This window comes from Mesoplodon mirus, assembly GCF_964341445.2.
Source record: "Mesoplodon mirus genome assembly, chromosome: 19".
Lineage (NCBI taxonomy): Eukaryota > Metazoa > Chordata > Mammalia > Artiodactyla > Ziphiidae > Mesoplodon > Mesoplodon mirus.
This window is the reverse complement of record NC_138995.1, coordinates 64,666,590-64,738,464: the sequence shown is the minus strand read 5'-3', so window position 1 is coordinate 64,738,464 and position 71,875 is coordinate 64,666,590. Positions and strand designations below refer to the sequence as shown.

Sequence of the window (71,875 nt, the reverse complement as noted above, 5' to 3'; positions counted from 1 at the left end):
CAGAACATTCTATGACATAAATCATAGCAAGATCCTTTTTGACCCACCTCCTAGAGAAATGGAAATAAAAACAAAATAAACAAATGGGACCTAATGAAACTTAAAAGCTTTTGCACAGCAAAGGAAAACATAAACAAGACAAAAAGACAACCCTCAGAATGGGAGAAAATATTTGTAAACGAAGCAACTGACAAAGGATTAATCTCCAAAATTGACAAGCAGCTCATGCAGCTCAATATCAAAAAACAAACAACCCAATCCAAAAATGGGCAGAAGATCTAAACAGACATTTCTCCAAAGACGATATACAGACTGCCAACAAACACAAGAAAGGATGCTCAACATCACTAATCATTAGAGAAATGCAAATCAAAACTGCAATGAGAAGTCTTCCCTGGTGGCGCAGTGGTTAAGAATCCGCCTGCCAATGCAGGGGATGTGGGTTCGACCCCTGGTCTGGGAAGATCCCACATGCTGCTGAGCAACTAAGCCTGTGTGCCACAACTATTGAAGCCCGCGCACCTAGAGACCATGCTCCACAACAAGAGAAGCCACTGCAATGAGAAGCCCGCGCACCACAACGAAGAGTAGCCCCTGCTTGCCGCAACTAGAGAAAGCCCGCATGCAGCAACAAAGACCCAATGGAGCCATAAATAAACAAACAAACAAACAAACAACTACGATGAGGTATCACCTCACACCAGTCAGAATGGCCATCATCAAAACATCTACAAACAATAAATGCTGGAGAGGGTGTGGAGAAAAGGGAAACCTTTTGCACTGTTGGTGGGAAAGTAAATTGATACAGCCATTATGGAGAACAGTATGGAGCCTCCTTAAAATACTAAAAATAGAGCTACCATACGACCCAGCAATCCCACTATTGGGCATATACCTTGAGAAAACCATAATTCAAAAAGGGTCATGTATCACAATGTTCACTGCAGCTCTATTTACAATAGCCAGGACATGGAAGCAACCTCAGTATCCATCGACAGATGAATGGATAAAGAAGATGTGGCACATATATACAATGGAATATTACTCAGCCATAAAAAGAAACGAAATTGAGTTATTTGTAGTGAGGTGGATGCACCTAGAGTCTCTCATAGAGAGTAAAGTAAGTCAGAAAGAGAAAAACAAATACCGTATGCTAACACATATATATGGAATAAAAAAAAAAAGATTCTGAAGAACCCAGGGGCAGGACAGGAATAAAGACACAGATGTAGAGAATGGACTTGAGGACACAGGGAGTGGGAAGGGGTAAGCTGGGACGAAGTGAGAGAATGGCACGGACATATATACACTACTAAATGTAAAATAGATAGCTAGTGGGAAGCAGCCACATAGCACAGGGAGATCAGCTCAGTACTTTGTGACCAGCTAGAGGGGTGGGATAGGGATGGTGGGAGGGAGATGAATGAGGGAGTAGATATGGGGATATATGTATTTGTATAGCTGACTCACTTTGTTATAAAGCAGAAACACACCATTGTAAAGCAATTATACTCCAATAAAGATGAAAAAAATAATAAAATTAATTTTGCAAAAAAAATCAGAAATTAAAAACACATTACAACTGATAACACAGAAATGCAAACGATCATTAGAGACTACTATGATGAGTTAAATGCCAACAAACTGCATAACCTAGAAGAAATGAATACAGTCCTATGAACAAACAACTAAGACTGAATCATGAGGGAATTCCCTGTTGGTCCAGTGATGGTATGAAAAAAAAAAAAAAAAGAAATGAATGGGATGAAAATCCCAGGACTAGATACATTCACTGGGGAATTCTAGAAAACATTTAAAAAGAACTAGCATCAATCCTCCACAAACTTCCAAAATTGAATAGGATCAACAACTTCTGAACTCATTTTATGAAGCCAGCATTACTCTGCTACCCAAGGACACTACATGAAAAATGCAGACCAATATTCATGATGAGCACATAAGCAGAAATCCTCAATAAAATACTACCAAACCAAATTCAACAGCACAAGAAAAAGATAATATACCCTGATTAAGTCTGATTTACCCTTGGGATGCAAGGATGTCTCAAGGTACACAAATCAACGTATGCAATACCCCACCACCCTAGCAAGTGGAGTATAAAAATCATATGATCTTTTCATGATATAAACTCTCAACAAATTCGGTACAGAAGGAACGGACTTCACCATGATATACTCCATATAATATGACAACTCACAGCCTACTTCATATTCATGGTAGAAGCTAGAAGCTTGTTCTCTGTAATCAGGAACAAGACAAAGACGGTCACTTTCTCATCACTTTTATTCCACAGGGTACTAAAGTCTACACAGAATTAGGCAACGAAAAGAAATAACAGACATTTAAATCTGAAAAGCAAAGTCTTCTCTGCAGATGACATGACCGTATGTATAGAAGACCTTAAAGAGTCTCCCACCAAACTGTTAGAATGAATAAGCAAAATCAGAAGGCTGCAGGATACAAAATCAACATACAAAAATCACTCGCATTTCAGCACGATAACAACGGACTATCTCGAATCGCATTTCAGCACGATAACAATGGACTGTCTCGAAAGAAACGAAGAAAGCAATCACAGTAATAGCATAAAGACCAATAAATACTTCGGAAGAACATTAACCTAGGAGCAGAAAAATGTGTACAATGAAAATTATAAGACACCAATAAAGGAAATTAGAGATGGCAACAAATGAAAATACATCCAACATTCATGGATTGGAGGAATTAGCATTGTTAAAATGGCCATGAGGGAACTCCCTGGCAGTCCAGCGTTTAGGCCTCCGTGCACTCACTCACTTCCGAGGGCCCAGGTTCAATCCCAGGTCAGGGAACTAAGATCCCAAAAGCCTGACTACCCTGGTGGTGCAGTGGTTAAGAATCCGCCTGCCAATGCAGGGGACACGGGTTCGAGCCCTGGTCCGGGAAGATCCCACATCCCGTGGAGCAACTAAGCCCGTGTGCCACAGCTACTGGAGCCCACGTGCCTAGATCTAGCCCATGCTCCGCAAGAAGAGAAGCCACCACAATGAGAAACCTGAGCACCACAACAAAGAGTACCCCCGCTCGCCGCAACTAGAGAAAGCCCACATGAAGCAACGAAGACCCAACGCAGCCAAAAATGAATAAATCAGTCAATAAATTTACAGAATAGCAAGGACTGGGGCTGCAGGAGAGAAGATGACAGTGCAAATACCCCAGCCTTCTACCTACCACAACAACTACACAGAATACCGCGGAAGCAAGCTGTCCCTACACCACATGGGTGGACAGAACACGTCCTTCCGAAAGGGGGCGTGAGGGTGAGGCAGGATACAGAGCCTAGCCCAGATCACTGGGGAGGGGGAGCATCTTACCCAGCGAGGATATAAGTGCATAGCTGTCCAGCATCACACTGAGGTACAGGCGTCTCTGAGCCTCATCAAGAAGCCTCCACTCCCCCCAGGAGAAGCGCACAGCAACATCCGGAAAGGTCACACCACCCTGTCATAAAGGGGAGAGATGAAAGCTTGAACATTCTCCCTCTGAGAACCCACAATCCATCTCCTCATGTATCTATTCCAGTCATCCTCCACCAGAGCTCCCCACCTCGGAGAGGACGCCAGGCCCTGGTGCAATTGATGTCCTCTGTCTCCTCACAGCCCATTAATCACTTTGTTCAGTCCTCAGCAATAACAGGTAGGGGGGCACATAGATGCCATCTAAGCGCTGGGCTTGACCTGCCATGTCCCATCCCTCCAGCCAAGCAATTCCCCTGGGGTCTCCCAATTTGTGGGAATCCAGACACAGCCAAATGTAAGCTCATGCTTCACCAGTAAAGCCTCAACACCAGGGCCTGGGGGCCATCAGCTCACACTTCCTCTCCACGTGCACATGATTCTGTAGATGACATTTCTCTCACAATTTCAGACCCTACAGTTGCGCTTCCACAGCACTGCCACATCCCTGCACCACACCACAGAATTCTCCCTGAACATACCCACACATTTGGCGCTTGGCATCCAGCGAGGGCTTAAGAAATTCAGACAAGATTTGGTACAACCCCAGTCCTCTGATGGATCCAACACCGGAGTAAGCCACAAACGCTGCTTAGAAGATCTCCCCAACTGCCTCTAATCCTTGGTTCAGTGTTAGCCACCCAGAACCACGGTGAATTTCATATTCCTTCAACTCTCGTCAACTTTCTTACTGCCAGTTCTGCCCTTTCAGCAGCCACAACACTTCTCTCTCTCCCCACTCAACCTCTGAAATAAACAAACAAACAAACAAACAAACCCAGTCCTAAAAACCTCCCTGCCAGGCACAGTGACCCACAAATGACGACATTTGCCGCAGACCAGATCCACTGGCAAGCCTCAAACGTCCCAGACCCCGTCAAAGCTCACCACAAAATTCTGGAGAAGCCACATAGCAGTAATACTAAATAAGCAACAGACCCAGTCTCACTGCCTTCTTGTCTCAACTACTCCTACGTCTCCTCAGCCGTCACTTGTCCACTCGTCCCATGGAAGCCTCGGCCTCCCGCCAGACCAACCTCTCTCCCATACCGTTCCCACCGCCACTTCTCCACCTCACTCGGGTCTGCAATGCCCAGCAAACCAACCAGGCCCTGAGCCAGAGAACCACTCCTCAGCACACACCAGTCTTTCTGACCTACTAATACTGTGGCCACTATAACCTGCATCTCCTCCTAAATGTGATCCACAGCTCCACCCTGGTCCACACAATGGCCATCACTTTTGAAAGTTTCCATTCCTGAACGCCTTCCCCAGTTTTCCAGACCTGCCTGTCCAGCTGCCCACTTCTTGCCTACACTCACTCTTCTCTGAAATATCTCAGACTCTTTAACAGAGCCAAAACAACCTCGCGATATTTCCAAGGAAAATTAAGCTGCTGCTGACGTCCCCATCCAGTTGATGAAGCTTTCATCCCTTCGTCTAATAAGGGCCAAAAACCGTCCGGTCATCCATCACTACTTCCTTTCTGTCATCAGCAACACCCACAATTTGGCTTGGCCCTTCTCCAAAACTGGATCCAGCACTTATCACACTCCAGGACAGTCACTCTGGTCCATCAACACTCACCTAGGCTATTGCAATTAATCTTCCTGTGTTTCCTGCCTCCCCTCTTACTCCCATAGTCTGATCTCTTGTCTGCAACTAGTTGTAGCCTCTTTTGATCTGGGGAAGACCACCTCCCACCTGCGATTCAAACCTCATATTACTTGTATAACAGATCGCCAACTTCTCAAGCAGCAACACTGCAGGCTTGACTCTGGCCCCACTGCATCTTGCTTCCAACACAAAGGACAGAGTTGCTGTACCCCGGTCCCGACCTCCGACCTTTCCGTGTATCCTCTTCTTCGCCTGTAACCCTCTTCTACACGCGACCACATACTGTCTGTCAGAAACAGAACTCCACCCACGACCGCCTCACTGTCCTGGACACCGCGGCCGGGGCTGAGGGCAAGTGAGCAGGCGCCCCGCACTGGGGGCTTCAGTGTCTGGTGGGGTGAGGGCGGTGAGGGCCCGGAGGACAAGCGTTTACCTGAGGCGGGTCCCTCAGCGCCGCCGCCATCGGATTCTGTGGTCTCAGAGGGCCGGGAGCGGCGGTCCTTATCCCGGGTCTGGCGCGCGGCACCCCGGGCTGCATCGCCGAACCTGTGACGCCTCTGTGCAGCGGGGACACAGCCTCCTCTCGGACCTTACCGTTCCCGACCAGCGAGCCAACGGGAGAGACGCCAAAATGAGCGCGACTTGGCTGGCTAGGCGGTGTCCCCTTCCTCCCTCACTACTCCGTGAGGACAACCAGCCCCGACAGAGGACAACGGTATCCGAGCACCGTTCCCTGCTCCGCCGGACCCTCCACAAGCAAAAATGATCGCCAGGACAGGATGCCGGATGTCCCGCCCCTGACGCATGCTCACTCGGGGAAAGCCCTCATCCTGATCCTTCATTGGTTCATGCCTGGTGTCTCTGTGCCTAGGCTCTTCCGGGTAATATCGTTCTCAGAGCTCTGGAGACCTCAGGGCAGGGTGTTCTCCATTCTTTGCGCCAGAACGTTGGCTGGGAGGTACCCCGAGGAATGCGGGAGAAATGGTGCTCCTACCCAGAGGGAGGGGCTTTGCTCCTTGTGAAAGGCGTAAAGAGACGTTGTTTTAGACTCCTTGAAGTTCAGCCTGCTCTCAGAGGACAAGTCTATTATTTTAGACGTTTCCAAATTCTATTACTGTGTGGGCAGAGAATGTTGCCCCCCCATTCCACTTCTAAAAGGATCAAGCCAGCCCCCACTGCAGCCGTTCCCCAAAGGTGTGCCCTGAGGGGAAATCAGGATGGAGAAAGGCAGGAAGCATTCTGTAATTTGGACAATGACCCCTTGATAGTTAAGATGCATATCTAAGGACCAGTTTCAAGGAAGCCAGATTCTTGCATCTTCTCATACACAGAAAAGCAATGAAACCATTAACTTGAGTTGTCTGTTCTTTGTGATTACCAACAGTCCCTTAATGTTCGACTACCTGTTTTTTCCAGAAAAAAAAAAAAAAAACTCCTCTATATCCTGGATTCTCCCTTACCTCTATGGAGCAGTTCCTCAGAGCGATCTGAAAGGTTGTCTCCAGAGCTATAGTCCTGAGTAAGATCCCTGAATAAAACAAGAAACTTTTAGGTTGTGTGTTCCTCTTCAGTCCACAACTGAGGTAAGCGGCACATCATTCGACAGAGCCATTCAGACATAAATGAGTACATGCGTAGCTGGAAAATTGATGTTACTGCTCTCCAGTACTTGTAGCCTGAAGCATTAGAGTCACTTTTGTGAGTTTCAGTGTGATTGGTTAAGAACAATAGAAAAGATCCCATTCAGATCCTGACTGGCAAGAAAGAAGAGGGACATGTCAAAAAAAAAAAACAAAAAACCTTCAACCCCGGGTTTCAGAACCAAAAAAAAAAAAAAAAAAAAAAATCAACCGAGTAAATTTTAAAAATATAATTGGCTTTAGGGATTGCTTCACAATTCAAGCGTCATCCCATCTAACGAACGAGTGGAGGGAGGCTCCAAAGGGCTACAGAACGGGAAAGGATTTTTTAAGGTACAACGAGGAAGTCATCAATAAAAAAGATGATTTCAGGTTTAGGTAACCTACCTATGGGGAATGGAAAGGGTCTATGTGCCAGGTTCCCTCATCTTCCCTTGGGGGGATGGAGAGGGCCCCATGTGACAGATTACCACGTTGGTGCCAACCAGAAAATTCTTAACTGACTGGTTAAGGCTACATTCCCAGGGAAAGTTGAAGCTTCAATTAGGTTACGTATCAAGGCCCAGTTTTGTGTCATGGCCTATCATAAGTAACTCATTTTGAGCCTGTGGCTTTCTTTTGAACAAATGGTGGGCCACCCTGAAAAAGATGGACAACCAGGTCTGCTTCTGGTTCCGCGCAAAACCTCTCTCTTGCCTGCATAGTTAGGGATTGTCTCACTCATAGAGGAACACTTTTATCCATGTAATACTTTTTATCCATATCCCCAGATACATGCAATTCCTCTTAGGAATCAAACAAAAAGCAACTTAATTTTGCTGTGGGTACCGCACAGAAGCTGTGATTTTTCAGTTGGAGCACATATGCAAAAGGCAACACCTGAACCCTGAAATAAAAGGGTATCTGAACCCCATGATCTCATCTTTCTGCTAGGAAGTGATGATTATTTCTGCAGGCCCTGGTATGACATTTTGTATGTGGAGTTGAGATTATCTCAGAAAAACAATTGCAAAATGTGCATTTCAGAAAGAAGTTAATAATGTTTATGTGGTTCTTTAAAGACAGTAGCAGAAATAGCTCTAAGGACACATCAGTAAAGGGTGAAAAAATTTGAGACATGTTTAGAAGAAAGCTCTGTGAAGTCAAAAATGATAGAATCAAGCTGAGCATGTGATTGTCCTAAACATTAATAATTGTGTGAATTTCGTCTCCAAAATGTGATTCTTTCATTCCTGAAAACATGGAGCAATACTACTTTGCAGTGATAGTTAAAGAGGACATTAAGAATACCTGGAATAGGGACTTCCCTGGCAGTCCATGGGTTCAATCCCTGGTCAGGAACTCAGATCCTGCATGCTGCACGGTGCATGAAAAAAAAAAAAAAAAGTGCCTGGAATAGTAAAAGTAAGAGAGAAACTGAGGTGTCATGTTTATTCACTGCTCTAACAAATGATCATTGGGCACACACTGGACTTTCAGGAACTTTTTCTAGGTGCATGGGAGAAATTCAGGCACAAGAGAAACAAAGATCCTGCCTTTGTGCGGTTTCTATTATGTTTAAGGAAAACACAAGAAACATGAAATAAGAAATACTAAATTATATAGTATGTTAGAATATGTTGCAATGGAAACAAGGAGAGAAGGCGATCTTGCTGAGCAGAGGGGATGGGATGTACTATTACACGGAGCAGTAAGGAAGGACTCCTTAATAACAGCACCACTGAGCAAGGATGAGCCCTGTGAGGTTTTATGTTGTTGTTGTTCTATTAAAAGATAAGTGAGGTACATTAAAATTTTGAGGAGATCATTTGAGCAAACATCAGTTCAAACTGGACAGCCCCAAACCAAACTAGGGGAAAGACTTTTGCAGAGCAGGAAGGGAAACAAAGCAAGGAAATTATTTGATTGGCTCTAGCTAAAGGCATAGCCTTGTTTGGGAAAGCCTAGTGGGCTGTTTGTGATCAGTTGTTCTTAAGTTTCTATTTCTTCCCTTGGAGGCATTTACAAGAATTTACTCTGGTTCAGGTTTCCCTTTGCTTACAAGGCTGTTAAAACATTGGAGCCACCTCAGTCTAATGGCTTCCTTGTTTAATTACAGTTCCAAGCAAAAGAAGCAGGTGGCTACGTGATTGCAGTGTGTGGGCCTCCCACAGGTGTCCTCAGGAGGTCCAGTCCTTTTAGCCATTAGCCTGCTTGGCTCACTGTAGAGACTCTCACTGGATGTCCATTAGAAAACTTAACTCTGCTGCTCTCTTAGAGTCTGTATATCTACAACCCCACAGACTGGGGCTGAGAGGCAGGCAGCCTGGCCTTCCTGAGACAACTTGTCACAGTTTCATTTCTGCACTGACCCTATCCATCAGCATCACCTAGGGACCCATTAGAAATGCTAATTCTCAGTTCAGAACTCAGACCTACCGACAGACACCTTGGGAGAAAGGCCCAAGTACCAGTGTTTTAAGAAGCCTCCAGGGGCAACACACCATTGTAAAGCAATTATCCTCGAATAAAGATGTTAAAAAAAAAAAGACGAAGCCTCCAGGGGCTTCCCTGGTGGCGCAGTGGTTAAGAATCCACCTGCCAATGCAGGGGACACGGGTTCGAGCCCTGGTCCGGGAAGATCCCACATGCCGCGTAGCAACTAAGCCCGTGCGCCACAACTACTGAGTCTGCACTCTAGAGCCTGGGAGCCACAACTACTGAGCCCACATGCCATAACTACTGAAGCCTGTGCGCCTAGAGCCCGTGCTCTGCAACAAGAGAAGCCACCACAATGAGAAGCCCGTGCACCGCAACAAAGAGTGGCCCTCCTCGCCGCAACTAGAGAAAGCCTGCATGCAGCAACAAAGACCTGACGCAGCCAAATATAAATAATTAATTTTTAAAAAACTTAAAGAAATCTGGACTTGGTTCATCATTGGTTCCTTCTGAGGCCTTTCTCCTTGGCTTGTAGATAGTGATCTTCCTATCTTCACATGGTCTTAATTCTGTGCACATCTGTATCCTCATCTCCTGTTTTTATAAGGGCACCAGCATATTGCATAAGGGTCCACACTAATTACCTCATTTTAACTTAATTATCTCTTTTTAAAATAAATAAATAAATTTATTTATTTATTTGGCTGCATTGGGTCTTCATTGCTGTGCGCACGGGCTCTCTCTAGTTGCGGTGAGTGGGGGCTACTCTTTGTTGCGGTGAGCGGACTTCTCAGGGCTTCTCACTGCTGTGGCTTCTCTTGTTGCGGAGCACGGACTCTAGGCACGGGGGCTTCAGTAGTTGTGGCATGGGGGCTCAGTAGTTGTGGCTTGCGGGCTCTAGAGCGCAGGCTCAGTAGTTGTGGCACACAGGCTTAGTTGCTCTGCGGCATGTGGTATCTTCCCGGACCAGGGCTCAAACCCGTGCCTCCTGCATTGGCAGGTGGATTCTTAACCACTGCGCCACCAGGGAAGCCCAACATATGAATTTTTTTTTTTTTTTTGGCTGCACCGTATCTTAGTTGCAGCACGTGGGATCTTCATTGCTGGTGCAGAATATTCGTTGCAGCATGCAGGATCTTTAGTTGTGGCATGCGGGATTTTTAGTTGCAGCATGCAAACTCTTAGTTCCATGTTAGTTGCAGCATGTGGGATCTAGTTCCCTGACCAGGGACTGAACCCGTGCCCCCTGCATTGGGAGCACAGAGTCTTAGCCACTGGACCACCAGGGAAGTCCCAAATATAAGTATCAGTAAGTATCAATCTTTTTTTTTTTTTTTTTTTTTGCGGTACGCGGGCCTCTCACTGTTGTGGCCTCTCCCGTTGCAGAGCACAGGCTCCGGACGCGCAGGCTCAGCGGCCATGGCTCACGGGCCCAGCCGCTCCGCGGCATGTGGGATCTTCCTGGACCAGGGCACAAACCCGTGTCCCCTGCATCGGCAGGTGGACTCTCAGCCACTGCGCCACCAGGGAAGCCCAATAAGTATCAATCTTTGTTGATACTTATTGAATTCTAGTGTTGTTTAATTGTCTGAGACTCACTTCCTGATGGCTCCTCATTACTGTTACATTATTGGAAATTTTAACTGAATTATTCAAAGGATATTCTAAGTTTGTTTCTGAAGCTTATTACCGTCAAGCCATTCAGCATGGCTGCCCTCTTGTTCTCTGTACATCCTCTGATTGACCAGTCCCTGCTGCACTCACAATCCAATCCTCTTAATTATAGGACTTAATGGGTAACTGTTTATGTGCTTGCCCCCCGCCTCAGCTGCTGGTTTCCCTGGTAACTGTTGAGGCAACCTGATGTCAATTCCTTCTATAAATGGTAGCCTCCTTCTCCCCCAAGGAGCGAAGTTTGCTGCCATGTCCTGCCCGCTGTCACAGTGGGGTGTTGCTCCAGGACCTTTTGCTTCAGTCTTGTAAGATCCCCTATCCAATAAACCATTGATATCTCTGTCACTGACTCTGGGCTGTCTCTTCAGTCTTGAGGCTGGGAAAGTACAGAGCTTGCAGGCCTGCAGGGTGCAGCCCAACACACAGTAATCTATCTTTGGATGAAGGTCGAATGCCCTATGACGTGCAACCAGGAGATTATGCATATTGAAAAAGACATCAGATAAAGGACTCTTTACAGCCACGTTGGAAGGGGCCATATCAGGCCACCTCTCCTGAATGCAAGTCTTTGTTTCTAACACTTGGCTTCAACTAACTGGGACCAGCACTACCAGACCAGGATGAGAAGACTACATTGGAAGTAGACAGCTGACCCAAAATGCCAGACCAAGCCTGTATACTAATTACTTTGTTAATTGCTCAGACTTCTGCTTATGAACCAAACTTATTTTTCTTGGGCTCAATAATATGCAAGTTTCAAAAATTCAATTCAATTGCTGGGTTTGTGACCAATTACCTATGTCCAGCACTTCTGGACTACCCCAGTGGATTTCACCTCTCCAGGGTTCAGACTGGCTAGGCCTTAGGGATTTATCTTAGAAGAAATTCTAGTGCTGTGTAAGCCACTCCCAATATCACTAAGTGAGACCCTCTTACATGGCCTATTAATGATACCTGTTCTGGGAGTTCCCTGGTGGCACAGTGCTTAAGAATCCGCCTGCCAATGCAGGGGACACGGGTTCGAGTCCTGGTCCAGAAGATCCCACGTGCCACGGAGCAACTAAGCCCATGCACCACAATTACTGAAGCCCATGTGCCTAGAGCCCGTGCTCTGTAACAAGAGAAGCCACTGCAACGAGAAGCCTGTGCACGACAACGAAGAGTGGCCCCCGCTCACCGCAACCTGAGAAAGCCCGCAAGCAGCAAGGAAGACCCAATGCAGCCAAAAATAAATAAATAAAATTATTTTTAAAAAGGGTATTATCTAATTTAAAAAAATGATACCTGTTCTGAACCTGGACCCTAAATATTCCTTTTCTCAGGATGTTAAATACATTGGGTCGTTCCTAATGGGATTCCGTGGATTTATGGAACAAGTTTATGGCCTTGGCTCCTCCTGAGTTGGTTAGAAAGATGCACATTTGGTTTCCCTTGGGCTTAAAGTCATCTATGGGTAGCCTCGGAAACAGCCCCTGCCAACTTGCCTTTAATGTGGGCTCACTGGGTTCTATCAGTTTTCCAACATGATTATTTGGCCACAGTATTTATTCCTTCACTTAGAGTAGATTTCATTATTCACGTAGAGGCTTTAACAAAATTCGCCCAGCAAGACTTAAACGATAGTAATCAAGCCATTAGCTTGCTCAATTTGGAAGTCTCCATGATAAAAGTGATCCTACAGAATTGCATGGCCCTCTATATATCAACTGCTTCCCAAGGGGGAACTTGTGCTATGATCCATAATGAATGTTGTGTTTTTCTAAAGTCTGATGAGTCTTTTTTTTTTTTTGATCTGGACCATTTTTTTAAAAGTCTTGATTGAATTTGTCACAGTATTGCTTCTGTTTTATATTTTGGTTTTTTGGCTGCAAGGCATGTGGGATCTTAGCTTCCTGACGAGGGCTCGAACCCACACCCCCTGCATTGGAAGGTGAAGTCTTAACCACTGGACCGCCAGGGAAGTCCCTGATGAGTCTTCTAAGATAACCCATCTTATAATATATGAAGAACCAAATTTCCACTCTGATTGATCCCAGTTTATGGGAAAAAGTAGGAAAATGGTTTGGTTCAAGAGGATCTTGGCTTAAATCTTTACTAATCATATTATTACTCCTATTGCCAATTTTAATTCCAATAATGCATTACAGTCAGGGTGAGGCAACAACCATACATGTCTGCCCATAAATTCCTTCATAAACCATGCTTTCACCTGCAAGCCTTCTATAGTATTACCATATTTCTGTAATTATATTGCCCTCTATGTTTTTTGTTAGCTATTTAAGTTATAACAATACACTGATCATCAGGGCCTAGCAACTGTAAATTTTTTACTGCCCTCAGGTCTTTGTACTACCAGTATCAATAAAATTGAACTTGGGGTCCCAGCTGGAGTTCATGAGACCCTGGCCTGCCTACTGCTCAGTCATAATCCTCCACATTTCCCTGGCTGGTTATAATCAGAACAGGTTCTGAAAAGATTAGATTCCTCCTTTTTATAATCTTAATACTTAAAAAATTAGTTAAGACTAGGATGAACTGAATTTGTCCCAGTTATTTGAACAGATTACCTATTTTTTTTACAGTGATCCATCACAATTTTAGTAGCCACTCCATCTATCTTCTTGTTAATGTCACTTTTAACGAACCACCTGAACATTTTTTTCTGATTCAATTCTGAGGTTTCTTTCATCTTATTTATATCCTTACCTTTCTCCCCAGCATTAAGCCCCACTCAACAGAGCTGAACAAGGAGATCCATAACATCATGCCTCACATCATACTGTCTCCCGTTTTGTTTCTGTTTTTGGCCATGTCACGCAGCTTGTAGGAACTGACCCCGAGTCATTGGCAGTGAAGGCGCAGTCTTAACCACTGGACCGCCAGGGAATTCCCTGGTCTCCGGTTTTATCGTGGTGTCATTATCAGCTGGCTCAGAGGGAGGGAGATAAAAGGTACAGTATCATTCTGAATCATGGGGTGCCATCTACAGCTCTAATAGCCTCTAGCTGCTTCCTTGAGGGCTATATTTTTGCTAGAATAGGGGGTGGGAAGCAGCCAAGGAACCATATTCTTGGCTGACATCCCCTCGGTGTATTTTTTTTTAATTTACTTATTTGGCTGTGCAGGGTCTTCGTTGCAGCCTGCAGGATCTTTTCGTTTTTGTTCTTAGTTGCAGCATGCATACAGGATCTAGATCCCTGACCAGGGATTGAACCTGCTCCCCCTGCACTGGGAGCCTGGAGTCTTTAACCGCTGGACTGCCAGGGAAGTCCCCCTCAGTGTATTTCATTTGCACTCCACTTAGCAGGACCTACAGACTCCACGTCTCACATATGTTTTTCCTCCTAGTCTTGAGTGCAGCACTTGTGCAAACTCAACCCAGGGATGCCCTGGAAACCAGCCTGTTAACAAAAATCCTTCCTCACCACCCTCTGTCTTTCTTTCTGCACAACAACCCCTTAGTCATTATTTGAATTAAAATAAGGGGTCATATCAAATATTCTATTCTTATCACCAAGTGCAAACCCTTCACAAGTATTTTTTTAAATTAATTAATTAATTAATTAATTTTTGGCTGCGTTGGGTCTTCGTTGCTGCGCGCAGGCTTTCTCTAGTTGCAACGAGCGGGGGCTACTCTTCGTTGCAGTGCGCGGGCTTCTCATTGTGGTGACTTCTGTTGCGGGGCACGGGCTCAGGCACATAGGCTTCAGTAGTTGTGGCTCCCAGGCTCTAGAGCGCAGGCTCAGTAGTTGTGGCGCATGGGCTCAGTTGCTCCATGACATGTGGGATCTTCCTGGACCAGGGATCGAACCTGTGTCCCCTGCACTGGCAGGCAGATTCTTAACCATTGCGCCACCAGGGAAGTCCCCACAAGTATTATAATTGAAGATATTTGCAAGACTCCACAGAGCGGACTCCTATGAGGTTTTCTTAAAAGCAAAGCATGGGAGGGACTTCCCTGGTGACCCCCCGCTTCCACTGCAGGGGGCGCAGGTTCAATCCCTGGTTCGGGAACTAACATCTCACATGCTGCACAGCGTGGACAAAAAAAAAAAAAAAAAAAAAAAAAAGCAAAGCATGTGACATTGAAAGACAAAGAAAATGCAAGACTATATTGGGGGTCAGAGACCTCCAGGCAGTTTCCCAGACTCTTATTCACACAGTGCTGTGATTCACTTCCAAATTAAGCCACAGACATCTGAGTGGTGAACTGTGGCTTGAGGAGAGCTCAAGTCAGAAGTACCAGCAGGGATTTTTATGCCCTTCTGGTAACAGTCGAGCCAGACTGCATAAACATTACCATTAGCAATCAAAGTGACCCTAGTGTTGTCACAGGATTTTTGGATATTAAACCACACAAAATAAATCCTGCTGTCCTTATCTTAGCAAAGGGTCAAAGCCAGATATTCAGAAGTTCCTAGAGATAAAGTTAGAACTTTTCCAGTCCAGTTTTAAACAAATTCTACCTTACATGAAACAAATGCACAATATATCAAAATTTATGGGATGCTGCTGATATAGTACTAACTACAGGGAAACTTACAGAACAAATGACTACATTAGAAGGGGGTTCTCAAATAAATGACACAGTCCACCTTAAGAAAATAGAAAGGACAAGCTAAATCCTACAGGCAGCCCTATAATAAAGCTCTTTCAATGGGAGTCACCAAGAACACTGGATAAGTCACAAAACCCACATCTCTGGAATCCTAGATCTCCATTCTCTCAACCATTTTCCTGCCTGCACAGCAATAGCCTTGACTTGACTGACTGAATCTAAGGGAATCCACAAAATGTTTATAGATTGTCCTGCAAGTGATCTTGACCATAGGAGACATAATATCTCTGGAGGTCCTGACAATTTCTGTACCTTCTCATCCTACACAGCCATAGCATGGGAATATCTTACCAGGTACCTTTAGCAGGTACATCCCTCTAGGGTGTTGTAATCTCTCCAACTACTTATTATTCACACCCAATGTTTCTGAACCATATGGTTTCCACCTGGCTCCTGTAGGTCTTCCAGCCAGTGACATCTGCCTACCGAATTCTGAACTCAAGCTCCTTGGCAGGTACCAGAGGCCAGCTGCTTCTTAATAATGCTTGGGAATATGAAACATTCTATAGGAACAAGGGACCAACTGCTCTTCTTCATACTTACTTATGGACCCACGAATAAAACTAGCCTCCAGGCCACATGGTATGTCTCACAGAGCCCTGAAGTCATTCCTAGAAGGTCTTGGGTAGCAATGCAAACTGGGCCCAAAGTGGACAGCTATTCTTTGCCATCATGCTGTCCTCCCTGAAGCACAGAAAACCAAGGATTCCCACAAAATCTGTTCATGATTTCATGCTGGTAGAACACAGTTGTGTCCTCAACATACTCCACACAATGAACAGAACCCTCAAGATTAAAGGCAGCTCAGAGTAAGGACTTTATTATTCTACAAACGTGAGCAAATGTGGGGCACAGAGTTCCAGAGCTGCAGGACTTGGAGACTGTATACATCCACAATGAGACCAAGAAATCCACCAAGGTAAATCTCTGCAAGCTCCCTGGAGAGCCCATCTTATGAGCTGATTGTTTCCACACCTAAACCAGTCAAAGGGTGAAAATGAGGCCCCCTGTAGGCCACTCAGGCCAGTCATGACTCCTTCCAGGGACTGGGAAGACAGCAGAGGTCTGCCTGACTAAGCTTGTAACTGACACACCCTGTGGGACTTTGCCAGATGGGAACAGCAGGATGCCTTCTACCAACCGGGAAGGGGACTAGACAGTTTAGAATGTGCGCCACAGCTCCTGAAAGCACCTCACGTGCGTGGCACTCATCAGGAATCTTCCTGTTGTGGATGTTCGTATGTATGAGGTTTCACTTCTGACTGACAGCTCTCTCACAAAACCCACGTTCAGGGCTTCACTCTGGGGACAGCTGTTGGGTTGAACAAGGAGACAGCACATTCCCTGTACTCTAAAGCCTTTGTCCAGCATGGACTTCCTGTGCCGAATCAGGTTTGGCCTTTGGGTGGAGGCTTTCCCACATGTGCTGCACTCACAAGCACTGCTAGGTACTCTCAAGGGTACGGTAAGTTGGGAGCGCTGGCCAAAAGGCTTCCCACATTCACTGTACTCTCAGGGCCTTTCTCCAGTGTGAGTCCTCTGGTGGAGAACAAGTGTGTGTCTGCGGTTGAACTCCTTCCCACGCTCCCTGCTCTCAGAGGGCCTTTCTCCAGTGTGAACCTTCCAGTGCCGAATCAGGTTTGGCCTTTGGGTGAAGGCTTTCCCACATGTGCTGCACTCGTAAGGCTTTTCTCCAGAGTGAACTTTCTGGTGCTGAACGAGTTTGGAGATGCAGCTAAAGGCTTTCCCACATCTGCTGCATTCGTAATCACTGCTATGAATTCGCCAGTGTACGTTAAGGTGGGAGCTTTGGCTGAAGGACTTCCCGCACTCCCTGCACTCATAAGGCCTTTCTCCAGTGTGAGTCCTCCGGTGCAGAACCAGTGTGTGTCTGCGGTTGAACTCTTTCCCACACTCACTGCACACGTAAGGCTTTGCTCCTGTGTGAACCTCCTGGTGTCGAATGAGGTTAGACTTGCTGCTGAAGAATTTTCCACAGTTACTGCACTGGAAGAGCCTTTCACCTGTGTGAACTCGCCTGTGTTCAACAAGGCCGGAGACTTGTCTAAAGAACTTCCCACACTCCCTGCACTCATAAGGCCTTTCTCCAGTGTGAACTGTCTGATGTTTAAAAAGGTCACAGCTTTGGCTGAAGAACTTCCCACATTGGCTGCACTCATAAGGCCTTTCTCCAGTGTGGATTCTCTGGTGCCTTGCAAGTGTGTCTTTCCGAGTGAACACTTTCCCACATTCACTACATTTACGAAGCTTCTGTCCGGTGCTAAGGGCTCCCCCGAGCTCAGTGCTCTTACGGGGTTTCGTTCTGTCATGAATGTCCTTCTGGTGCCGAAGGCCAGAGGTGGCTGGCACGTCCACCCTGCCCTCACCGTGTATGTGGGTCTTCTCTGGCACAGAGATCCTGCAGCTCGTCGCAGTGTCCCTGCCTCCGTCCCTCCTGGACAACCTCGCTCCACTGTGCCGCCTGCGGTGCTGGTGAAGGTCTGCGCTGAACCACAACTGCGTCCCATGCGCCTCACATATATGTGGTTCCTGTCCGGTTTTCCCCCGCGGGTATTCAGTCAGGTGTAAGAGGTCTTTCAATAGTGGGCCAAACATGTTACATGGGTGTGTCTTCAGACCTGCCACAGGAGTCCTGGACTGTGACACTCCTTCTAAATAAACACTCTGCTCAGAGGAAACAGCCTCAGCCTCCACTCCACACCAACAACCTGAAAGCAGAGAAGTGCCCAATGAGATGTATGTGGACTTTGAAGGAGGGGACAACCCCATCAGAAATGTGTCTGACACACCGAGGATAAGTCCATGGGACTGTTTACAGGACAGAGAGGCAGGGATAGGTTGAGGAAGGGCCTGCTATGCAGTGCAGGGCCTCTGAAGGTCACAGAATGGGGTGGCCTCCTGAAGGCAAGGACATGAGGACAGAGGACAGAAAAGAGCAAACGGCTTCCAGTAGGACGTTGGCTGTTGGGACAGGCGAGTGCCAGGCAGAAGGGCACGCCCAGGCCCAGGAAACTCCAATCACAAGTGAGCAGCTGGTGGTCAAAGATTACTGAAGGATATGTGCACATCTCGTGACACATTAGGTGTAGGCCAATGTTGCAGACGAATGCAGAGTGAGCAGTAAGGGGGAATGGGTGCAAGGTGGATGCCAGGGGCTAGAAGTCAGACTAGAAATAAGTCACAGTGTCCAGAATGGGGAAGGACAGGTAGAAACACTGTGTGGCCACAGGCCTTGAAATCAAACACAGGTGGAAACAGTCAGTATCTCTGGATTTGAACCCAAACTTGACATCATGCCCTTCCTTGGTGTCCACTCACCAGGTCCAGGTCCCTTCTGAGCCTCTTTCTCTGTGGCTGGAGTCATATCCACCTGGGCAGGCATCCAGGGCTCCTCCCCTTGCTCCAGCTGCGTGACTAAATGTGATCTGGAGTATGCAATTCCTAAGGGAAACCCAGCACTGGTGAGTACTGGCTCAGAGCAACCCACCCTATGACAGACCACAAGTTAAAGAATAATAATTATTACTGGGACTTCCCTGGCAGTCTAGTGGTTAAGACCCTGTGCTTCCACTGCAGGGGGCACGGGTTCAATCCCTGGTCGGGGAACTAAGATCCTGCATGCCACACTGCTCAGCCAAAATAATAATAATTATTATAATTATTACAAAAAGAACCATGAAGGAAGCATCCAAGGGTCTCCATAAGTAGTGACTATGTGAGTGCCTGTAACTTCTGGTATAATGGAGCACCTGGAGGAGGGGGGGGCAGAACCTTGGGCACAGAGGTGTCATAACTCTAGACGGATTCACCGGCCCAGAAAGTGACCAAGACTGTGGGTTCCATTGGGAAAACTATGTCTCGTGACCCCCAAACCTTTGGCTGCGTGGCTTCGGGGCTGCTCAGTAAGAAGTGAGGACACGCCATAGAGCATAGCCCTGGCAGCCATGGCACCTACTCCAGGAAACATAGCAAGAAAGCTATGGTGGGAAGCTAAGTGTGGGGAGGACAGAGGGGTCCCTGCGGGAAAGGAGATGGAGATGGAGTTGGTGTGAGGGTCTTACCCAGGGAGGCTAAAAGTGCAAAGTTCTCCAGCATCACATCCCGGTACAGGAGTCTCTGATCCTCATCAAGGAGTACCCATTCTTCCCGGGAGAAGTACACAAACACGTCCTCAGAGATGGCACAGCCCTGCAAAGATGGGGACAGCAAGGTCCATGAAAAGTGTCTCAAGTGAGTATCCCCACTGTACGTACCCACAACAGTGTCCTGCTCACCCGTGTCCCGAGGTCCCCAAGTCAAACGAAGTACCAGGCATTGATACCATTGGTGCTTGCTCTCTCCTGACTACCCCCAGCAATCACTGTGTCAGCCCACAGCAACAAGCAGGTTGGGAGACAGATGCCATTTAAGCTCTGAGCCTGGCCCAGTTCCCCTGGGGAACCCCATAGCATACTCCCTGGACATACTTCCTAAACCTGGGCTCACTCTTTTTACTTAAGCCCCCAACAACAGAGTCCTAGGACCGTCAGTTTACACTCCCTCCTCTCCTGCACGTCACTCTTTGGACCACGCCTCCCTCACGTCTTCAGCTACCTACAACCAACTTTCTGGCCCACACCACAGACATCACCCTGGACTCCCCAGATGTCACTCTGCACACAGCATGGAGAGAACACTTGGCAATACAACCAGGATGCTATCTTGTCCCAAACCTCCAGTGGCCCCCACTGCCAAAGCCCCCATCCCTGCTTTAAAGCTCTCCCAATCTGGCCCTTTTCCGTTCTTCAAATCACAGGCGCCCAGAACCACAGGCACACCTAGTTACTCTGAGCCCTCTTCCATTTCTCAGTTGTTCACTGTACTAAGTTTCCTGTTACTGCTGTAACAAATCTCTAGTAGCTCGGTGGCTTAAATCAACTCAAAGTTATCATCGTACATCTGGAGGTTGTGAGTCCAAAATGGGCTTCACTGGGCTAAAAATCAAAATGTCAGCAGGATTGGGACTTCCCTGGTGGCACAGTGGTTAAGAATCCACCTTCCAATGCAGGGGGCCTGGGTTCGATCCCTGGTCAGGGAACTAGATCCCACATGCATGCTACAACTAAGAGTTTGCATGCCACAACTAAGGAGCCAGTGAGCCACAACCAAGGAGCCCACCTGCCGAAACTAAGACCAAAAAAAAAAAAAAAAAAAAAGATGTCAGCAGGATTATATTCCTTCTGGCAGCTCCACAGAAGAATCTGTTTCCTTAGCTTTTCTAGCTTCTAAAAAACCTGCTGCATCCTTGAGTCCTTGCCCCTTCCTCCCTCTGCAAAGTCAGCAATTATCATTCTGACATCTGTTTCATTCCTCAAATCCCCTTCTTTGACTCTGATCCTCCTGTGATTACACTGGGTCCACAGGAAAACCCAGGATAATCTGTCCATCTAATCACACATATAAAGTCCCTGTTGCAGGACTTCCCTGGTGGTGCGACGGTTAAGACTTCGTGCTCCCAATTCAGGGGGCCTGGGTTCGATCCCTGGTCAGGGAACTAGATCCCACATGCATTCTGCAACCAAGAGTTTGCATGCCACAACTAAGGAGCCATTGAACCTCAACTAAGGAGCCTGCCTGCTGCAACTAAGACCCAGCATAACCAAATAAGTAAACATTATAAAAAAAAAAGTCCCTGTTGCCATGTGAGATAACATGTCCAAAGCTTCTAGGGATTAGAAAATGGACATCTTTGGGAGGTCATTAAGCTGCTTATCACATACATGTTGTCCCCACACCAGTCACAACTTTCCTACACCTAATTATCTGAAAATTAACTTTACAACAGACCTCCCCATTTCAGTGGCTGGCATTTCCATCCTTCCAGCAGCTAAACCCAGAGCTTTGGGTCAGCTCTCCCTTACTTCCTTCTCTCACAATCCACTTCAGAAAATAAAATCAGCCCTAGTAAAGTAACAGCATGAGAACACAACCTCTTGTGCCACCTTCACAGCAATCACTCTGGTGCAGCCCATCAATGCTCATCTAGACTACTGCAGTAGTCTCCTCCCTGATTTCCCTGTGGTGTGACCATATATAAAAATAAAATTCTCACCTATAACCTCTGCAGCAACTGAACCAAAATGGTCAGAACTCTCATAAAAACTGCCTTCTTGGGACTCCCCTGGTGGCGCAGTGGTTAAGAATCCTCCTGCCAATGCAGGGGACACAGGTTCAAGCCCTGGTCCGGGAAGATCCCACATGCTGTGGAGCAACTAAGCCCGTGTGCCACAACTATTTAGCTTGTGCTCTAGAGCCCGCATGCCACAACTACTGAAGCCCGTGCCCCACAACAAGAGAAGCCACCGCCATGAGAAGCCCGTGCACTACAACGAAGAGCGGCCCCCGCTCACCGCAACTAGAGAAAGCCCATGTACGGCAACAAAGACCCAACGGAGCCAAAAAATAAATAAGTATATAAATTTATTTTTAAAAAAACCAAAACTGCCCTCTTCCCTTTTACACCCACTTCCAACTTAGGGGCCAATCAGCTTTCCCCCTCCCCTGCCCTTGAGCCTCAGCTAAAGGCAAGTGATGATGCCCAACTCACTTGCTATTAGCAAGCTCTGAATAAAGGGGAATAATTTCCACACCTAGCATCACCCTGTCTCCACCATCACTCTAGCCCTTCACTGTCTGTTCTCTCTGCTGCCAAAGGAAGCCTGCTCAGACTGTGCTCCACATTCCCCATGGCTCCCATCACCCTCAGAATAGAAGCCAAGACCCTCAGCTGGCCATTTCAGGCCTGAAACCTGTCCCCATGTTGTCTCCCCCAGAAAGGAAAGAGACTAATGGTTTGTCGGACACTCACAGCTCAGCTTCAACTCCAAGCATCTGAACATGCCTGGGATGCCTTTCATCCCTCATCTCTCTGGGTTCTACAGAAACCTCTCCATGGAACGATGGCTTAGACTGAGCCTGCCTTCTCAGAGCCTGCAGACACAACTGCTGGGACAGGGGAAAGCAAAGACATGTAATCCCACATATTGGGAAGGTGAGGGCTCAGCTGTCAGCTTGGCCACTGTCACTGGAGCCTGTGGGCAAAAGGGATGGGAACAGCCCATATCACACCAGGGGATGGAGGTGCTATTCCCGTCTCCAGGATTCTACACCCCCAGAAACGAGATGGGGCGCCGGAAGCTCTGCCCCAAAGTGAAGTGCTCACAGAAAAAGGCCCCTCTCCTGGGCCATGACTGGCAGAGAGCTGACACCTTGTGGCACTGAGAATTCTGGGTCCTGCAGTCCCCACCTCGACACCAGGTGCTGAGGGGAAGCCCGTGGTCAGAAGGTGGAATGCAAAGGAATTGAGCGCCTACTGTCTTAGCCTGCCAGTTGCTCCCAAGCCTCAGGCTGCATCTCACACCTCAGAGTCTCTGTAACTGGATGAGTTTGGTACCAAACCCGAGTTCGGCTGCTCGCCACTCAAAAAGCCAATACTCGACAAACAAGTGTTGGTGGAAAAGGAAAAGTTGCTTTATTCAGGAGGCCAGCGATCTGGGAAGCTGGTGGACTAATGTCCTAAGACTATGTCCAAGTTGCTGGTTAGGAGACAAAGGTTTTAAAGGCCATGTGAGGGAGGGGCTGCAGGGTGCATGATCCACTGGTGCTCAATTCTCAGACTGGTTGGCATCAAGGTGAAGTTTCGAGCATCAGCAATCTCCTGGTTTCAACCGTCTGGGGTCTACGTGCTTGTGGTCAGCAGTTTTCCTCCGGTGGGGGTCGGCTTCATATAAAATCTCCAGTGGGCGCTTCATATCCTGAGGGTGATACGACGCTAGCTGTTTTGGAGGTTCACAGCCTGCAAATCCCTCTGAATTTGGGACCCAAGGCCAGCAGTTTCACCTCCATGTTGTGAAATGTAAAATGAAGATAAAATCTCCCTTGCAGACCTCTGTGAAATTGTTTAAATATTCCTCAAACATAAACGTCCATTCTCTAAAACAGCAGAAAAAAACAGTGCCCACACCTTGGTGAGGTTACGAATCGAGTGCTTAAACCAGTGCAAAGTGCATGATTAGTGCTGGATGCATGGTCCTCATCATCACAAACCTGGGCTCTCAGGTACCCATGTGGTAGGAGGTGAGTCAAGGCTGCCTACTTGCAGAGTTATGGGCAGCGTCTATCAAAATTCACATACACATACCCTGAACCTACGAGTAGCCTTAAGAGGAATGATTTAAAATTTTACAGGGTGGCAGTGAACAATCTGTGCCACTTAAAATTATTTCAAGAAAAAAATGATTACACATACAGAATGACGTTATCAATTTCAGGTAGCCAGTTGCACTAGGGATATGTTCTAGACAAGATGATTCAAGATTTACAGTTTAAGAAATATTTTCCTGGGACTTTCCTGGCGGTACAGTGGTAAAGAATCCGCCTTACAATGCAGGGGATGAGGCTTTGATCCCTGGTCAGGGAACTAGGATCCCACATGCTGTGAGGCAACTAAGCCCATGCGCCACAACTACTGAGCTCGTGTGCCTCAACTAGAGAGCCTGCGCGCCACAACTAGAGAGAAGCCCACGTGCCGCAATGAAAGATCCCACATACCACAACTAAGACCCGACGCAGCCAAAAATAAATAAATAAATAATCTAAAACCCCCAAATTTTTCCCTCAGGAGTAAGTACAGCATAGGGTTGTAGCATAATTCTTCTATATCTTACTTTCAAATGCACAATCTTTGAACTTGCCTTAGAACCAATCATGTCATGTTTGGCTTCAAATTCAATGCAATCTAGCACATGGTGTCCAGCGTCTGACTTCACGGGCTGAGCTCTGGGGGGAGGCTTACCTGGGTTTGCAGCTGGTAACCCCATTACTGATTATAGTACCTTAGGCAGAAAGCCTCACTTCTCCAAGCTTCAGTCCCCTCATTTCTGAAACGGGGAAATAACAGTATTCACAGCACATGGTTTTGGGGATTATTACCTGGGGAATTACATGACATCCTCTGGTCATTCTTCCAACAGTGCTTCAAACTCTTCACAATGGAGGACAGAAGATGACTCCTGACCATCCACATTCTCTTGACTTGATTCAGAGGATTTCAGGTGCTCAATTCCTCCAGGAACCAGAACCTCACCCCCCACCCGACCTCCCCTCCCCCAACTATCCTCAGGTAAACTGGCTCCAGGTGGATCCGTGTAGTAAGTGGAAGCTCAGCCTGAATTCCCATGACTCAAGCTTACCAGATTCAGTCTCCAAAAGGATTCCACCACTTGATACTGGGGTCCAAAGTGAGCACTAAACCCTGGGAAGAGGGGAAAAGTGCAGTCACTGAATTCTATGGAAAAGATCGCTCCATTCGTTTAGGTCATCTTTAATTTCCCTCAGCAGAAGTGTTTTTGTAGATTTCAACTAAACTTTGAAGTTTTCAGTAATACTGAAAACATAACGTTGTAGTTTTCAATAAAATACTTAGGAATGGATATAATGAAAGAACATGTACATGTTTCATTATATTAATTCCTAAGTATTTTTTTATGCTATAGATTTGTAAATTTTAATCATTCAATTTTTGCTTTCTGTGTATCGTTAACATATAGAACACAGTTCATTTATGTCTATATCCCTGTCTGCCACACACACGTGTATTTATACATATATATGAAGAGAACGAGAACGTACACAGCACTTTACTACATTCAGTTACACTAGTGAGTCTTCTGCATCAATTGATATGAGTTTTCTTCTTTTTCTTTAGCCTGTTAATATGCTGGATAACATTCTTTGCTCTTCTAATATTAAACAAACCTGGCACCACTGAAAGAAATCTCTCTTGGTCATGGTATATAATTCTTTTTACACACTGCTGAATTTTATTTGCTAATACTACCTTAATGATATTTATGTCTCTTTTCATGAGGATAGTTCTACCAAAATTTTCAGATGTCTTACAATTTTCTTTACATTCTGTTTTCTTTAATTAATTAATTTTATTTACTTATTTTTGGCTGTGTTGGGTCTTCGTTGCCACGCGCAGGCTTTCTCTAGTTGTGGCGAGAGGGGGCTACTCTTTGTGGCGGTGCGCAGACGTCTCACTGCAGTGGCTTCGCTTGTTGGGGAGCACGGGCTCTAGGCACGCGGGCTTCAGTAGTTGCAGTACGCGGGCTCAGTAATTGTGGCTCATGCGCTCTAGAGCACAGGCTCAGTAGTTGTGACGCACAGGCTTACCTGCTCCGCGGCACGTGGCAGGCAGATTCTTAACCACTGCGCCACCAGGGAAGCCCATCTTTACATTCTATTATGTGTTCTGTAAAGACAGTTGTATTTGGTATGCAGTTCTAAAATATCAATGTGTTTTTATATCTTGTCATATGTCTGATAATCACCTTGATTCCTTCTTCCATTGATTGCTCCTATTTTGGTCATTTAGGTTGGAGTTGTATTTGTTGTTCTAACTAATGCGATTTCCTTCTATGCCCTGTGTGTTCATCCCTTGGCAGTTTTAGACATTGGAGATATAGTCTTTCACTCTTTAAATTTTGGCTACCATGGGCTTTACAGAATAGAAGCCTGCAATTCTAAAAGAAATATATTCATTAATTTTCGACACAATATATTTTGCTTGTTACTGATATTTAAATTGTTCTTGTGACTTCCCTGGCAGTCCAGTGGTTAAGACTCTGTGCTTCCAACACAGGGGACACAGGTTCAATCCCACATGCTGCATGGCGCAGCCAAAAAAAAGTTTAAAAAAATTATTCTTGCCTGTTTCACAAAAATATGCTCCAAATTTATCTTCTATTGGTTTCCTTATTTCTTTTACTCTTTGGTACTTAAAAGTTCTTTAAAATTTAAATGTCTGTGGATTTTCTAGGATATTTTAAAATTTCTAATTTAGTTTTGCTTTATTTAGAGAATATATTCTACACTGCTTCAATTTTAAAGCTTACTGAAAATTATTTTATGTCCCTAGCATTTGGTTTATCTTGGAGGAATGTGCCATGTGTACCTGAAAAGACTGTGTATTCTGCTATAGACTGGAGTAATGTTTTATACATATCTACTGAATCAAGTTAGCTGATGATATTGGTCATGTCTTGTATATCCTTACGGTTTTCCTGCCTATTCTATTAATTATTGAAAGAATTTTGAAAGCCTGTTCTCAGGCACAAATACATTTAGCATATTCATTCATTCATTCATTCATTCATGGCAGCACCACGTGGCTTGTGGGATCTTTGTTCCCTGACCAGGGATAGAACCTGTGCCGCCTGCAGTAGAAGCACAGAGTCCTAACCATTGGACCGCCAGGTAATTCCCCATTTAGCATTTTAAAATCTTCTTGATTTAAATTACTTGTTTAATAAGATGTCCCTTTGTTATCTTTGGTAATATTATTTTTCCTGAAGTTGACCTTTTCTTTTTTTTTTTTTTTTTTTTTTTTTTTGCGGTACACGGGCCTCTCACTGTTGTGGCCTCTCCCATTGCGGAGCACAGGCTCCGGACGCTCAGGCTCAGCGGCCATGGCTCACGGGCCCAGCCGCTCCGCGGCATGTGGGATCCTCCCAGACCGGGGCACGAACCCGTGTCCCCTGCATCGGCAGGCGGATTCTCAACCACTGCGCCACCAGGGAAGCCCTGACCTTTTCTTATATTAATATAACCTCTCCAATCCGCTTTTTAAAATAAATTTATTTATTTATTTATTTATTTATTTATTTATTTATTTATGGCTGCGTTGGGTCTTCATTGCTGCATGCAGGCTTCCTCTAGTTGCAGTGAGCAGGGGCTACTCTTCGTTGCAGTGTGCAGGCTTCCCATTGCGGTGGCCTCTCGTTGCGGAGCACAGGCTCTAGGTGCGCGGGCTTCAGTAGTTGTGGCTCACAGGCTCTAGAGCTCAGGCTCAGTACTTGTGGCGCATGGTCATAGCTGCTCCGTGGCATATGGGGTCTTCCCGGACCAAGGCTCGAACCCGTGTCCCCTGGACTGACAGGCAGATTCTTAACCACTGCGCCACCAGGGAAGTCCACCTCTCCAACCCTCTTATGGTTAATATTCATGTCTTATTTCATTCCATTCCTTTTAGCATATACTTATGTTTGTAATTAAGGATCATTTGTTATAGGATGCATGGAGTTTGCCCATGCATTTAATACAGTTTGACAATCTCTCCCTATAATTTAAATATATGAGATATTTAAAGCAAAAAAAACTGAAAAAAAGTTGTGGGTACAAATGTATAACTTACTCACTCTTATCTATCTTCTTAGAAAGGGATAAATCAATGAATAAGCATATAAATGGTATCAAAAATATAACATTCAGGGCTTCCCTGGTGGCGCAGTGGTTGAGAATCTGCCTGCCAATGCAGGGGACACGGGTTCGAGCCCTAGTCTGGGAAGATCCCACATGCTGTGGAGCAACTGGGCCCATGAGCCACAGTTACTGAGCCTGCGCGTCTGGAGCCTGTGCTCCGCAACAAGAGAGGCCGCGATAGTGAGAGGCCCGCGCACCGCGATGAAGAGTGACCCCTGCTTGCCACAACTAGAGAAAGCCCTCACACAGAAACGAATACCCAACACAGCCATAAATAAATAAATTTAAAAATTCATGACATATGTCAATATTAAAAATAATAATACTATAATATTCAGAAGATACACATTCATCTTAATTTTACACTGTTGAACATTTGAAAAATTACATTCACAAAGGGAAAAATGAAGCCACAACACAGATCACAAGTTTTATGAATTCTCTATGAATATATGTATATTTGTTTACTAGAGCAGTGTAATAATATGATTTATAACAATAAATACATATTTGCTTTTAATGTTTTATTTTTTAAATAAATTTATTTATTTATTTTTGGCTACGTTGGGACTTTGTTACTGTACGCGGGCTTTCTCTAGTTGCGGCAAGTGGGGGCTACTCTTTGTTGTGGTGCACGGACTTCTCATTGCAGTGGCTTCTCTTGTTGTGGAGCACGGGCTTCAGTAGTTGTGTCTCGCGGGCTCTAGAGCGCAGGTTCAGTAGTTGTGGCGCACGGGCTTTGTTGCTCTGCAGCATGTGGGATCTTCCCGGACCAGGGCTCGAACCCGTGTCCCCTGCACTGGCAGGCGGATTCTTAACCACTGTGCCACTAGGGAGGTCCCTGTATTTGGTCTTTGTCCAGGTTTTGGGCACAGAACTCCTAAAACCTTAGGTATTTCCTAAGTGAGAAGAGCAATAAAAATGCCCTTATGAGGTTACTTTGGGAAACCACAAACGGATGGTGGGGCTGGTTTCCAGGAGAACCAACCACATGATTAGAGGGTTGGAACTTTCAGTCCTACCCCCTGACCTCTGAGGGGGTGGAGCGGTTGGAGACTGAGTTCAGTCCCCAGTGGTCAAGGATGTAATCAATCGTGCCTAGGAAATGAAGCCTCCAGAAAACCCCAAAAGAATAGGGTTCAGAGAGCTTCCAAGTTGACGAGCACACAGAGGTGCAGGAAGGGCAATGTGCACAGGAACTCTGCACCCTTTCCCCATACCTTTCCCTGTACGCACCTCTTCCATGTGGCTGTGCCTGGGTTATATCTTTTTATAATAAACTGGTAATCTGGTTAGTAAAATGTTTCTCTGCGTTCTGTGAGCCACTCTAGGAAAACTGATTGAACCCAAAAAGGAGGCTGTTGGAACCTCCAATCAGTTCAGAAGCCCAGGTGAAAACATGGACTTAACGACTGGTGTCTGAAAGTGTGTGTGGGGTGGGGGGAGTCTTATGGGACTGAGACCTTAACCTGTGGGATCTGATGCTATCTCTGGGTAAACAGTGTCAGAATTGACTTGAATTATAGGACACTCAGCTGGCGTGAGAGAATTGCTTATTGGTGTAAGAAAACCCACCCATACACAACGGAATTGGTGAGACCATAATCTTTAGCAGCCTTTCTCAAATGGGGTTCCATGAGATAATTTGTTCCCACAGAAAATGATTTCAGTGGATACTGTCTTAAATACCCCAAGGAAAGTACATGCCTAGGACCAGTCTAAATGCATAGAAGAATAATCAGTTCACTACCTACAATGGATTCCTTGGGAAACTAATGCTTACTTCTCTCATAAAATCAATTGGATAGAGTATACAAAGGGAGAATAATATAGGAATTTCAATAACACAAACTATCTTTCCTGGCTGTTTTGTAGCTCATGAAGAAAATCAGAATAATATCACCCCAAAGTATGCCTCTTTGACATAAAAATTATTTTGAGTTGAAGGCAGTGAGAAACAGCAAACACAGAAAAAGCTCCCCCTTTTCTACCTAAAGGCAAGATATAAATTCTCCTTTTATTGGAGACAGATTATCAGCCCAGAGACTGGCACCAAAGGAATCTGCAACCAAACCACACAATATTAGTTTTCTCCCCCGTATTTACCTTCTCAGTTTGCTGCCCTTGGAAGCCTAAAACTGCTTTTCTTCGTTTTGTCATTTGTCTACAAATTTACTCTTCTTTGTCGAAGATACTAATATAAACTAGAATTCTAAGCCACCAAGTCCAGTTACTTTTGGTTTAGGTTTCTCCCATGTGTTGTGTGCTGCACATATTGATATACTGTTTTTCTCATTAGTCTGTTTTTTTCTTAAAGAGACCCAGCTGAAAACCTAAGATTGGCAGAGATAGAGTTTTGCCTCTCCTACACTCATTAAAATTACAAATAGTATACAGAAGTGTGGGCAGAAACATTTCCTGTGTTGGGACAACTTATGTTAGAGGAATTCTTTGGTAGGAACCTCCTGTGAGGCAAGAAGCCTGTCCTTGGAGCATTTAGTCAAAAACAAGGAGAGGGACTTCCCTGGTAGTCCAGTGGCTAAGACTCTGCGCTCCCAATGCAGGGGGCCCGGGTTCGATCCCTGGTCAGGGAACTAGATCCCACAAGCCGCAACGAAGATCGAAGATCCCGCCACAACTAAGACGCGGCGCAACCAAATAAATAAATAACAAAGACGAAAACACAAGAAGGCACCCCAGTGTTCACTGCAGCACTATTCACAATAGCCAGGACATGGAAGCAACCTAAATGTTCATCAACAGAGGAATGAATAAAGCTGTGGTACATATATACAATGCATTACTCAGCCATAAAAAGGAACGAAATGGGTTATTGGTAGAGATGTGGATGGACCTAGAGACTGTCATACAGAGTGAAGTAAGTCAGAAAGAGAAAAACAATTATTGTATATTAACATATATATGTGGAATCTAGAAAAATGGTATAGATGATCTTATTTGCAAAGCAGAAATAGAGACACAGACTTAGAGAACAAACGTATGGGCACCAAGGGGGGAAAGGGGGTGGTGGTGGGATGAATTGGGAGATTGGAATTGACGTATATACATTATCGATACTATGTATAAAATAGGTAACTAATGAGAACCTGCTGTATAGCTCAGGGAACTCTACTCACTGCTCTGCAGTGACCTAAATGGGAAGGAAATCCAAAAAAGGGGGCACATATGTCTACATATAGCTGATTCACTTTGCTGTACAGTAGAAACTAACACAACATTGTAAAGCAACTACACTCCAATAAAAATTAATTAAACACACACACACACACACACACACACACAAGCTGGGACAATCTATCATATGGCATTTGAGGGATTTTGTGGCTTTGGCAAGACTGAGTAAAGTGGAATCACTCCTGGCACTGGAGGAGCTTTTCAGTGTGTTTCTCTTAGAACTGGTTGTTCAAAAGCAAGGGTAACTGTCATCAGACAGCGATTTTACGACACTCCATCTTCTGCTGCCAGGCCAGGTTCCTTGTGCCCTACAAAGCATTCTCCTCATGCAGACACTGGACAAACAGAATGCCCCTCCTTTGTGGAGGGAAGTCTCAGAAATGCCCACCCTTTCTCCCCCCCCCACCTCCATCCACAGCCCTCCCCTCTCACCCCAAGGACCATTTGAAATAACATACTTAAGATTGCTATCCATGGGACCTCCCTGGTGGCGCAGTGGTTAAGAATCAGCCTGCCAATGCAGGGGACACATGTTCAATCCCTGGTCTGGGAAGAGCCCACATGCTGCGGAGCAACTAAGCCCGTGTGCCACAACTACTGAGCCTGCACGCTAGAGCCCACGAGCCACAACTACTGAGCCCACGTGCCACAACTACTGAAGCCTGTGCGCCTAAAGCCTGTGCTGCGCAACAAGAGAAGCCACCAGAGTGAGAAGCCTGCGCACCGCGACAAAGAGTAGCCCCCACTCGCCACAACCAGAGAAAGCCCATGCGCAGCAACGAAGACCAAACGCAGGCAAAAATTTTAAAAATAAATAAATTTATATAAAAAAAAAGATTGCTACCCCTAAATCTGATCTCCAGGCCTTGACCTAGTCCAGACCACTCTCTACACCCTGTGGACATCTCCAACCCAGCCCCTTCTCCAGAACGCCAGACATTCCAGTCCAGCTGCTCATGTGACACCTCCACTCTGGGATATCTCAAAATCAACCATGTCCACTCTGAAACCTGCTCCCTAGTTTGACTTCCTGATTTCCATTTTCAAAATGTCCATTAAAAAAAAACCAAAACAAAAAAATTTTAGACTTGTTTTTTCACTATCAATCACAGCCTCATCTGATGCAGGAGGAAATGTTGGTGGTATCTTTAAAATATATCCAGAACCTGATCACTTCCCCCTCTCCTGGCTCTCGAGTCCATCCACCGTCAAAACATTTCTTGAAGCCGCTGCAGCAGCCTCTTTATCAATCTCCACGCACCCATCCTCACATTCCCTGCCCCAACCTAATCTGTTTCGCCCAGCGCAAAATGTGGGATACTTTTAAAATCTCCACTCAGATCAAGTACTCCTTCTATTCGAAACTCTTATGGCTCCCAGAGTCCTCAGAATGAAAGTACTACTCCTCAACCCAGGTGTGACTCCTCACATCCTGCTCGGATCCCCGATCTCCCCAATGCCTCTGGCTCAGTCCGACCTCCAAGCCTTTGCACCTGTCGGTCCCTCTGCCTGTCCCTCTCTCACACGCGCCATCACACTGTCAGAAACAGGGACCCCACAATCCCAGACACCGGGCCTGGGCTGCAGGCATGGGAGCAGGCGCCCCGCACTTGGGGCTTTAGTGTCTGGTGGGGTGAGGGCGCTGAGGGCCCGGAGGAGGAGCGTGTACCTGAGGGGGGTCCCTCAGCGCAGCCGCCGCCATCAGGGTCTGTGGGCGGAGCGCGCCGGGAGAGGCAGGCATCCGGGTTGAGGACGTGGATACCGCGGTCCCAAGCCCCGCCCCGGCGGCGGGGTCACCGCAGGCGTCGCCACCGCCGAACCTCGTCTCGCCTCCGAGCGGGGGGGACAACGCCTCCTCACGCGTCTTCCCTATTCCTCCACCCTCGGTCCAGACCAAGCATTCAAGAGCCCTCTAGCGCGTAGATCCTCACAAGAACCGACAAAATGTCTGGTTGCGCCTAAGATGCCGGAAGTCCCGCTCCGACGTCTTCCGCACGCACGGAAACGCCCCTCTCCCGGGCCTTCATTGGACGTGTGGCGCAGAGCCTTCTGGGTAATGTAGTTCTTGGTGAGCTATCGGCCTAGGGACAGGTTCAGGGCCTGGGCCTGGGCTCTTGGGGAAAGGCTGGGTACCACAAGAAGGGGTTTGTAAGTGGTACCCCTAATTCCCGAGGATGGGGCAGGGCTTAGCTCCTCTTCAAGGGCCCGCACGCAGATTCCATGGATTGCTGTCTGCACTAATTAAAGAAATGTTTGGAGTCATATTATTTCAGATAGTCAGGAAAGCTGCAAAACCAAAAGGACACACCACACCAAGTTTCTCTCATCCATTCATACCTAGGAGCTAGTAACCATTACTTTGTTGCCTTTTAAATACATTCTGGGGACTTTCCTGGTGGTCCAGTGGGTAAGACTCCACTCTTCCAACGCAGGGGCCCTGTGTTCCATCCCTTGTCAGGGAACTAGATCCCACATGCATGCCACAACTAAAGATCCCGCGTGCTACAACTAAGACCTGGCGCAGCCAAAACAAATAAATAAAAATTTTTTTAATGTTAAAAAAAATACATTTGGACTGAAGCTTTATGTTCAGTGTTGTTACTTTCAGTTCTGGTTAGGGACAAAAGAGGAAATATTCCAGACAGGGCATGGAGTGGAAGAAGAGAGAGGGATGTTGAGGTACTCTGGAGCCAGTAGATAGATTTCCTCAGAAAACTTTTCTCCTGCCTGTATAATCAGTGATTGTATTCATCCCAGGAAGCAGCACTTTTTTCCAGGTAATATTTCTTACTTGGTATACTGAGACGGGATGGGACCTGGGACCCTTTGCTGCAGTGCTGAAGTTCTTGCACCTGGACACACCTCTCCTCAAGCAACAAAATACGAAGAAACTGTATGGGGCTGAAAATAACTGCGTGCATGCGCGGTGGGGCAAATTCTGGAACCAAAATATACAAAGAGACCAAAAAAATCCAACTGCCACTTTTGAAGGGCCTGGAGCAAAAACAGGGTGTTGGAAGCAAGAGCAGGGTACTGTGCAAGCCCCCCTGCACACAGCACCACCTAAGGGGTGGGAAAAACACCTAAATCACCCCTCCAGCCAGACCCCAGAACAGACCCCTTCCCTCACCCCATATAAGGAACAAGCTTGCTCCCCCTTGGGGAGCCGGCAAGCAAAGGAACTTGTTGTTTGTTCTCGCTGCACCCTGCTGCAGCAGGGGCTCCAATAAAGCCTTGCCTGAATTTCTTGTCTGGCCTCTAGTCAATTTCTATTTATTGGGGAAGGCCAAGAACCCTGGTCTGTAACAATACCACCATATATAGAATTGCTTTTAACATCTGAGACCTCTTAGAAAAGAAGTGCTACCATTTGAATGCTATTTCCTGCCTGAACAGTGACCATCATCGTCACATTGGGAGCTTGAGCCCAAAATGGGTCACATGAACCCTGAGATAAATGTTTAGGACACCATGAGGTCATCTCCTTGCTGTGAAGTGATCACCAGGGGTGTGCACCAGGGATCTGCACAGGGAGTTGAGATTACCAGTGAAAAAATTCCCGAGAGTCATTGATAATGATTCTGCAGCTATTTGAAGAGAGTGGAGAAAATAGCTCTGAGGAAATATTTACAGTAGCTGTAAAAAGATAATTTTGAGCCTGAGTACTGAAGTATGAGAACTGAGAGAATGAAGCTGAGCAGATAAAGGGTTTATTCATGAGGCAGCCAAACAAGGAGACAGAACAAATCACAAATCCATCTCCCTGAAGGTGAGAGGCTCTGGATACTTATGGGATAAACCTGAGGTGTGGGGAGCATGGGGAAAGGTGATTAGAGATAAGAAAAAGGTGAAGTAATCATGGTTTTGTACAACAAAGCTACACGCTTCTCCATGGGACTCATGTTCAGAAAATGGCGAGGTTAGCATGTTCTAAGGGTGGAGTCTTTGGCCCTCTGATGTCAACTGGTAACTGATTGGATAACTCGTGTGTGCCCAGTTGAAGAGTTTGTTGTCCCAATCAGTCTTGACTGGCTCAAGCTTGAACTGGACCCAGCTGACTCCAAGTTCGTGAAAAAAAACTCCGGCAAACATCTTAATTGTTTAGGCCGTGTGATGCTTGGATGACATTCAAGTTTTTATAGAAACAACTGAAGCAAATTTGATCAGTGAAGGCATTTTACAGTTCAGTATTTATTAAGCAAGTTATAGTTTAATGGATCTAACTGACGACTCCTCTCAGTTTCGATAGTAGCTATGTGTTTTGTGCAGGTTTCAGCCTATTGATAACCAATGTCTCCCTTGCCTGTATTGACAGTGACTGTGTCCTACTCAACAAGGAACACTGTTTAATCCATATTGTATATCTTACTCCACAATATTCCTCTTCCCTAATCATCCCAGGGCCAGGCTCCAGGCAACTAGAGATCACCCCTGTGCCCCAAGTCTCACCTGAGTTATTCAAGCACCCAATCTTAAACTGTTTACTCTGCCTTTACCTTCCTTTGCCTTGAAACCCCATAAAGGATCTGGCATAGACTTTCCCCTCCCTCCTGTCTTCTGCCTCCTGACAACTCTGGTGTTTTTCCCTGGGACATTGGGTGGCATATGGTAACAGCTCCCCTCTGGACACTGTGAGCAAAATAAACTTCTTCCTTCCAAACCTCATTCTCCCTTACTTCTGTGGCCACAGCGACATTACTGTACCATACCCAGCATTTCTATTTTTAGAACAAGTGTCCTCATGAAGAGAATGGTTTAGTTTGGGACAGGAGGAGACCCCCATGATGCTCAGGGATTACTAGCAACACCATCTGAGGTCAAAAGTTCATGAATAACAGGAGTAAAACCAATGAATCACCAAAGCAGTAATTTATGAAAGTTTATTGTACACACACCAAAAAGACAGTATGCAAACGAGGAACACTCATACCAAAATGTAGTATGAGATGCAGGGGTATATCGTTACAAAGCAACTTAGATAATGAGAAAGCAGGGACTGTTTATTCGTCTTAGTGATTGCTTGTGGTATTAGAATTTTCTTTTTGTGTGTGTGTGTGTGTGGTATGTGGGCCTCTCACTGTTGTGGCCTCTCCCATTGCGGACGTGCAGGCTCAGTGGCCACGGCTCACGGGCCCAACCGCTCTGCGGCATGTGGGATCCTCCCGGACCGGGGCACGAACCCGTGTCCCCTGCACCAGCAGGCGGACTCTCAACTACTGCGCCATCAGGGAAGCCGTAGAATTTTCTTAAATGATAGGAAATTGGTTAGTGGTTACCTCATACCAACCTTGAGAAACAATTCAAGTTTTGCTTATAATTTCTGAAGGCATAAGCAAGAAATGACCCAGGACAAATTAGTCTTGCAAAATAAACTAAATTAAGCTTTTTTTAATAAGATTAAACTGGTTTTGTCTGCTCGGGGAATTTTCAAGGCTCGTCTCTGTTTTTTATTTTAACACTGGGAAAGCTCTACCTCTTGCTGGCAATCGTGGGCACTACTTTGGGTTTTTTTTGTTTTGGTTTTCGGTTTAATATTTATTTATTTATTTAGTTAGTTAGTTAGTTAGTATTTATTTTTTACTGCGCCGGGTCTTAGTTGTGGCCTGCAGGCTTCTTAGTTATGGCATGATGCGGGATCTAGTTCCTTGACCAGGGATTGAACCTGGACCTCCTGCATTGGGAGCTTGGAGTCTTACCACTAGCCCACCAGGGAAGTCCCGTGGGCAATACTTTGTGAGGCTCTGCATTGTCTGTTCCAAGTGTGACCTTCTCTTCCTACCCTAATTTGCTGGGTCTGTGACAACTCTGCAGGTCCTGGCCCCGGTCAACGCTTGGCAGGGGTAAGGGGACGAATAGTCAATGCTATCTCTCCCCATCATGCAAGTCTGCCTGGACAAACTGACTGATTATTCATAAAGGCTCCCGGGAGCAGCAGAAGCTGACAGCTCTGCTCCTAAACCAGGCTCACCAGCTGTCAGGCTTGAGCTGAAAACCTGGTGTTGGGGGTGTGGTAACTGGGAGACCTCCCTTGAGATCGACAGCCTCTCAGCTGTAGCTTGCCTTCACCTCCGAAGTGACAAAATACATCCTTTCCAGGATGCCCATCGGGTACATCAACAGCTTTGTCATCACACACAATCCTTGCAGACAGGATCATCATTGTACTCACCTTTCTCCAGGAGCACAGGTATGACCTTACATTGAGGACATCTACCTCCAAGAAGACTTATTTGACACACTCATCATGGACATACAAGTCCAACATCTTTTAGTACTTTTGTTTGTTTGTTTGTTTTTTGTTTTTTGCAGTACACGGGCCTCTCACCGTTGTGGCCTCTCCTGTTGCGGAGCACAGGCTCTGGACGTGCAGGCTCAGCGGCCATGGCTCACGGGCCCAGCCGCTCCACGGCATGTGGGATCTTCCCGGACCGGGGCACGAACCCGTGTCCCCTGCATCGGCAGGCGGACTCTCAGCCACTGCGCCACCAGGAAAGCCCTTTTAGTACTTTTGATGGCAACATATTCTTACTTATAAATTTTACTTCCAAACTGAAATCAGCAGCCACTCCCATTTGTGCCCTCAGAGATTCCTGCACTAAAGAAACTTCAGTAACCCCATCTCATGCCTCGTCGAGTCTCTGGACAACGTATGATAGTCATTAGTTACCCCTGAGCTTCTGATGAAAAAAATCTAGCCCTCCTTAACTCTATAAATAAATCATTAAAACAATAAAACAACAAATGACTAGTTACCCATTGGGCTCTCCCAGAAACAGAAACTCTCTAGACCCTGAGCACGTGATTCTCCATACCAGTGGTTCATCATATTTTGGGTCATGGAAACAGCACAACACAAACTTGCACAGCTACCAAGGCCTCCTCAAGATAGGATGTTTATTGCAGGGCCCAGCAGTAAGGCCAGGTAAGAATCACGGAATTGGAAATATACCAAAAGTAGGCAATACTCAATTCGAGAATCATTTGGGTTTATTGCACACAATTAGCACAAAGTAGGAAAAATAGAAAGGGATTAACATCCACTATGTCTGTGAAGGAGGTATCTTAGCACCAGCAGCTGTCTCCAGGTCTGCAACTGGTCTCGCGACAAGAGTGAGTGGAAGGTCACCTTCTGCTCCGACAGGGCTCTGGCAGTGTCTGTCTTTAACAGTTCACAGCAGTGTGGAGTGGGGTCCTCCAGCGAAGAGGCTTCAAGTCGTTCAGTTCAGTGGTTTCTTTTCTTTCTTTCTTTTTCTTTCCCTTTCTTTCTTTCTTTCCTTCCTTCCTTCTCCCTTTCTCTTTCTTTTTATTTTTAAATTTTTTGGCTGCACCATGAGGCATGTGGAATCTTAGTTCCCTGACCAGGGATTGAACCTTCATCCCCTGCATTGGAAGCATGGAGTCTTAACCGCTGGACCGCCAGGGAAGTCCAGTGGTTTCTTTTTAAGGAGTCTGTCAGTTGGTGTAATGGTTATGCCCCAGGAGGTCTCGTCTCTATCATTTGCTTTTTCTGTCTCAGTGAGGTACACTGTCAATCAAACTTTTTATCTGAAGTAACACTAGCGGTCCCACAGCAGATGTTTCAAAACAACTAACATGGAAGTTCACATTGGCCACTGCGAATTCTTTTTCAACTACTTAACATACAATATAATAGCTTAAATCCTATAAGTTTCACCCAAGGTGGGTAGGAATCGTATTCTCAAGCACCAGCCAGAGAATCACAATGCAGCCTCCTGGGGCTCTGGAGGAAGTCCGTACCATCTGCAGGACAGATTTATACGTCATTTTGAAACAGCTCCTGATGGATCACTGTGCCAGAATAAGAACAGAACACTTGAGTAGGGGGCATCAGATATCCATGCATCCAGAACGACCCACTATGAGGGTCGTTGGTCTATTGGACCAACCAAGTCATGAAGTCTAAGGACCCTGATTGGACCAACCAAGTCATGAAGTCTACAGACACTGCTGTATTCCATTATAAGGTAGAAATGTACAGCCAGGATTGAGCCAGATCAGGTCTGGAGAACACAACTAGGTTGCATAAATAGGTAGTTGAGACCCCACCAACATGGTAACAACTCACTTTCATGGCTGTCTGGGTGCCCTGCACAGCCAGAGGGAAGAGGAGAAAGCTTGAGCTGGGGTTCTGCTTGGCTCATTTTGCTTTATGGGTGCACGTAAAATCGACAGTGACTGCATCACAGCCACATTCAGGTTGTCCCTGAAAGATAATGGAGTAGAAACGTTTTTTTCCAATGGGTTATGCTATGATCGGGCCATCCATTTTGTGTGGAAGAATTGTTATTCAAAGGTGACCATATATATAGATTCCAGGATAGCAGCCAATGATCTGCCCTGGTAAGGAAGGAAAAGTTGAGAAGATTGTTGAAAGGAGGTCTGCAGTAGAGACATATGGATGTATTTATGGAACTGTGCACACAATAGGCAAATTTTGTATGAATTATTAAAATTCACCAAAGTATATCACTAACAATGTCAAACAGGGACTTCCCTGGCAGTCCAATGGTTGAGACTTCACCTTCCAATGCATGGGGTGAGGGTTCGATCCCTGGTTGGGGAACTAAAATCCCACATGTCTCGTGGCCAAAAAACCAAAAACATAAAACAGAAGCAATATTGTAACAAATTCAATAAGGACTTTAAAAACATGATCCACATCAAAAAAATATTTAAAAAAAACTAATGTCAAACAACAATCACATCCAATTTCTGGACCTTGGGACTAGGACATTGTACTGACTGTTTCTTCTCCGTGGATCCTTTTTTCTTTTTTTTTTTTTTTTTGGCTGAGCTGCATGCCTTGTGGAATCTTAGTTCCCTAACCAAGGATTATTGAACCCATGCTCTTGGCAGTGAGAGTGCAGAGTCCTAACCACTGGACCGCCAGGGAATTCCCTTCCTCCCCTCCTTTAACTGTGTGCTCAAATATCATCTCCTTATGAGAACAGCCCTCTGTTTCCTACTGAAATCTTCCTGACTCCACATTCTTGTTATTCCTTGGTGCTGATCTTTTTTTTTTTTTTTTTTGCATTTCTACCTGTCACCTTATAATTTACTATAATATGTAGCATTTTCTTTGTGACTTATTGGTTACTTTCCTCAATAAAGGCTTTTGAAGGACACTACAGGAGGACACAGTTCTTTCTTCACTGATATATAACACACATCTAGATCTGTCTCTGAAGCTGGTGAGATGTTCAGTACATGTTTTTAAAGCAATGAAACAGCACAAGGTGGTAGCTTCCTTCCACACTTTCACCTCTTTCTACTTTCATTTGATTATTTCTTTCCCTCCAAGTTTAATTCTCCTTAAGCTTCTCATGAGTGAAAAAAAAATACACTTTGTAAAAACAAGAACTTCTCAGTAGCCAAATTTCCAGCATAGTCATGGGCTCAACTTAATTCTTTTACAATTTAGAACTCAAGGTTCTCTGCTTACCACCTGAAGGTTCTGCCCCAATTTCCAATGTGTATGGGGGAGGGGTGGATTTCCACACAATACCAACCAATTCTCCGACACTAGCTGGGTGTCCCGCAATTTAACAATTCTGACGCTGTCTAACCTGAGATAGCATCAGATTCCAAGGTTAAGGGCTCAGTCCTACAAGACTGACCCTCGTAGGACCCCCCCCCCCACAACCCGACTTCAGACACCAATTGAAAGTCCAGGTTGTGACTGTGATGCTCCAAAGACAATGGTCAAGGACAAAGGACAACCCTACCTGAAAAAGTTTCAGCGTCACATAACCTACCAGGCTCTTGTCACTCTCCCCGCCATGTTGTGATGGTTACGAAATTCCTGAGCCCACCTGGGCGACGGGACCTGTTCCTCTCTTGTCCCAAGTAAGGAAAGGCATCTGCCCTGTCCCACTCCCACCCTACAGAAGGAAGGCATATGGGCCTTGACCAATGAGAAAACGAAATTTTCACCTTGGACCATTCCTTTTTCCTCTGGCTATAAAAACTGACTAACAGCACATGTTTGGGGTCGGCTCTCCCAGACTACTCTGAAGTCGGCCCACTATTCTGGCAGCAACCATTCCCTCTAACAAATTCTATCCTCTTTACATTCTGCCTTGTGTCTGGAAATTCTTTTCCAACCCGCGTTCGGACCACGACAGTAACCTGTGCTTCTCATGATCTGTGCTTCTTCTCTTCTGTGAGCCTCTTTCAAGGTGTTAATGTAATCTTGAATTACCCACATTACATAACTCATTTATTCATCCCTTTTAAAATTACATACGTGCAGGACTTCCCTGGTGGCACAGTGGTTAAGAATCCACCTACAAATGCAGGGGACACGGGTTCGAGCTCTGGTCAGGGAAGATCCCACATGCTGCGGAGCAATTAAGCCTGTGCACCACAACTACCAAGCCTGCGCCCTAGAGCCCACGAGCCACAACTACTGAGCCCGTGTGCCACGACTGCTGAAGACCGCACGCCTTCAGCCCATGCTCCACAAGAGAAGCCACTGCAAATGAGAAGCTCATGCACTGCAACGACACTTGCTGCAACTAGAGAAAAGCCCGTGTGCAGCAACAAAGACCCAACGCAGCCAAAAATAAATAAATTAACTAATTTTTAAAAATCCCATGATATTTCCCCAGAGCTATTTCTGACGTTATCTTTGAACAAATGCCTCAATACTATTTCTAATTTCCTGATATTTGCATTTCAAACTGTTTTTCTGAGATAATCTCAATTCCCCTTGCAGAGCTGTACCTGCAATCACTGGAGAATGATAATCACTTACCAGCAACAACATGAGATCATGGGGTTCAGATGTTCCCTTAGCAGATGAAACCAAGAGCAGTTATCAATTAGTTCCCTGAAACTCTAACTTGTTTTATAAATAATATCCTGTAACCTGCCTTCACTGACTAAACTTGCTTTAATTGTTTTTGCAAATTACATACCCTCCAAGCTTCACCTAGCTTAGACAATATATCACAAAACCTTATAGATAACATCTCCGAGGTATGGGTTGCTATGGTAACAGTTCCTTAAATTGTTGTTCAGAAACATGCAGTTAGTCCTGTCCAGTTCAAACTGGTCAAGACCACTAACCATTCAACTGGGCCTGTGTGAGTGTCCACCCTTAGATCATGCTAATGCCACCATTTTCTGAATATGCTTCCCATGAAGAAGCATGTAGCTCAGATATGCGTGTGCAGAACACAGATTTCTACACTTTTCTCTTGCCTACATTCCCTAGGCCTGAGACCACCCTCCTCCTCTAGGCCATAAATATCCCAACACCCTCCTGTTAGAGAGGTGGATCTGAGACTAGTTCTCCTGACTCCTCCCTTTGATGCCACACGAATAAACCCTTTTTCTGCTGCAAACCTCAGCGTCTCAGCCTTTTACTTTCTGAATGTGGGGCAAACGAATCTGGTTCGGTAACACAGACATGCTGTGACTCTGAAAGTTGCAGTCACTGACCCCAGCCAAAACAGCATTAGTTACATTGGTCTCCATCTGAGATAGATGTCAGTTTACTAAATGGAGTTGAGTATATCTCAGGATATACAGTGAGAAATATTATATGGATAAAAGTGTTCCTCAATGGGACTTCCCTGGTGGCACAGTGGTTAAGACTCCACGCTGCCAATGCAGGGAACCTGGGTTCAATCACTGGTCAGGGAACTAGATCTCACATGCATGCTGCAACTAAGAGTTCTCATGTCACAACTAAGGAGCCCACATGCTGAAACTAAAGAGCCAGTGAGCCGCAACTAAGAAGACTGCTTGCTGCAACTAAGACCTGGTGCAACCAAATAAATAAATAAATAAGTGTTCCTCAATGGGTAGGACATAATTGCTAACTATATAGGCAAGGCAGAGTTTTCTGTGGGAACCAGAGGCAGAGATCCTGTTTGTTTCAGGGTGGCCAAACACCCATCTTCTTTCTTCTCAGTCATGTCCCTGTACAGTCTTTTCCTTTGTTCCCAGCCAATCATAATAGAATTTACAAAACTTACTAATGCCTCGGGCTACACGTATTTCAAGAGGAATAGCCCAATGTCTCCAACTATGCGTGGACTATTTTATGTTTGAATTACTCTGTGGAATGATACAGCCATTTAGATAGGTAGATTTGGGAGCATCTCAATTTTATTCCCTGGTGGCAGGCTGACCTTCACGGAGTATGAAACTACGTCTTTCTCCTGCAGTTCACAGCGAGTAAAGCCCCTCCCTCCGTCTAGGTAGGATGACCACTCTCAAGTACTCCCCAGAGTTCCTTTTGGACCACTCTCTGGTGGTCAAGATGGAGAACACGTTTCCGGGGTGGGGGGTCGGGGGGCTGGGGTGGGGGGGGCTGGGGTGGGGGGGTGGGCTCTAGAACGCTAGGAACTACATTACCCAGAAGGTAATGCGCCGAGTTGAGCCAATAAAAGGTCAGGATAAAGGCATTTCCTTGCGTGCGAATCTTATCGGGGCGGGACTTCCGGCGTCCTCCTCGTGGCGGCCATTTTTACTGGTTTCGTATCTGTTGTCGCTCCGGAGTGCTGGGCCGGGACTTGGGTGACAGGGTTGAGAAGGTCCAAGAGGAGTCGCTGTCCCCGCTGCATAGAGGCCGGTCTGAAATTCGGCGACGCCGCCGGGGGTGCCCAGCGCCAAGCTCGGGAGAGGGACCGCCGTGCCCGCGTCCACCCGCCTCTCCCGCCGCTACCTGCCCCGCTCTGCCCCCAGACTGATGGCGGCGGCGGCGGCGCTGAGGACCCCGCCTCAGGTAAACGCTTGTCCTCCGGGCCCTCATCCCTCTCACCCCACCAGACACTAAAGCCCCGAGTGCGGGGCGCCTGCTCACGTGCCCGCAGTCCAGGCCACGGTGCCCAGGACAGTGAAGCGGTCGTGGGTGAGTCTGTTTTTGACAGACAGTGTGATGGCCGCGTGAGAGAGGGTCACAGGCGGAGGGACCGGCAGGTGCAAAGGCTTGGAGGTCGGATTGAGCCGGGAGGATTGGGAAACCTGGGGTCCGTCTGATGTCTGCAGGGAAGTGTGTGGTAGCGTGACCCCTGGACTGGCTGGCGGAGAGGTGGTTCCTTCATTCTGAGGGACCTGGATGCCATGGAGGGTAGTGGACAGAAAAGGAATACAGTCTGTATTAGGGTTTCAAAAGTTTTCCAAAAACCGATTAAAGAGAGAACAAACTAGAATGGGGGTGAAAAGGACAGTGAGGCACAAGGCGCTAGTAAGAAGCAGCATTGAGGACTGAGGCGCAGAAGCTAGTCACTTAGCCCGAGGTCACCGGGATCCAGGCCTGGACGGGGATACAGGGGAGGCCTGACCTCATCTGGAGCCCAGCCCTGGTTGCCTACCCCTCTCCGCAGGCTCTGAAGGATGAAAAGCACTTAGGAAACCTATACACGGAAGGAGAGGTTGTCCCAGTCACTCACTGGCCCTGACACACCCAAATGGTGTCGGGGATTGTGGTGTCTTTAACGTCTTCCTTGCTTTTTTCCCAGCTCGTGGGTGTGGGGACCCTGGGGATACCTCAAGCCCAGTCTTGAGTGCAGGCCAAGGGTTACACGGAGGTATTGCTATTGCTGTCAGCCAATGTAAACACGTGTGAAAGGTTGTGACAGGACCAGATACTGACATGTGCAAATGTTTGGAGGTATGACTATGCTGGAGACAGGGTACAGTCAGTTTCCATTTTATTAGGAACAAAGAGCTGAGTGTCAAGAATTTGGACACCTGTTATGGAGATAATGAGAGGTTTGGATAAGCGGAAGGGGTTGGTTCTTATGCAGGTCTTAGTGAGTTCCATTGCCTGCAAAGAAGAGAACAGACTGTATGAGTAATAGAAGAGGCAGGGAGCTGCCAAGGAGGCATTTACTATAATCCAGATGAGTGTTGGACCAGGGTGGTGGCCACAGAGGTGGGAAAGAAGTGGGACTTTCCATCCATGTTTTAAGAAGAGTCAAGTAGATTTTTAGATGTTGTGGGTGAGGGAGAGAAAGGGAGGAGTCAGCGATGACCCCAGTGTTTCCGGTTTTAGGAGCTAACGGGATGAAAGCTCCATCAACTGGGATGGGAAAGTTATGGTAGGTTAATTTTACTTGGGAATGTCAGATGTTTTGTTTTGGCCCCGTCAGGAGTCTGAGATGTTTCAGAGAAAGTGAGTGGAGGCAGCACTTGGGTATCTGGAAATCTGGGGAGGAAGGTGGCTGTTGTGTGGAACAGGGAGCAGCTGTGGATCCCATTTAGGTGGGGGAGTGCAGGTCATCCTGGCCATGCTGTTCACTGGTCTGAAAGAGGAGGGTGCATGATGAGGGGTTTCCCTGCTCCACACCTGATCACGGTTGCTGAGCACACAAAGGCAGGTAAAGGATAGAAGTGAACATGGTAACCATATGGAAGAGAATGGGTAACTGAATTGAAGAGAATGGTTTGACAGGCGACTAAAGCGTTTGTGAGATTAGTGGACATGACATGGCTGTGGAGGCATTGGAGTAATTGAAACAAGATGATGCGACTAGGGCTCCTGCTAATTCACTAAGGTACAGGTTCACCAGAATTTTGTGGTGAGGTTTGGTGGGGGTGTGGTGTGTTTGATCTTGATGGTGGGTAGGTCTGGGGCAAATATAGTCATTTGTGAGAGTCACTGTGCCTGGAACGGACACCGTCGGGGCCAGGATTCCAAGGAAGGTTGAGGGAGAGAGGACAGTTGTGGCCGCTGAGGGGACAGGGAGTGCAGCACAAAAGTGGAAGTGGGTCATGGGCATCTGTAATCACATGTGCTTCTGGGTGGTTAAAATTGAAGCAAGGATCAATAAAGGTATGAAGGAGGCCTTCAAAGCAGTTTTCCCCACGTGCATAGTTGTGGGAGTGCAAGTGTGGGGACTGAAGATGTGAGAGAGGTACAGTGTACAGAATGATGGGCACACTAAGAGGAAGTGCTGGCTCTTGGCACCAGGGCCCTGTTATTGGGGCCTGAACGTCGAAGCTTGAACCCAAGTTTGGTTGTGTCTGTGAGTCACAGCCTAGAGACCCCAGGGGAATTGATTGACAGGATGGATGGGACCCTACAAGCCAGGACCAGAGCTTGGATGACATCTCTGTGCTGTCCTGTCCAGTGTTGTTGAGGGCTGAACACAGTGAATGAAGAGACCCTGAGGGATAGGTGGGCATCAGTGGCACTTAGGCCTGAAATTCCTGTTCGGTTAGAGCTCTGGAAGAGGATGAGGGTGGGATACGTGTGTGATGAGATGGATTGTGGGATCTTAGAGAGAGAATGTTCATAGCTTATTCTGTCTCTCTCATAGAAGTGCAGTGTGACCTTTGAGGACATTGCTGTGTCCTTCTCCTGGGAGGAATGGAGGCTCCTTGATGAGACTCAGAGACGCCTGTACCTCGATGTGATGCTGGAGAACTTTGCACTTATATCCTCACTGGGTAAGACTCACGGCCTTCCCAGTGTCCTGGACTAGGCTCTATCCCACCTCACCCCCCTTTTCAGGGGGCGCTCTGTTCTTCTACATGTGAACTGTGGGCACTGCTTGCTTCCCAAGCTTTCTGTGTAGTTGCTGTGGTAGCTAGGACTGGGTTGTTTGCACTGCCCTCTACTTTTTCCTGCAATATCAACCCCGATACCTGCTGTATTGAATGCTGTTAGGAAAAGGATTCCAAGCCAGTAGTATTGCAGTGAGCTTAATGGATTCTACCTTACTTCCTTTTCTCTGTCTGGGTCAGTGTGTCTATATCCTTTTCACCTCTGTGTCCGAGATTTGATCCCTTCTTTTATTTATTTGTTTTTATTTTAATTTAATTTAATTTAATTTATTTTTTTCTTCTCTTGGCCGAGCTGCACGGCTTGAGGGATCTTAGTTCCCTGACCAGAGATTGAACCAGGGCCACAGCAGTGAAAGCACCAAGTTCTGACCACTGGACCGCCAGGGAACTCCCTTGATCCCTTCATTTACCTAACATTTCTTTGTGCCTGCCTGTGCCAGGAATGCAGGCACTGTCACGGTCATTACTTATCTGAACCATGAGCTACTTTTCAGTGTCCTACTGCAAGGTTGTAGTGTTTATTTATTTATTTGGTAAATATATGTTTATCCAAAGTTTTTTTTAAATTATTTTATTTATTTATTTTGGCTGCATTGGGTCTTCAATGCGGCATGCGGGATCTTTAGTTGCAGCATGCGGACTCTTAGTTGTGGCATGCAGACTTCTTAGTTGCAGCATGCGTACACTTAGTTGTCATCTGCAAGTGGAATCTAGTTCCCCGAGGGATTGAACCTGGGCCCCTGCGTTGGGAGCACGGAGTCTTACCCACTGGACCACCAGGGAAGTCCCTGTAGTGTTGTTTTTTTGTTTTGTTTAATAATTTATTTATTTATTTATTTTTAGTTGTATTGGGTCGTTGTTGCTCGGCACATTCTTTCTCTAGTTGCGGCGAGTGGGGGCTACTCTTCGTTGTGGTGTGTGGGCTTCTCACTGAGGTGGCTTCTCTTGTTGCTGAGCACAGGCTCTAGGCATGCAGGCTTCAGTAGTTGTGGCACGTGGGCTCAGTAGTTGTGGCTCGTGGGCTCTAGAGCGCAGGCTCAGTAGTTGTGGCTCGTGGGCTTTGTTGCTCCGCGGCATGTGGGATCTTCCCGGACCAGAGCTTGAACCTGTGTTCCCTGCAGTGGCAGGCAGATTTTTAACCACTGTGCCACCAGGGAAGCTCAAAAATTGTATATATTGATGTGTACAAGTGATGACTTGGTATATCTTTACATTGTGAAATAATTGCCACATTGAAGTTAATTAAACATCTATCACCTCATAAAGTTACCTTATTGTTGTTATTATCGTTGTTACTATTTTGGTAAGAATGCTTAAGATCTACTTTAAGTAAGGTTCAAGTATACAACGTGATTGTTAACTATAGTCACCATGCCATACATTACATCCGCAGAACTTATTAATCTTAACTGAACATTTGTACCTTCTGACTAACATCTCCCCATTTCCCATATTCCCCAGCTTCTGGTATTTTACTCTCTGTTTCTATGATTTTGCATTCATTCATTCATTCATTCATTCATTTATTGATTGTACACGGGCCTCTCACTGTTGTGGCCTCCCCCGTTGTGGAGCACAGGCTCCGAATGCGCAGGCCCAGCGGCCATGGCTGACAGGCCCAGCCGCTCTGCGGCATGTGGGATCCTCCCGGACCGGGGCACGAACCCATGTCCCCTGCATCGGCAGGCGGACTCTCAACCACTGCGCCCCCAGGGAAGCCCCCTTATTTATTTATTTTTTAAAAATTCCAACCACAGTGGACAAAGAAGGGTTCCCTTATATCTGTGCCCTCACCAATACTTGTTATCTCATTGTGGTTTCTTTTTTTTTTTTGGCTGTACGCGGGCCTCTCACTGTTGTGGCCTCTCCCGTTGTGGAGGCCTCCAGACGCGCAGGCTCAGTGGCCATGGCTCACGGGCCCAGCCGCTCCGCGGCATGTGGGATCTTCCCAGGCCGGGGCACAAACCCATGTCCCCTGCATTGGCAGGCGGACTCTCAACCACTGCGCCACCAGGGAAGCCCCTCATTGTGGTTTTGATTTGCATTTTCCTGATGATCAGTGAGATGATTAGTGAAGAGGAACTTTTTTTTTTTGCAGTATGCAGGCCTCTCACTGTTGTGGCCTCTCCCGTTGCGGAGCACAGGCTCTGGACGCGCAGGCTCAGAGGCCATGGCTCACGGGCCCAGCCACTCCGCGGCATATGGGATCCTCCCGGACCGGGGCACGAACCCGCGTCCCCTGCATCGGCAGGTGGACTCTCAACCACTGCGCCACCAGGGAAGCCCCATTTGTAGATCTTTGATAAAATGTCTATTCAGCCATTTTATCTTTGATAGAATGTCCACTTTTTAATCAGATTGTTCTTTTCCTGTTGAGTTGTAGAGTACCTTATATATCAATGTTTTACGTATTAAAATATAAATTTCACCAATGAAATCTATCTGGTCATGGCCTATTTTTGTTGTTGGAAGATTTTTGCTTACTGGTTCAATTTCCTTGCTTGTTATTGGTCTATTCAAATTTTTTGTTTCTTTATGATTCAGGTTTGGTAGGTTGTATGTTACTAGAAATATATCTGTTTCTTTTAGGTTATCTAATTTGTTGGTGTATAACAGTTCATAGTAGTCTTTTATGATCCTTTATTTCTCTTTTATTTCTCTGTTAATTTATGAGTCTTCCCTCTCAGAAGTCTAGAGAAAGGTTTGTCAGTTTTATTTATCTTTAAACAAAACCAGTTCTTAGTATTGTTAATCTTTTTTATAGTTTCTATTTCATTTATTTCTGCTCTGATCTTTTTTCTTTTTTTTTCTTCTTCTTTTTTGGCTGTGCCATGTGGCATGCAGGGATCTTAGCTCCCCAACTAGTGAATGAACCTGCATCCCCTGCAGTGGAAGCACGGAATCCTAAGCACTGGACTGCCAGGGAATTCCCCTCTGCTCTGATCTTTATTTTTTCCTTTGTTCTGCGAACTTTGGTCTTAATTTGTTCTTTTTCTAGTTCCTGGAGATGTAAAGTTCGGTTGTTTATTTAATGCTGGCATTTTTTGCTCTTAATGCTGGCATTTATTGCTCTCAACTTGATTTTTTTCTTAATGCTGGCATTTATTGCTCTAAAATTTTCTCTTAAAACTGCTTTTGGACATTCTATATGTTTTGTTTCTATTTTTGTTTTTCTCAAGTTATGTTTGATTTTCCTGTTGATTTTTTCCTTTGACTGATTGGCCAGGAGCATATTGTTTAATGTTCACATATCTGAATTTTTAAGCTTTTCTCCTGTTGCTGGTTTCTAGTTTTATCCATTGTGTTAGGAAAAGTTACTTGATATGGTTTGAGTCTTCTGAAATTTGTTAAGACTTGTTTGACATAGCATATAATCTATTCTAGAGAATATTCTATATGCCCTTGAGAAGAGTGTGTCTTCTGCTGTAATAGGATGGAATGTTCTGTATACATCTGTTACATTCATTTGGACTAAAGTGTTGTCCAATTCAAAGATAACCTTACTTTCTATCTGGATATCCACCTGTGTTGAAAGGGGGATATTTAAGTTCCCTATTAACACATTATTGACTGGGGGATTTTTTCAGGAACTAATGCCTGTGGCCAGCAATTTGTTAGTTTGAGTAAATATCAGCAACTTTTTTTGTACTTAATGTATTTATTTGAAACTTTGTACATGTCTTACTAAAACATTCTAATACTTTGTTAGAGTGTGATAGGCAGTATAGCAGGAACCTCTGTGCAGGGGAACAGAACATCTATTACAAATACACTGTGTTTCACTGTGCTTTCCCCTGGAAGAGCAGACTCTATACTTTCTGGAGGCTTTTTTTTTTTTTTTTTTAGCCCTGTGGGTATTACATCCTCTAGAATATGTTCTTTCATTTTACCTGGTAGTCAAGAAGGTGGATCTTTGCGGGGAGGCTCTTTTATTTTTTTATTTGTTTATTTTAAAAATATTTATTATTTTATTTATTTTGTCTGTGCCGGGTCTTAGTTGCTGCATGCAGGATCTTTTAGTCATGGCACATGGGCTTCTTATTGCAGTACGGTGGACTTCGTAGTTGTGACATGCAGACTCTTAGTTGTGGCATGAATGTGGGATCTAGTTCCCCAACCAGGGATCGAACCCGGGCCCCCTGCATTGGGAGGGTGGAGTCTAACCCACTGGACCACCAGGGAAGTCTCTTGGGGGGCTCTTTTAGAAACGCCATGAGAAGGATCAGGTGTGGGGCTACCACTGCATTCACCGGAATGGTCAGTTACCCATTCTCTAGCTACTGCTGACAAAAATTGCTGATGGGACTTCCCTGGTGGTGCGATGATTAAGAATCTGACTGCAAATGCAGGGGACATGGGTTCAATCCCTGGTCCAGGAAGATCCCACATGCAATGGAGCAACTAAGCCCATGCGCCACAACTACTGAGCCTGCGCTTTAGAGCCCATGAGCCACAACTACTGAACCTGCGTGCCTAGAGTCCGTGCTCCACAACAAGAGAAGCCACCTCAGTGAGAAGGCTGCGCACCACAACGAAGAGTAGCCCCTGCTTGCCACAACTAGAGAAAGCCTGTGCGTAGCAACAAAGACCCAACGCAGCCAAAAATAAATAAATAGATGAATAAATTTATTTAAAAAATTGCATGTAAGTCATTTTATTCTGTGCATTAAGGCTGCAATAAATTTTAAATACATTGAATAAACCGCAGTTACTCAACTAGAAACCCCCTTTCTTATACCATTTTCGAGTTTTCCAGAGGATATTGAAGTTTGCCAGATATTGATTGGATCGATCAACTACTTTCATATATTTATTGTAGTCTAACATACTAGTGGGCTTAGTTGTCTGATGGCCAGTCTTTCTGTTTTCCTTTCCTGTAGATGCTATGGAGGTGTCATGAATAGTTGTCACCATGCAGACTAGCCTCTTGTCTTTCCATATAAGAAGAATCACTTCTCCCTTCTGTAAGAATGTCATTTCTACCCTCTGTAGATTTTTAGATTTCTCCTTTAATTGGTTTGGTAGACCATGATTCTCTCTTATAGTCCTACAAACTCTGGTTTTATTTTTCAACAACATTACAGATGTGGACAGACTGTTGTAATAATTGTCTTGGTAAATATGGTGCCATGAACCAAGGTTGTAGGACCAACAATATTGTTTCTTGCAGTTTCTTTCCTTCACCCATGTAAATCTCACGGTTGCATATATATCCAGTTTCACTTCCGTTAAGCATCCTGACCAAAATTCCATATTTTGTAAATTTCCCAGGATTATAGGTTTTGAATCTGAGTCGTCCTCTCCACTTTATCATTGCCTCATCAGTGATAGCTCTTGTTTGGGTGTATAGATCGATTGAGATTTTGGTAGAGAATAAGCCAAAAGAGGTTTAATTTTTGAAATTCTGTCTGCAGGAAGTGGAGTTTTCGAGTTATCGTTAAAGTGAAGAAATGTCATTATTTGTGTGAACCTTCTTCTCGTCCTAATCTTTGGTAAAATAGGTGTTTCACATAAGGGATCAGTCGACCAATATTCTTTGCACTGTGACTTTCTTATTTGTCTCATCAAAATTATTAATCCAAGAGGCTTTTTCATGTCACTGTTGGTTACATTAGTCCATTTTAAAGCCTTATCATACTTTTTATATGATTTTTCATTCTGTTGGTGATATAAGTTTGTTTGAGAAGTGACTAACTCAAAAAAGTCGTTACCAAAAATTAATTCTGTTATTTCACTAACACTTTGCGGGTTATTACATTCAATAGTTACACCTGACACACCTGTAAAGTCTTCTAATTTTTGTGAAATGTTGTCTTCAATCCACTCTTACGTAGAAGCAAAGGAGCATTCTTGAGTTTCATTTTCACTTTCCACAGTAGAGTCATTCACTATGGTTTTTTGTCTTTTTGTTGGTCTAATATTCACATCGTCTGAATCAGAATTATATTCTGAAGAACTGTCATGCTCTGAGACACTCATATATATGTTGCTCAGACAGAGAAAGTATCTGCATAAAATTCACCAAAAAAATTCTTCTTCACTCAGTTTTGCGATGCATCATTTTGGAAAATTTTACAGTAATAAACTTGCGTTTATAATGTACACAAGGTTGGAACAAAAACCTAATGGACCAAAATGTGAAAGATAATGATAATCATAAGTTGTATAATGAACCCTTGATCAATTTTAAGTTCTTACAACTTCGCACGGTGATGTTAATTGTGTCAGTCTCTAAAAACGTATTGATACGTCTCCGGTCAATAACGTTTGAGTAACAAAAGATGTATTAATACACCTCTAGTTAGAAATGTGTTAATATTCTTTTGCTGGGACTTCCCTGGCAGTCCAGTAGTTAAGACTCTGTGCTTCCTCTGCAGGGGGCACAGGTTTGATCCCTGGTTGGGGAACTAGGATCCTGCATGCCGTGCGGCACGGCCAAAAAAAAAAAAAAAAATTCCTGCCTTCAGATCTGGTCATATTTGCTTAATTTTTAATATATGGTACATATATATATAGTTATAATTGTTACATCCTCCTGGTGAATCAATTTCTTTATCATTACGTAATGAACATTGTCTCTTGTGATAGTTTTTTTTTTAAGAGTGATCTTTTTTTGTTTTTTAAAAATTAATTTATTTTTGGCTGCATTGGGTCTTTGTTGCTGCGTGTGGGCTTTCTCTAGTTGCGGTGAGCAGGGTCTACTCTTCATCGTGTTGTGTGGGCTTCTCATTGCAGTGGCTTCTCGTTGCAGAGCACGGGCTCTAGGCACATGGGCTTCAGTAATTGTGGCACGCAGGCTCAGTAGTTGTGGCTCACCATAGAGTGCAGGCTCAGTAGTTGTAGTGCACAGGCTTAGTTGCTCCACAGCATGTGGGATTTTCCCAGACCAGGGCTCGAACCTGTGTCCCCTGCATTGGCAGGTGGATTCTTAACCACTGCACCACCAGGGAAGTCCTCTTGTGATGGTTTTTGATTTAAAGGCTATTTGTCTCACTTAAGTATAGCTTACTCTGTTCTCTTCTGAGTTCCATTTGCGTGGAATATCTCTTTCAATTCCTTCACCTTCAGCCTGTGTGTGTCCTTAAGGCTGAAGTTACTCTACTGTAGGCAGCATATAGTTGAGGTTTTTTTTTTTTTTTTTTTTCTGTTCAGCCACTGTATGTCATTTGATTGGAGAATATTTTTAGGACCTGCTGTTGCCATCTTATTATTGTATGGCTGTTTTGTAGTTTCTTTCTTCTTCTCTTGCTGTCTTCCTTTGTGACTTGATGATTTTCTGTGGTAATATACTTTTTTTTTTAAGTACCAACTCCTTTTTTTTTTTTTTCTGTATGCGGGCCTCTCACTGTTGTGGCCTCTCCCGTTGCGGAGCACAGGCTCCAGACACGCAGTCTCTGGACACGCAGGCTCAGCGGCCATGGCTCACGGGCCCAGCCGCTCCGCAGCATGTGGGATCTTCCCGGACCGGGGCTCGATCCCGTGTCCCCTGCATCGGCAGACGGACTTTCAACCACTGCGCCACCAGGGAAGCCCCCAACTCCTTTTTTTAAAAATTTATTTATTTTTGGCTGCATTGGGTCTTTGTTGCTGGGCGTGGGCTTTTCTCTAGTTGTGGCGAACGGGTGCTACTCTTCGTTGGTGGTGTGCGGGCTTCTCACTGCGGTGGCTTCTCTTGTTGCGGAGCTCGGACTCTAGGCACGTGGGCTTCAGTAGTTGTGGCACGTAGGCTCAGTAGTCGTGGCTTGTGGGCTCTAGAGCGCAGGGTCAGCAGTTGTGGCACACGGGCTTAGTTGTTCTGTGGCATGTGAGATCTTCCCGAACCAGGGCTCAAACCCGTGTTCCCTGCATTGGCAGGCGGATTCTTAACCACTGCACCACCAGGGAAGTCCCTGTGGTAATATACTTTTATTCCTTTCTCCTTGTCTTTTGTGTCTACTATAGGTTTTTGCTTTGTGGTTACCATCAGGCTTATATAAAACATCTTGTAGCATTCTATTTTATGCTGATAACAATGTAACTTCAATCTCATACAAAAAATTTACTCTTATACTTCCCCCACACTTGCATTTTATGTTTTTGATGTCACCATTTACATGTTTTTATACTGTGTATTGGGTAACCATCAACAAGTTACTGTGGGTATAGTTGTTTTTAATACTCTTGGTTTTTATCCTTTGTAGTTGAGTGATTAACACAGTTTTACAGTATTAGAGTGTTCTGAATTTGACTATATACTTATCTTTACCTGTGTGTTTTATATTTTCATATGATTTCATGTTAGTAGTTAGCATACTCTTTTTTTTTTTTTTTTAGGCTGTGCTGGGTCTTAGTTGCAACATGCAGGATCTATCTTTGTTGCACTATGCGGGATCTAGTTTCCTGCCCAGGGATCAAGCCCGGGCCCCCTACATTGGGAGCACGGAGTCTTAGCCACTGGACCACCAGGGAAGTCCCTAGTTAGCATACTTTTATTTCAGCTAGAAGAATTCTTTAGTCTTTCGCATTTCTGGTGAGGTACATCAGGTGATAATGAACTTCCTCAGTTTCTGTTTGTCTGAGAAAGTCTTTCTTCCTTATTACTGAAGAATAGTATTGCTGGTTAAGTATTCTTGGTTTGCAGTTTTTCCCCCCACCCCAGCATTTAGAACATATCATCTCACTCTCATGGTATGCAGTGTTTCAGCTAAGAAAACCACTTTATGGGGGTTCCCTTGTATGAGGGCTTTCTTTTTTCTTGCAGCTTTTAAAATTCTCTTTATCATTAGTTTTTGAGTTTTCTATTAATGTGTCTTGGGGACATTCTCTGTGGATTGAATCTGTTTGGGGACTTCTGAGCATCATGTACCTGAATGTCCACTTTTCCCAGATTTGGGAAGTTTCCATCCATTATTTCTTCAAATAAAGTTTCTGTCCCTTCCCCTCTCTCTACTCCTGCTAGGGCTCACATTATGCAAATATTGTTTTGTTTCACAATGTCCCATAATTCACGTAGACTTTTTTTTTTCACTCTTAGTTGTTTTGTCTTTTTTCTCCTCTGACTGGATAATTTCAAAGACCTACCTTCAGTTTCATATTCATTGTTTTGATTGATCAAGTTAGCTATTGATGCGCTACTGTGTTTTTCGTTTTGTTCACCATACTCTTCACCATGATTCCTGTTTGGTTCTTTTTCATATTTTCTTGTCTCTCTGTTTGAAACCTTATTTTGTTTGCATCTTGTTTTCCTTATTTTGTCGGATTGTCTGTCTGTGTTTTCTGGTAGCTCACTGAGCTTCATTACAACACTTATTGTGAGGGACTTCCCTGGCGGTCCAGTGGTTAAGACTCTGTGCTTCCACTGCTGGGGGCATGGGTTCGATCCCTGGTCAGGGAACTAAGATCCCGCATGTTTCATGATGCGCCCCCCCCCCCAAAAAAAAACAATTATTGTGAGTTTCTTGTCTGACAGCTTATAGATCTCCTGTTCTTTGGGGCAACTGATAACTTATTATGTTCCTTTGAGGGGTGTTGTGTTTCCTTGATTATTTTGTGTGTGTTTCAATGTAACCTTGCTTTGATGTTAATACATTTCATGGAGCAGTCATTTCTTTCAGACTTTACGTAAGGTTTTGGTGGGGAAGATCTTCACCTTTTTGTGGGTGTTAGTATGCCAGGTTGATGGGTAGTTGCTGTTCCAACTACAACAAGGCCCAGGGGCTTAGAGTCTGTCCAGCTCTGTTAACTGAGATCAGTGTCAGCAAAGACTACAGGGGTCCTCAATAGCTAAAGTTGTGGGTATCCACAGTAGTAGAGAAGACTGCTGGGGATCGCCTGATCTCTTTCTCCCAAGGGAAATGTTTTGACTGAGGGGTTCCCTCTTGATAGTAAGTCCGGCTCTTGGTTGGGGGGTGGTGCTTCGTGGTGGTGATGGCATTGGTGTCTGATGTGTGGGCACTGTGGAGCAGATATAGATCTGGATTCTAGGGTGTGATAAATGCAGAGCAGTGCAGTTTTAGGGTCCCAGACACTGAACAGCCTGCAGCAGTGTTGACTTTGCTTTGTGAGATGCAGTCACACACTGAGCAGTGATGGAGCCTTGACTGGAGTATGGGTGCACACAGGAGTGTCTGGGGTCTGAGGAACTAGCTCGCCCATAGTGGCCATGAATCTGGTGCCTGAGACGGGCATTCAGGTGACAGCTGTGGAGTCAGGTTATGGAATATGGGCATCCATGGCACAGTTGGGGCTCTGGGGTTTAGGGTGTGTGCAGGATTTATGGGGGTGGCACCCATGGTTTTGAAATAGAGCAGTAGCTACTTTTGGGAGAACGGGTGATTCGGCATATTATTCTCTTGCAGGTTCCCCATGGTCATGGCTATTAGTTACCTTACTGAAAGAGCTGCCAGTGCCCTCTGCAGAGCAGGCAGCCGGTGTCCACACCTATAGACACTTGCCCTCCTCTGCCGTGCAGATGGTGGGACCTGCAGCTATATCGGGGCCTGTTGAGGTTCTCTGAAGCAAAGGCTACTGGGGTCCTTTGCAGAGCAGGGCATTGGGGAATGTGATGGCAGCCACCATGTGGCTGATACACATAGTTCCCACCATTCATCTTATTTCTTATCCATCTCCACGTGTCTGTTAAGCTGATGTCCCCAGCAATCCTTTTTTAAAAATTTTATTTATGTATTTATTTTGGGTTGTGTTGGGTCTTTGTTGCTGCATGTGGGCTTGCTTTAGTTGTGTCGAGCAGCACTACTCTTCATTGCAGTGTGTGGGCTTCTCATTGCGGTGGCTTCTCTTGTGGAGCACAGGCTCTAGGTGCGTGGGCTTCAGTAGTTGTGGCTCACAGGCTGTAGAGCTCAGGCTTAGTAGTTATGGCGCACAGGCTTAGTTGCTCCACGGCATGTGGGATCTTCCCGGACCAGGGCTTGAACCCATGTCCCCTGCATTCGGATTCTTAACCACTGCACCACCAGGGAAGCCCCCCAGCAATCTTTTTTGTGTGGTTATTCTACTTTTCAATTTCCATTGTGTTGCTGCAGTGTCTTAATCGGATTTCTGAGTCCTCCAAGGGCCAATTTCGTTTGCAGTTAGCTGTCTGTTTTTTCTTGGTGGTGAAGGCTGGTGTCCTCTGCTGTTACGCTGACATCACTTCTAGATCGGTTTTCTGGGTCTGTTATGTGCTGAGTTGCTCTGTGACAGTAGAAGTCATTCATCTGTCCTGTTTTTACCTTAGGATTTGTATCCTGCATGTACCATGTAGTTGCTTAACTAGGGCTTACAGATATGCCAGGATGGATATGACTCCAGTCATGGCATAGTGGGCTCAGAGGGCGCCTGGTCCTGGTGAGTGGCCCCTGAGGAGAGTATGACATCAGGCTGTGTTCAGACCATACCAGGAATCTATCTTTGTTCAACCAGGGTTTAGGTGCTATTTCCAGTGGCTATACCTTACTTCTAACTTTCTTTTTCCACTGTTAACACTTGGCTGACTTGTCAGTTCTACTACTTGTGATTGCTACTGTGACTTCCAGCCCAGGGATAATTTCCACCTCTCTGGACTCCACATCTCCCCCATTTCTCTCACCACTCTTTCTGTAGTACTCACCAACATTGGTTGTGCTGTGATATGTTCACATTTCCCTAAATTGACTTTGAATAGCAGCTAATATGTTGCTGTGGGATTTTAATGGGCTTAGATGCACGTTTCTACCCAGTCTCACATCAGCAGCAGAAAAATCCTGCAAGAAGCCGTTGGGAGAGAAGTGAGTTGTAGACCCTGCCTCTTTTCCTGTGTCACACCCTGTCTTTTGTTTCCTTCCCCTGCTGAGGTCTCCACTATTCTGTGATCTTGAGGCTCAGTAATGCAAAACAGTCGGCTGTTCTTTCAACTAAATTCCAACTTCCGTATCTTGAAAAGCATCTCATAGACTAATACCTCGATGAGACAGGTGCACATCTGTGATGAGCTTGACCCTTCCCCATAGTCGACATGCCCTTGACCAGCATTTCTTTCTGTTCAGGTTGCTGCTGTGGAGCAGAGGCTGCAGAGGCACCTTCTGAACAGATCGCTTCTCTAGGCGTGTCACAGGCTAGGACTCCCAAGGCAGCTTTGTGTTCCCAGAAGACGCACCCCTGTGAGATGTGTGGTCCAGTCTTGAGACACGTTTTCCACTTGGCTGAGGATCAGGAAACACAGCACAGCCAGAAACTGTTGAGGTGTGGGGCATGCGTGAAACTATTTTATTTTAGTGCAAATGTTCAGCAGCACCAGGAGCAGCACATGGAAAAGAAAACCCTCAGAAGCAGTGTGGATGAGGCCTCGTTTGTGAAGAGCTGCAGATTCCATGTGTCACAGAAGCCATTGTGCTGTGGGGAGTTTGAAAAGGACTTCCCAACCATCGTGGGACATCTACAGCAACAGGCCACTCATACTGTGGAGAAGCCAAACACAATCACCCAGTGCGGGTCAACTTCACAAGGCAGGAGAAGCCGTCACACCTGGGGAGAATGCAAGAAAGCCCTCAGCCCCAAACACAAACTTGTGCGGGACCATGGTGTCCACAATGGAAGACAGTGTTTTGTGTGCAGTGAATGTGGGAAAGCATTCAAGTACAAATCCTCATTTGTTCTGCACCAGAGAATGCACACTGGAAAAAAGCTTCATGTATGTGGTGAATGTGGAAAATCTTTTAGGCAAAGCTCAACTCTCTGTCAACATCGAAGAATTCATACTGGGGCAAGGCAGTACAAGTGCAGCAAATGTGGGAAATCCTTTAGCCACAAATCTGTCCTCATTTATCCCCATCCATGGCGCAGTGGAGAAAACAGTTATGTGTGCAGTGAATGTTCGAAATCTTTTAGCCATAGCTCAGTGTTCATTCCACATAGGAGATTTCAAATTGGAGAAAGGCCTTATAAGTGTAGTGACTGTGTGAAATCTTTTACTTCTCTGTCTGCACTCAGTTATCATCAGAGATCTCACACAGGAGAACGACCTTATGTGTGCAGTGATTGTGGGAAATCTTTTATCTCTAGTTCTGACCTCCGTTACCATCAGAGAGTTCATTCTGGAGAAAGGCCTCATGAGTGCAATGAATGTGGGAAATCATTTATCACTCGTACTGCTCTCCGTTATCATCACAGAGTTCACACTGGAGAAAGACCTTATGAGTGTAGTGAATGTGGGAAGTCCTTTACCCGAAAAAATAACCTAATTATACACCTAAGAGTGCACTCAGGAGAAAGGCCTTATGAGTGTACTGAATGTGGGAAATCTTTTACTTTTAGCTCCAGCCTTCGTTATCATCACAGAGTACACACTGGAGAAAGACCTTATGAGTGCAGTGAATGTGGGAAATCTTTTAACAATAGGTGGACACTCATTCGACACCGGAGAATTCACACAGGAGAGAAGCCTTATGTGTGCAATAAATGTGGGAAATCTTTTTCTTGTAGCTCCACCCTCCAGTATCATGAACGAGGCCACCTTGGGGAAAGGCCTTATGGGTGTGATGAATGTGGGAAGTCTTTTACCACTAGCTCTGCCCTCCGTTATCATCAGAGAATTCACACAGGAGAAAGGCCTTATGAGTGTGGTGAATGTGGGAAATCTTTTATCTCTAGGTCTGACCTCCAATATCATCAGAGAGTTCATTCTGGAGAAAGGCCTTATGAGTGTAACGAATGTGGGAAATCCTTTATCCGAAGGAATAACCTCCTTTTACACCAGAGAGTTCACACAGGAGAAAGGCCTTACAACTGTAGTGAATGTGGGAAGTCTTTTAACAATAGGTGGACACTCATTCAACACCAGAGAGTTCACACTGGAGAAAAGCCTTATGTGTGCAGTGAATGTGGGAAATCCTTTACCTCCAGCTCCACCCTCTGTTACCATCAGAGAGTTCATGCAGGAAAAAGGCCCTATGAATGCAGCGAATGTGGGAAATCTTTTACGTCTAGTTCTACCCTCCGTTATCATCAGAGAGTTCACACAGGAGAAAGGCCTTATGAATGCAGTGAATGTGGGAAATCTTTTACTTTTAGTGCCAGCCTCCGTTATCATCACAGAGTGCACACTGGAGAAAGGCCTTATGAGTGCAGTGAATGTGGGAAATCCTTTAAGGATAGGTCACAATTCAATAAACACCGGAGAGCTCACACTGGAGAAAGACCTTATGAGTGTGGTGAATGTGGGAAATCTTTTAGCCAAAAATCTTCCCTCTCAACACACCGGAAAATTCATAACAGAGAACGGTCTTATGAATGTAGTGCATGTGGGAAGTCTTTTACCTCTGTCTCTGGCCTTGGTTACCATCAGAGGGTTCACAGGGGAGAGAAGCCTTATCGGTGCAGTGAGTGTGGGAAGTCTTTCACCAATAGCTCCATACTGATCCGACACCAGAGGGTTCACACGGGAGAAAGGCCTTATGTGTGCAGCGAGTGTGGGAAATCCTTTACTAGTAGTGCCACCCTCTCTTATCATCAGAGGGTTCATGCAGGCAAAAGGCCTTACGAGTGCAGCAAGTGCGGGAAAGCTTTTACCTCCAGCTCCACCCTTCGTTATCATCAGAGAGTTCACGCAGGGGATAGGCCTTATGAGTGCAGCGAGTGTGGGAAATCCTTCATCTCTAGCTCTAAACTCCGCTACCATCAGAGAGTTCACACGGGAGAAAGGCCTTATGTGTGCAGTGAGTGTGGGAAATCCTTTAGGGATAGTTCCCAATTCAGTCAACACCAGAGAGGTCACACTGGAGAAAGGCCATATGAGTGTAGAGAATGTGGGAAGTTTTTTATGCGAAAATCTACCCTTTCTCAACATCAGAGAGTTCACACTAGAGAAAGGCCTTAGATGTACTGGGGATGTGCACTTTTCTTGTTCACTGTAAGGTTTCCAGAGGAAACTGAGGAGCCATGTGTCTGAAATTAACTCTCAGACATGTGAGCATGCACAGTGGGGAGATTTCCCCATCAGTTTCAGTTCATGTGGGAAGTGTGTGACTCTGTTGCACTCTCTAACCTGTCCAGGGCTCTTCCCAGATTTATGTCACTTCCATCTCTGGGGTCAAGGCCATTTCACCTCCACCACCTGGTAGGTTCACCCAGTGTGCTCAGGGAAGCTGACCTCTGTCCTCCAACGTATCAGCCAAGTTAGGAGTCACCTGAACCTTTACGGCATCAGCTTTCACTCCTCCCTGACTTATCTTGGACGTGGACCTGGTCAGTGTTGGCCCAGAAGATACCAAAAGTTCAGCTGGCAGCTTGCAGAGAATGACAACACAGGGATGTGTCAGTCTCACGTGATAGTAGTAAGTTTTTCCAGCTTCCAGATCATGAACTGGGTAACTGCCTGCTGCAGATTGCTTTGGCTTGTACAATAATCAAGGCCTTACAAGCTCTTTACATCCTCTTTAATCTTGGAAGTTTTGTTTACTGTGCAAGTAGTTTATACACAGGTTTGTACTGTGTAAGCATAAAGGGGAGAGCAATTTTTAGGGGTCTCAATTTCTGTGTCTGAGGAGGGACGGTATGATGGCAGACAGTAGCTTGCCAGTTTTGACCAAATTTGCATTGCTGCCCACTGCCTCCTAGGAAAGACTGCAGGGATTTCTGGTTTTCATATGAAGCCTGGAGGCTCTGTTTTAGGAGTCTCTAAGATGTCCCTGAGAAGCAGCAGCTGTGAGAATCTCAAGAGCTTTGAAAGCAGAATGAATTTTTTCCCTTCCTCAAAGGAGAGGTCACAGGACATTTCAGCACTGTTGAGGGATTGTCTTCCCCAGGTCTACAGAGAGCCATATTCCCTGATGGCCACAATTTGTTGGCCTAGTGTCGCTGGTTCTAAGACCATTGGGTCCAGGAGAAACCATAATTGGTACAGAAACTGGTTTACTAAGGAGGGGAGGCTGCAGCCTACTAGTGTGTCAACGTAAAAATGACTGTGGAGAATCCGTTTATACACAAATCTCAGTACCTCCAGGCATGTTTATCTTGTATAGCTGAAGTCATCAGAGAAAATAAAAATAATTGAAAGGTTTTGTGGATTCCTTTAGCCTCTGTAATATTCACCTCAAGGCCATTACTGCACGGGCAGGAAGAAAGAGGAAAAAGGGGATCTAGTCCGCAGATGTGGCTCTTGTGACCCAGACAGCATTCCTGTTTGACTTCAGGTGGAAATGTTCTTTATTGCTCACCATATTTGCTGCCACTGAGGCAAGACTGACTGCCGCCCCAGCCCCCCAGGTCACAAGGAGAGAAATGGTGGAGTCGGTATAAGGTTGCCAAACCTATTTTCTGAAAGGACTGGGACATAGAGATCTTTAAATCTTGAGCTATTTTTTAAAGCTTTACTAAGGTATAATTTACATGTGCTAATACGAATATATTTAAAGTGTACAATTTGATAAGTTTTGACATAGGTGTGAACGTCTGAGACCATCATCATAGTCCTAATAGTGACCATATCTGTCATGGTATATTTACCTCATTCCTATTATAATCTCCTTGCCTTTCTCACCTCTCCAAGTAACCATTGATTTACTTTCCTTACAGTAGATAACTTGCATTTTCTTGAATTTATGTTATTGGAATCATATGTTGTTTACCATAATTTTTTGTGTTCCTTTATGTATCATAATTACTTTGAGATTCATGAGTGGTATATAGTGCTTTTGGTTTTTGTTTTGTTTTTGACTGAGTAATACTTTTCGATATGCGACGGTTAGTTTATCCATTCTCTTTATGGGCATTTGGCTTGTTTCTAGATTTTGACTTCTGAAAATAAAGCTGGTATAAAAATTGTGTTCTTTATATGAATATATGAAGAATATATATGTTTCTTTTATCTTTTGTCAGTAATTTAGAATATAATGTATGAGTCACAACTGTTTTACATTTTTTTTTTTTTTTTTTTTTTGGCTGCGCTGGGTTTTCGTTGTGGCAAGTGGGCTCTTCATTGCGGCCTGTGAGGTTAGCAGCCCTGCGGCCTGTGGGATGTTAGTTCCCCGACCAGGGATCAATCCCCTGTCCCCTACATTGGAAGGCAGATTCTTAACCACTGGACCACCAAGGAAGTCCCACAACTGTTTTATGTTTGAAGAAGCTAACATATTGTGATCTAAAATGATTGTACCTTTTGCATCTTACCAGCAATGTATGAGAATTCCATTTCTTCCATATTCTACTGAATACTTGGTTTATCAGTCGTGTTAATTTTAGCCTTTTAACTGAGTTTTTAGAGTTACATCACTTTCTGTTTTGAGTTTCTGTAAGGATTTATGATGAGCGTTTTTTCAGATGTTCATTTGCTATCTGTGTATCTTTGTTAAAATATTTGCTCAAATCTTTTTCTTTATTGACGTTTGGCTATTTTCCTTTAACAAATAGGACAATGAAACAACAAAGATGTATGTTGGAATTTCACTCATTTTTAAATATTTTTAATAATATTACTTTTAAAAAGTGATTTTGCTTTATGGAGTAACTTTACTGGCAGAATTTTCTCACTTGAAAAAAATCTGCAGTATTCATAATGCAGTGGATACTTAGACATACCATTTTAAATTTAATCTGCGTTTTTAACATATTCTGTATATTCGTAAGTTCAGTCACTGAAGAATACAATAAAGTCTTGCTTTATAGTGTTTACACATTTTCCTGGTTTATATCACCGTGGAAGTTGGTGGGTTGGAGCAGATGGGGACAAGATTTATTTTTCTATCTATCTAACTGTCTATCTACCTATCTATCTATTGCTGTGTTGGGTATTTGTTGCTGCTCACGGGCTTTCTCTAGTTGCAGGAGCGGGGACTACTCTTCATTGTGGTGCGTGGGCTTCTCATTGTGGTGGTTTCTCTTTGTTGTGGAGCACAGGCTCTAGGGTCACGGGCTTGAGTAGTTGTGGCTTGCAGGCTCAGTAGTTGTGGCTTGCGGGCTCTAGAGCTCAGGCTCAGTGGTTGTGGCACACGGGCTTTGTCGCTCCGTGGCATGTGGGATCTTCCCAGACCAGGGCTCGAACCCGTGTCCCCTGCATTGGCAGGTGGATTCTTAATCACTGCGCCACCAGGGAAGTCCCAGGGACAAGATTTCATCAGGATGGACTGGTCTTCCTTTGAGTCCCAAAGCCTGGCTGGGGGGCGGGGGATGAAGAGATCAGTGGTCAGACTCCACAAGTCCTCATCTAGTCTGCTGGGTTTAAATTCTGTATCTCTGACCAGTGCAAGGACCCACAGGCAAACACTCCTCCCCAGGCCTGTTTCCTCCTATGTAAGGTGGGGATTAGGAGCTGACCTGCCTCTGGTCCACTGAAAGATGTGAAGAGGGGAGCCGTCCATTCCTATGCAGCTCCCATTGCGGGTGACATTCTGGTGCCAGCCACCTTTAGCTCCCCCTGATGTCCTCCGATCCCTCTAGCCCCAGACCCCTCTATCCCCAGGGACATGTCAGAAATAAATGAGGCGTCTCACAACCCACGATCTGGGTCAGCCCCCACGGACGTATATGCATCGAGGAGGGGGCTGCTGGTTACTGAGGTCTCTATGTGGATTCCCCAGTGGGAAATAATCTGGGCAACTTGCTAAAGCTCCTTGAGCCTCAGTTTGCTGACTTGGACATAGAGTTGTTAACTTTGGCCCCTGGGAGGATCAATGAAAGTAACAAAACACTGAGCACTTAACACCTGAATTCCAGGGTTTGTATTTTAAGCTTGTATGTGGCGTATTTATTTAAAATTTTAATAGAAAATATTTTCATAAGTTTCCTTTTCACAAGTCTCTTATTGTACTTAACTCTAATTTATTGGTATTTTTATTGTATTAGTAACATTCTCATTTTGTTCCATTTTTTAGAGTGCCATGTAAGTTAATATAAATGCCATATAAATATACTGTGAAATTTTACTCAATCCATATGTGTATCATTGTTATAGCGTATTTCTCCTGAATCCATTTACTCTGTGAGATTGAGAGCACACTCATCAATTGATGGATTATCACAGAAATAGTTTGATTCTTTTTCAAGTGTACTGAGAGATCTCTTACTTCTGTTTGCCCTAACTGATAAATTAGTTCTCTTCAGATCCTCTTTAAACATATTTCATTTATTATGCTGAAATGCAAAATGACCAATTCTATTAGAGTATGTTATTTCACATACCAGATAGTCTTTTCATGTAAGTTTTTTTTGTTCATTAGTTTTTTTTCCTTCCCCTGAAACTCAATGCAAGTTTTGTTTATTTAAAAATAGTTTATTTAATATGATGTAAACAACAGATAACTACTTAGAAAACATTCTTATTTCAATGAATATTCATTTGAATGTACTGGAAAGGTTGCAAGTAAGTTTTTAAAAAATCCAGTTCAGTGAAATGTGGCTGGTAAAAGTATGTGATAAAGTAAGAAATATATAATTCTATAAGTATTCTACAGTCAGAATGTTTTGGAAACATTTAAAATTATCAGTCCACTTTAATTCTGGCTGGTTATGGGTAGATTTTGATATCAAAACAAAATTTTCACAAATTAGATTATTGTAAAGTAATTGGATAGTTTTCACAAAAATTGCCTGTTGCAAAATGTTGCCCAGTGTTTTTATGGTTTTATGGATACTGAAAATATTACAGACAATTTTTTTACATTATACACGTTATTTTTGTCATTTAAATTTTTAGTTGTTACTGTATTTTGCCGCAGCAGTGAAAGCCCAGAATCCTAACCACTAGGCCATCAGGGAACTCCCCACTTGAATTTTTATTTACAAAAATCAAAAGTATATTTTGTGGCCTTAAATTGGGGCTTAGCTTGTAATGACTTGCACACCTCAGTTTATTAAAAAAGAAAAATCTTTTTTTACATTTTTAGTTGAAGTATAGTTGCTGTACAGTATTATATAAGTTACAGGTGTACAATATAGTGATTCATAATTTTTTTTTTTTTTTTTTTGCAGTATGCGGGCCTCTCACCGCTGCGGCCTTTCCCGTTGTGGAGCACAGGCTCTGGATGCGCATGTCCAGCGGCCATGGCTCACGGGCCCAGCCGCTCTGCGGCATGTAGGATCTTCCCAGACTGGGGCACGAACCCATGTCCCCTGCATCGGCAGGCGGACTCTCAACCACTGCGCCACCAGGGAAGCCCCTGATTCATACTCCATTTATAGTTATCAACTATTGGCTGTATTCCCCGTGTTGTTCACTATATCCTCATGGTTTAGTTTATAGCTAATAGGTTGTACCTCTTACTCCTCTACCCCTCTATTGCCCCTTCCCCCTTCTGTCTCCCCTCTGGTAACCGTTAGTTCTCTATATTTGTGAGCCTGTTTCTTTTTTGTTATATTCACTAGTTTGTTGTATGTTTAATATTCCACATATAAGTGATATCATACAGTATTTGTCTTTCTCTATCTGACTTCACTTTGTTTGATAATCTCTAGGACCATCCATGTTGCTGCAAATGGCAAATTTCCTTCTTTATGGCTAAGTAGTATCCCATCATACATTGCGTTGGCCAAAAAGTTCGTTCGGGTTGTTTTGTAAGATGCTATGGAAAAACCCGAATGAACTTTTTGGCCAACACTATATATACCATATCTTTTTAAACCATTCATCTATTCATGGGCATTTAGGTTGCTTCCATATCTTGGCCATTGTAAATTATGCTGCTGCGAACATTAGGGTGCATGTATCTTTTTGAATTAGTGTTTTTGGTATTTTTGGATATATACCCCAGAGTGCAATTGCTGCATCATGTGGTAATTCTGTTTTTAGTTTTTTAAACCTCCATATACTGTTTTCCACAATGGCTGCACGGATTTACGTTGCCACCAGCAGTATGAAGGTTCCCCTTTTTCCACACCCTCTCCAGCATTTATTATTTAAAGACTTTTTGCGTTTTTCTTTTGCCTTGCTGTGCGGCTTGTGGGATCTCAGTTTCCCGACCAGGGATTGAACCCCGGCCACGGCAGTGAAGCCTGGAATCCTAACCACTAGACCACCAGGGAACTCCCTATTTGTAGACTTTTTGATGATAGCCATTCTGACCTGTCAGCCTTTCTCTGTACACTTAACCCTCATTTGAAGCCCAGCCCCAGTGGCCCTTCATCTCAGGTCCAGTTGCTCTATCAGAGAGCCACTGTGCCCATGAACTAATCTGCCAGCCTGGCTGAAGCACCCCAGGCACCACCAAGGTTCACAACAAAATCCTCGTGATTCTGTAGAGCAGTGAATAAACAGCAGGCTTCAATGTCATCTTGCCTCAGTTACAACTGTCTCCACACCCGTCTCATGTCCACACATTCCTCAGAAGCCTTGGCCACCTGACAAATTATCCTCTCTCCCACACCAGTGCTTATGATGCCCCCCACCTTCACCCAGGTACCCAAGCTCTCTATGCACTTGTGGCACCCACCCTCCTCTTTCTGATTTGCTATTGGCATTACCATCATGTTCAGGATTCCTCCTACTAATATTAACAAAAGCTCCCCCTGGTCCACAAACCGTCCACCACGTTTTGTAGATGTGTCCATCCAAAAACCCTTCCCATAGTTCCAGACCTGTGTGTCCAGCTGCCTGCTAAATAACTCCACTCTTTTGTTCTATGAAATATCTCATACCCTCAACTTGGCCAAAAAGGAAACTGATGATATCCCTAATGAGAATTATTTCCACTATGGAACACCCAACACAGGTGATGGAGCTTCCATCCTTCCACCTCCCAACACGAAAAATCTTGGTGTCATACCTGACTCCTACCTTACTTTCTCTCAACATCACAATCCGAAAAACCATGCTGTCCCGTTTTAGAAATTTATTTATTTTTGGCTGCGTTGGATCTTTGTTGCTGCACGCAGGCCTTCTATAGTTGCGGTGGGCAGGGGCTACTCTTCGTTGCGGTGCTCAGGCTTCTCATTGCGGTGGCTTCTCGTTGCGGAGCACGGGCTCTAGGCGTGTGTCTAGATCACAGGCTCAGTATTTGTGGTGCATGGGCTTAGTTGCTCCACGGCATGTGGGATCTTCCTGGACCAGGGCTCGAACCCGTGTCCCCTGCATTGGCAGGTGGATTCTTAACCACCACACCACCAGGGAAGTCTGGCTGTCCTGTTTTTAAAAACTGATTCAAAAATTCATTAACTTCTCCCACCTCCACAACCACAACAATTGCCCACACCGACAGCACTCACCCAAATGTCTTGGAGGTGAAACCAGCTGGAACCCTGGATGTGGGATTTCCACCAGGCAGATTTCTGGGGGCAGCACCCATCCAGCACAGTTGCAGGGATAGGACCACTACTCCAGTGGGTCTGGAAGGCAGAGCATTAAGCCAAAAAGGATTATTTATGAGCCATAAGAGCTCATGATGTTTGCCTTGCTAGGTTTTGGACTTGTTTAGGAACCCTCCTTTATTTCCCATTTCCCCCATTTGTAATGGAAATGTCTATCCTATGCCTGTCCCACTATTACATTTTGGAAGCATGGAACTTTTGGTTTCACAGCTGGAGAGCAGTTTTGCCTCAGGGTTGATTGTACTTTGAGTCTCATTCATATCTGACTTAGATGATATGTAGATGAGTCTTTGAACTTTCTAATATCACACTAAAACTTACTATAAAGTTACACACTTTTTCTTTCATGTTTCCTTTCTGTGTTCATTGAAGAGTGTAAGCTGCATGAAAACAAGAGGTTTTCCTCTGTCATGGTTCTCATGCACCTGAAACAGTGCCTGACGCTGAGTATTTTGTTCAATGAAAATTTATTAGAACCGTGAATAAACATGACACCCGAAATTCTTGTTCACTTTCACTAGTCTGACTACTCTTAACGTCCACTCCAGTTCTTTCTCCAAGCCGGTATTAATGTTTTCAAGAATAAAAGCCCTACCAAAAGTTCTCTCAAGTATTAACTGTCTTCAACATCATCTGCTATTTCCCCAGAGCGATATCTGCCCCTGTCTTTGAATAACTGCATAAATATTAATAACTTTCCAACACCTGCATTTCAAAACTTCTTCTGATATTATCTCATTTCCCCATGAAAAACTCTACCTGCAATCACTGGAAAATGATAATCACTTACCAGCAAGGACACGAGATCATAAGCTTAAGATGTCCTCCTTTATATGAGTGTTCAGATACTCCCTTCCACACGTTCTGCGACTCTGAAAGTTGCAGCTATTGGCCCATACCAAAATGACATTAGTTAAGTTGCTCTCCGTTTGAGATAGATGTCTGTACACTAAAAGGAATTGAGTTTATGTTAGGAAATGGAATAAGATATATGGATGAAAGTGTTTCTTAATGGGTAGGACACAATCACCGACTCTATAGGCAAGAGAGAAGCTTTGTGTGGAACCAGAGGTAAAACTCCTGCTTGTCCACCTAATGTAAAATATCCATCTTCTTTCTTCACAGTCATGGCCCTGTACGGACTGATTTCTCTTGCTCATAGCCTATCATAATACCACTCAGAAAACTGACTATGGCTTCAGATACATGCACTTGAAGAACAGTTATATAATGTGTCCAGCTACGCGCTGAGTCATGTCTGAATGACTCTAATAATATGGCCGTTTAGATCTGTACATTTGAGAGCATCTCAAATAATATTTTTACTTTCTGAGGGCTGACTGAGCATCACGAAGTCTGAAATTTTGTCACTTTGCTGCACTTAACAACGAACAGAGCCCCTCCCTTCCTCGAGGTAGGATGACTGCTTTCCAGCATCCCTCCCAGTGCCGCAAAAGTTCTGGTTGGTCAGAAAGGAGAACCCCCTTTGCGGCGACATCTAAAGCCCCGCGAACTACATTACCCGGAAGATCCTGCGCCGAGCTGAGCCAAGGAACACCAGGATAAATGCATTTCCGGGAGAATTCTTCACGTCAGGGCGGGACTTCCGGCCTCCTCCTCGTGGCGGCCACTTTAACTGCCCTGGGTCTGTTCTGGCTACGCGGCAGCTGGGTGACGGGACTGAAAAAGCGCGAGAGGAGGCGCTGTCCGCGCGCCACAGAGGCGGGTCTGAGGTTCGGCGACACCGCCCGGAGTGCCCCGCATCAGGCCCGGGAGACGGACTGCCGTGCCAGCGTCCCACCTCCTCTCTCGCCGCTCCCGGCCGCGCTCCGCCCACGGACTGCTATGGCGTCTGCGGCGGCGGCGCTGAGGGACCCTCCTCAGGTAGACGCTCGGCCTCCGGGCCCTCACCGCCCTCACCCCACCAGACACCAAAACCCCGAGTGCGGGGCGCCTGCTCATGTGCCCTCAGCCCAGGCTGTGACCAGGACTGTGAGGCGGTCTGGGTGGGGCCCTGTTTCCGACAGTGGGATGGCGCGTGGGAGAGGGTGGCAGGCGGAGGGACCGGCAGGTGCAAAGGCTTGGAGGTCAGGCTGAGGCGGGAGGATTCGGGAAACCTGGGGTCCATCTGATGTCTGCAGGAAACAGAGTGAGCCGGAGTGGCACCTGGACCGGCAGAGAGGTGGTTCCTTTTTCTGAGGGCCCTGGGGGCCGTGGAGGTTAGTGGACAGAAGAGGGACACATTATGTGTTAGGGTTTTAAAAGTTATCAAAATGCTGCTCAGAGAGGGAGCAGACTGGAATGTGGGTGACGAAGGCATTGAGACAGAGAGAATAGAGCCTTTGTCCAAGGTCAGAGATCTGGTAAGAGGCAGCTCTAGGATTGAGACACAGACGTTAGTAAGTTACCCGAGGTCCAGGTTCCGGGGTCGGGTGTGGATACAGGGGAGTCCTGCGCACATGGAGCCCAGCCATGGTTGCCTTTCACTTCCCACGTGTTCTGAACGTTGAAAAAGCCCTTAGGGATCCTACACAAGACAGGAAAGGGTGTCCTAGTCCCTCACTGGTAATGACACCACCCGTAGGGTGGCTGGGTATTGTGTCTTGAGAGTCTTCCCTTGATATATTCTCAGCTCTTAGCTGTGCGGGCCCTGAGGATATTCTCAAGCTGTGGGTCCTGTGTGCAGGACAAGGGTAAATACAGGTGTTCACTTTCCTGACAACCTGTATAAACCGTTGGAACCTGTATGGAAGGTTATCCCAGGAACAGATACTAGCATGTGCAAGTGCTTGGAGGTGTGACTGAGTTGGGAACAGGGTACAAGAGGTCTTCGTTCTTTCAGTTAGGAACAAAGAGCAGGGGACCTGGTAATCAGGCCTGTGATGTGGCTGTCTGAGAAGTTGGGCATCATTTATGGAAGTAATGAGAGATTTGAATAAGAGGAAGTGTTGGTACTAATCAGAGTTCAGTAGGCTGCATTTGGCTGGAGAGAAGAGAAAAGACTATGGAGTTAAGGAGGCAGCGAGCCCAGGAAGAGGTTACTGTTGTAATCCAGGTGAGTGTTGAAGGAACAGAACTGTGGC

At 45.3% G+C, this 71,875-nt stretch overlaps 1 protein-coding gene and 1 long non-coding RNA gene across 7 annotated transcripts; one reads left to right on the top strand and one right to left on the bottom strand.

Annotated features, from left to right (window-relative positions):
- Window positions 1-16,301: 16,301 nt before the first annotated feature.
- Window positions 16,302-33,006, bottom strand: ZNF671 (zinc finger protein 671). Of its 6 annotated transcripts, XM_082607107.1 has the most exons (8): window positions 32,671-33,006; window positions 24,734-24,795; window positions 24,337-24,421; window positions 22,856-23,296; window positions 22,351-22,484; window positions 19,565-19,691; window positions 18,822-18,944; window positions 16,302-18,211 (listed from the first exon to the last, which is right to left on the bottom strand). In XM_082607107.1, the coding sequence occupies exons 6-8, from the start codon at window positions 19,596-19,598 to the stop codon at window positions 16,995-16,997; spliced, it is 1,374 nt and encodes a 457-aa protein (XP_082463233.1). In that variant the 5' UTR covers window positions 19,599-19,691; window positions 22,351-22,484; window positions 22,856-23,296; window positions 24,337-24,421; window positions 24,734-24,795; window positions 32,671-33,006; the 3' UTR covers window positions 16,302-16,994. The 6 variants fall into 6 exon arrangements, with proteins under 6 accessions (XP_082463233.1, XP_082463234.1, XP_082463232.1 ...); XM_082607108.1 differs by lacking the exon at window positions 24,337-24,421 and having other exon boundaries at window positions 24,474-24,795; XM_082607106.1 differs by lacking the exon at window positions 22,351-22,484 and having other exon boundaries at window positions 22,856-24,421.
- Window positions 33,007-43,489: 10,483 nt separating this feature from the next.
- LOC309794621 lies at window positions 43,490-61,627 on the top strand. Its single transcript, XR_014292167.1, has 3 exons — window positions 43,490-43,758; window positions 46,298-46,427; window positions 58,547-61,627. It is a non-coding gene; the product is annotated as an uncharacterized lncRNA (long non-coding RNA).
- Window positions 61,628-71,875: the final 10,248 nt, after the last annotated feature.

What these genes read in the sequence shown, in the direction of transcription:
- ZNF671 (XM_082607105.1), bottom strand. Translation starts at nt 32,742, where the DNA reads ATGCCTGCCTCTCCCGGCGCGCTCCGCCCACAGACCCTGATGGCGGCG. An exon ending in CGCTGAGGGACCCCCCTCAG is followed by an intron (nt 19,692 to 32,670) that starts GTACACGCTCCT and finishes CCATCTTTGCAG; the next exon opens with GGCTGTGCCATCTCTGAGGA. An exon ending in TGCACTTTTAGCCTCCCTGG is followed by an intron (nt 18,945 to 19,564) that starts GTAAGACCCTCA and finishes GGTTTCCCTTAG; the next exon opens with GAATTGCATACTCCAGATCA.